Source organism: Bubalus kerabau, chromosome 1 (assembly GCF_029407905.1).
Source record: "Bubalus kerabau isolate K-KA32 ecotype Philippines breed swamp buffalo chromosome 1, PCC_UOA_SB_1v2, whole genome shotgun sequence".
Taxonomy (NCBI): Eukaryota; Metazoa; Chordata; class Mammalia; order Artiodactyla; family Bovidae; genus Bubalus; species Bubalus kerabau.
In genome coordinates this window covers 34,376,782-34,448,870 of record NC_073624.1, presented here as the reverse complement: position 1 = coordinate 34,448,870, position 72,089 = coordinate 34,376,782, and the positions used below count along the sequence as shown (strand labels likewise).

The window sequence follows — 72,089 nt, the reverse complement described above, 5'->3', positions numbered from 1 at the left end:
GGAAAAGGCTGGCAGAGTCCATCCTAGCACTGTCCAATAAAGAAGAGATGAGGCTAATGGATAACTCTAAACAAAGATGGCTACATCTTACTGCACCAGGCTGACTCCATTAAATATGAAATTCTTCTAATTCTGCCCATTCTGTTGGCTTAATCAACAAGCAACTCTCAAATTATGAGCTGGCTTCTTATGTAGATATTCCTACAGAGACATAATGCTGTGTTGACAAAATCCATTGTAAACATTATGGCCCTGATGAACCATAATTTCATATTGTATATTATTAAATTGATTGATTATTATTTTGCTATGTAGCTTGACAACAGAAAATCCATAATATCCTGTGTCTATACATTTGAAGGCTTCCCTGGTGGCTCAGCTGGTAAAGAATCTGCCTGTAATGCAGGAGACCTGGATTCAATCCCTGGGTTGGGAAGATCCCCTGGAGAAGGGAATGGCTACCCCCTCCAGTATTATGGCCTGGAGAATTCCATGGACTGTTTAGTCCATGGGGTCGAAAATAGTAGGGCAGGACTGAGTGACTTTCACTTTCACTTTCTGGTGGCTTAGTGGTAAAGAACCTGCCTGCCAATACCGGAGATGTGGGTTTGATCCCTGGGTCAGGAAGATCTCCTGGAGAAGGAAATGGCTACCCACTCCAGTATTATTGCCTGGGAAATTCCCACGGAGAGAGGAGCCTGGCAGGCTACAGTCCATGGGATCACAAAAGAGTCAGATATGGCTGACTAAACAACAACAACAAGCATATATGTAAAGCCATTCCTCACTGAAATTTTAAAAACTGACATTCTTACTTTATACATCAGTCTTCTCAAATTTGGTTCATGCAAGCCATCCGCTAAGAAACTGATCCACTCTTCTTAAGGAGAAAATGCAAGACTGAGAACTTGACCTTGGGCATAGGTAACTAAGGTCATCCTGTTCAATCTCCATTGACTTTCCCTAGCAAAAATACCCAGATGTTGTTGATAGCTGCAAGCAAGCATTCTACAATTTTCTAAAGAACAAAATCAGAATTCTCTCTATACCCAATGGTGTTCCACTGAAACATTCACAATTTGAAAAGGAACCACAAGGAAGCAACAAATAAGATATTCTCCTTAAATATGTGTTTTAATCCTGGGAAATACAAGACCGAGGGGAACGGAGAAGAAGTGGTCAGAGCTATGTTACTGCAGAAAAGAGTGACCCTAGCAGTCGCTAGTGCGTGCGTACCGTCACTTCAGTCCTGTCCGACTCTGCGACCCCTTGGACTGTGGCCTGCCAGGCTCCTCTGTCCATGGGATTCTTCAGGCAAGAATACTGGAGTGGGTTGCCATTCCTCTGCCAGGGGATCTTCCCAACCTGGGGATCTTCCCGACCCAGGGATCCAACCTGCATCCCTTACATCTCCCTCATTGGCAGGTGGGTTCTTTACCCCTAGCGCCACCTGGGTAGCTAAGTAGACAGCAGATTCAAATTACAATCCTCCCTTGGTATCCATGGGGAACGGTTCCAGGAAGAGGTTAGTAAAATCCGAAGATGCTCAAGTCCGTTATATAAAACAACTAGCTGGTATGGTCAACCCTCTGTACCTGCAGGTTCCACATCCCCAAATTCAACCAACCACAGATAGATCCCAAATTTTGCTTAAGTACATGAATGTTGAACTCAAGGATACACAGGGCTGATTAGACTCTTTCTCTTTAAACATGATGCTCCCTTTGGCACTGGTTTAGGAACACAGATCTGAGTGAATGTATTGTGAGTCCCTGTCTAATATACAATGGCAGTGCTTCTGTCCACGATTGTTATTGATCCTATAGAAGCTACTGGGCCAAGTCATAAGAGGCTATCACTTTGAATCCACTGCAGAAACTTTACAGTAAGTGGCCCACAGTCTTTTGAATGACTTCATCTACACATGGAGATCTTCTATCCTTTCCTTTACGTCCTTGAGACACTGTTTCTGACACGTTCTCTAACACACACAACTGACTCTCTCGTTAAGTCAGATTTTTTTTTTCACTCCAAGAATGAGAGTAACCAACAAAAGCTCCTCAAGAGGTTCACAGAAAGGAAGTAGTTAAATGATAAAAATGTGAAATGTTATGCAGCAAGCTGTGTACAATTAACTAGAATTCAAATATACACCTTGTTCCAATCCAAGCCATTTATCAGATAAAAATAGTCGGCTACAAGAATGTCATGATTAATGAGGTGAGACTCCAGCTAATTACTGTTTCCTCCAGAAGTAATTAGGTTGGCATTGCTAATCAAGATGAATGAACACTCTGACCCGCTTTTTTAAATGTAAAACTATGAGCCGCTACTGCAATAACATCATTTAGTTCAGGCAATGTAGTCTTTATTAGGCTTGTAGTTTGATTAAATTCTTTTGTTACACTAGGCTTTCCACACATGAACAGATGAATGCTGTGATGTTCAAAGAGTTTTTCACCCTTAATTAAAGACTGAAAAGGCTTGTTCAATTCACAGGGCGGTACACAGGACAGCTCTAAATTGATAGCTTTTAAGTAGAGAATGAGGGAAGGCGGCTTAGGGCTCGTCCACCTGCGAGAGGTTTCCTCCCCCTCTTCCTCCTTCTATAATTCCACTTATTATGGCTGAGAAATGCATGTGAAATACTTTTATTATATTTTTATTAAACAGCTTTTTCATTTCATTGCAGCCTCTTTGAAGGAACACAATGCGTATATCGGTACTAACTTTTTAATGTCATGAATATACGCAGGAGGAGTTATAACTGATTCCATGCCATTAACAGAAACAAACTGAGGTGTGGTGCGTAGGTCTGTAACAGCAGCACGGTCCACACAGCTCATTCCTGCCACTTACAGCAGAGCGACTAACGTTTCATACTCATGGTTATAATGAATATAATCATACCTCATATGATTATATTTCATTTCCATTTGAGCAACAGGACTCACTCCTTGATCAACCGGATGAACTCTGTAGAAGATCACTTATTAATCATCTACCAAAAATGTCAGTATCTTTACCCCTAAATTAGCTTGCTAGAGGTTTGTCTTAGATACTGGTGACTGCATCGTTTCCACGCGCTTAAGAACTTTTCTTCATCTGCCTCTCCTGTCTTTACTTCTTCACAAATTTCCATTTTCTGATTCTTAATGTTTTTCTATAGTTATTCCAAAGGGGTGGGATTATCCTCTCTACTCTTTCTTTGCCAGTTGGTTTATATTTCCACTTGCCAGGTTGGGAAATCCTATTTTTATATCTTCTACTTAATTATATTCCCAGTCTAGAATATGCTGTCTCCTCTTTGATTGACATGTTTAGACCTCCTGCTGCTCTGTTTTTCTCTGCAATTTTGTATACAGGAGGATAAAATAATCTTAAATTTTGACACCTTGTCTAGGTCTGGGAGTCAGTTTCTTTTTCGGGGTTTTTCCTTGTTGTCGAATTTTATAAATGGCTTTTAGTATTAGTGATTTCCATTTTTAAAAAATTCTGTCTTCATTTAGAAAGAGATGAATCCGGCTGACCTGAAGGTCCTACACTGTCTGTTCTGAATGCCTTTTAACAAGCAGCAGAAAGCCAGGCATTCGAAGCCTGACAGAGACCCAGAGATGGAAAATGGGCCACCGTGGTACACAAAGCCCCATTGTGCAAACAGAAAGCCTAGACACCAGTGCCCACGGCACCAGGATAGGTAAATGTGTCAGTACATGCCCCACTGCTCCAGGGTAATTGTCAGGGTGTCATTATCCACGACACTTCATTCTCTTTCCTAATTTTCCAGTTGGGTTTTGAATTTGTCATAGTTCCGTGTCATTTACTTTACTCCATCATTATTCTACACCAGGCTGCCTTTCTTAAATGCGGCTCCCCTCACGTCTACGGGTAGCGTTAGATTTCGTCTTAGGATGTTGTATTAAATAGCTCCCAAGTTTTTTTAGACTTGTCTCTCGGGTTCTCTCTTTTCCTTGGTGCCTGTCTGTTTAGCACAAGGATAGCTCCTGTTCTGCCTGATAAACCCAAGCTGGTATCTTGTGCTTTCTGCCATGTGTTATTTAATTAAAACATGTAGTTCTTTCTTGGTCTTCTAAATAGTTCTGGCACCATAATAGTTGCTGAGACTCGGGGCAGCAAAAGGACTTATCATTGAGCTCCTGACCTTGATCTAGCCTTTCCCAATTTCACAAAATTTTCTTTGCTGATTGTAGTATGTAGTCTTAACTCCCCGGCAAGAATTAAAGATAAGCACTTTGGGTTCAGGTCCAATCCAGGGACTTTCAATATATATTCCTAAGGCTACAATATATACAAGAAATTCTTATTGTACTGAATTATATTTCCCGGAAAAAAAAACTTTGGAAGAAAGTTTCTACGTGAAGGTAATGTTTTTAAGCAGCACTCTTTGACTGATCGACTGGCTTAGTTTGTTCAGCAAAAATGAAGTTAAATATTAAACATGTATAATTCACATGCATAAACAATATCTGTCAATAAAGTCATCCACAATGTTACCCCCTTCCTTAATTCTTTTTAAATATCATCATATTTAGTGTAATTGTTCTGTTTTCTCCTAACTCTACACTTCTACAAGTTTGTTTTGAAAAATATTGCATGGAAAAAGAAGATTAATCTACACTTCCTCGGGCTCCCTGTTCATTTATTTTTTTTTTTCAAATTACAGCTACTGTGTTTCTAACCCAAGACTCTAAGTTTTGTGATTTGATTTCCTGATTATAAGGCAGAATTTTTTTTTTTTTGGTAATTGTTAGTTTATTTTTTTTAATTTAATTTTATTTTTAAACTTTACATAACTGTATTAGTTTTGCCAAATATCAAAATGAATCCGCCACAGGTATAACTTTTACTGAATTCAGCAAAGGTATATGAATCCTCAATAAATAACAATGGCTGGTCCTGAGAATCATGACCTCTAGGAGTGAGAAGGAAAGAAATTTCTATTAAGGCAGCAGCGATAAGTTTAGAAAGTCAGAATCTCTTTTCTCACAATATTATTTAGGGGTTGACTAAGGATGAATAAGGGCTTCCCAGGTGGCTCAGTGGCAAAGAATCCCTGCCTGCCAATGCAGGAGACATGAGTCAGGAAGAACCCCTGGAAAATGAAATGGCAACCCACTCCAGTATTCTTGCCTGGGAAATCCCAGAACAGAGGAGCCTGGTAGGCTACAGTCCATGGGGCGGCAAAGTGTCAGACACGACTTAGTGACTAAAGAACAAGGATGGTCAAACAGTGGTTTCTTGAGTAAAACAGGTGAGGAAGACAGAAGTCTATACACACCAATCTCCCGAGGCCAAGACATAAACCCAGCCAACAGCAGGGGCTCCCTCAGTCAAGCAAGGCAAATGTCCAGAAACAGTGGCTAATTCTGTCTTGATTTAGCTGACTGTCAGCACTAGGGTTGCAACAGATGGTGCAAGGTCCCAGCTCGGTGGATGGAATCCAGGGGACCGCTGACATTTAGAAGTTTTAAGATCAACCGTTTCTAATCTAAGGCCGTCTATTCATTTAAATTATAGTCACTGGGAAAGAGGAAAGAGGACCAAGAACAGCAATGGCCTTACCCTCTTGCTGAGGTTCAAGAGCAAGGCTCCATAACCTTTGGAAGAGACTATAAGCCAAGATCAAAGAAATCAAAGCATTAGTCCACTCCAAGACAGTGGGACCCACGAGAGAAGAAAAGCCAAGACTTCAAGGAGCAGCCCAGTGGCCAAACTGGCCTGCCAAGGGATAATCATTCATCCAACAAGCATCATACTTCAAGAATGAGGATTCCATATGTAAAACAGGTAATCAGTGCGAATTTACTGTATAGCTCAGGGAGCTCAAACCTGGTGTTCTGTGACAACCTAGAGGGGTGGGATGGCATGGGAGGAGGGAAGGAGGTTCAGGAGGGAAGGGACATATGTATATCTATGGCTGATTCCTGGTGATGTATGGCAGAAACCAACACAATATTATAAAATAATTATCTTCAAATTAAAAATAATTTTTTAAATTTCCATTACCATAATAAAAATGTGGGTTCTGCAGTCAGAGAGTTTACAAATGAGTAGAAAAATCACTCTAAGTCACTAGCAATAATAAAGTGTGAACAAGCTGTAACAGAATAACAGGAGTCCCAAACTTTGTCTGAGATGGGGAGGAGAAGATGTCAGGAAAGACCTCTCCTGGAGGAACACGTGTTTAAGCTGAAGCCAAATGAGAGTCTGATCTGCTGTGAAGGAGAACCTGGGAATAATTCAGGAGACCCAATTCAACCACACCTGCTAGATGCAGGAGAGTAGGATACGAAAAGAGGAAATTAAGAAAAAACACATTATTTTTTACTGGCTAGGGATGTGACCCTGAACAAGTATGTGGAAACCCTGATCCTGGTGAACTCACGTGAGCAGAAAGTAATATTTTCTTCTTGGAGGATAAACAGTTTAAGCCATCTAGACTTATATTTATCAAACTGTATTCCAAGGACAACTAGTCTCATAGATTAACCTACATCAAAAAGGTATGTGGTCAACTGCCTTTGAAAGACTCTGGACATTATTACCACCTCTTCAAGAATCACAAATCATGCTACATACATTTAATTAGGCTTCCCTAGTGACTCAGACTGTAAAGAATCTGCCTGCAATGAGGGAGACTTGCATTCAGTCTCTGGGTTGGGAAGATCCCTTGGAGAAGGGAATGGCAACCCACTCCAGTATTCTTGCCTGGAGAATTCCATGGACAGAGGGGCCTAGCAGGCTGCAGTCCATGGGGTCGCAAAGAGTCAGACACAACTGAGCAACTAACACACGATATAATCTAATTTATTAAATAATTACTTTGTATATACTTATAAAATTATATCATTTATAATATTTCTATATGTATTAATTCATTTAAATATAAAAATAAAAAGACATATTAATTAAATATATATACATTTAAGGCACCAAAAAGATTTACAATTAATAAATGTGCTTGAATTTTTTAACCATGCTAATTCACAAACTTATTTAACCATGAAACTCATTTTTATGTAAAAAAAACTATTAATATTTCTTAGAATTAGTGTACTGTGCATCATACATCAGCCAAGTTTTTTTAAGGGGCAAAATAGTAAATATTTTATATATAGGGGAACATACATAAGTGTCACACTAACCAATTTTATTATAGTGCCAACCCAGTCATGGACAACATAAAAATGAATGGATGTGGCTGTTTTCTAATAAAATTTTAGTTATGAACACAAGCAATAGGTCAGACTTGGCTCCTGGGTAAGGGTTGCTGAGCCCTTTTCTAGACAATGACTCACTACCATAGGCCCCACATCAGAGATTACCCTTAGCCATTCAGTGACCAGTGGACTAAAGGCAGAAGATGAGAGCCAGTATAAGAGGCAATCTGAGGCCTGTAATACCCAGAGCTGCTGCTGCTGCTAAGTCGCTTCAGTCATGTCCGACTCTGTGTGACCCCATAGACGGCAGCCCACCAGGCTCCCCTGTCCCTGGGATTCTCCAGGCAAGAACACTGGAGTGGGTTGCCATTTACGTCTCCAATGCATGAAAGTGAAAAGTGAAAGTGAAGTCGCTCAGTCGTGTCCAACTCCTAGCAACCCCATGGACTGCATGCAGACTACCAGGCTCCTCCGTCCATGGGATTTGCCAGGCAAGAGTACAGGAGTGGGGTGCCATTGCCTTCTCCGAATACCCAGAGGGAAGAATCCAAACAGAGGAACTCGGAGTAGAAAAGGAGAAAGCCTAAGAGATTACGGTGAATGAAAGCAAGATATTTTAAGGGGGATAAACCTAGAGGCTATTATATAAATTGAAGTAAGTCAGAAAGAGAAAAACAAGTATCATATATTAACACACACATATGGAATCTAGAAAGATGGTGCTGATGAACCTATCTGCCAGGCAGCATTGGAGACACCGACATAGAGAAGAGTCTTGTGGACACAGAAGGAGAAGGAGGGGAGGAAAGGGTGGGACGAATTCAGAGAGTAACACTGAAACATATGCATTACCATATGTAAAGTTAAATAGCCAGTGGAAATTTGCTGTACGACTCAGGGAACTCAAACTCAGTGCTCTGACAACCTAGCGGCTTCCCAGGTGGCTCAGCGGTAAAGAACCCGCTTGCTAGTGGAGGAGACATAAGAGACTCAGGTTCGATCCCTGGGTTGGGAAGAGCCCCTGGAGGAGGGCATGGCAACCCATCCTGTATTCTTGCCTGGAGAATCCCATGGACAGAGGAGCCTGGCAGGCTACAGTCCATAGAGTTGCAAAGAGTCAGACACGACAGAAGTGACTTAGCATGCACACAAGTGACAACCTAAAAGGGTGGGTTGGGGTGGGAAGAGGAAGGGAGATTCAAGAGGGAGGGGGTATGTATACCTATGGCTGATTCATGTTGCTGTATGGCAGAAACCAACACAATATTGTAAAGCAGTTACCCTCCAGTTATAAATTAAATAAATTTTAAAAGAAAGGAAAAAAGACCAAAATATTTTCATGTATTTGCTGAGCACAAGACAGCTCCTGCACACTAGGACCTTGAACCAGTCGTATCCTTGGCCAGATCCCTCATCAGCATTTTCCTGGATAGAGCAAGTGGGCAGCACTTGAAGTTCCCCAGCACGAACATGCAGAAATACCTGAAGTGAAATTGAAAAACCAAAAGACTGGGAGGTAAAGGCAGGGACTGACAATGATCAGACATGCCTGTTTTTATTCCTGTTCCCATCTTCAGGCAAACAACAATCGGGGTCTGTCCTAAATGTGGGGTGATAGCTACAATGGGGAGATTTCTGAAAATGTCTTCCAATGTCCAAAATTCTGTCTTAGAGATGTAAATCTTGTAGGAAAACAGAAAAAACAAGGGAACAGGTGTTGAAACAGTCAGATATATGCTGTCCATGCCTCTAGTCAATGACACCAGAAATACACCTGCAGTTCAACAAAGAGGGGCTTACTGACATGTTGCAATGGGGGAGAACACACACATGGAGAACCATGGGGCCCTCCCAGTAAGAAGCTGTTATGGGACTGTTAAGGAATATGCTATGAGACTTGGAATTTGTCTTAGATGTCTGTGAGGAGGAGTCAAGAAGTGGGGCTCTGCTTCAGATTTAATTTTTTGTGGTTGGACACTGCTCAGGTTTGGGGCCGTGTTTGGACATGATTATGGGGTGGTATGGTTTGTCTTGATCCATCATAGCCACAAAGTGGTCTCGTCTGATGTTAATGTTCTATAACATTTTTATCTTCAACAAGAGGCCATTGTGGCCTAAATATGAGGGTGAGGACAATCCATAGCAACACTATAGCTTAGCTGGGTCAGGTTCTAGCTGTCAGGCATTGCTTTTCCCTTTCTCATGACTGCAAATTTGAAGCATAGCAGAGGGAAGTTAGATGTGATTCAGTAGACATAAGTACTAAAAGGATAAATATTTGGAAAAGGATGAGAAATTCTAAAACATGAAGTTAGGCAACACAATATCAAGTAATTTCCAATGGAGAAAAAAGGAACTGTCTTAAAGAAATTCAAAGTAGTAGTACAAGGGACACTTAAGTGCTCCATGTTTTAAAAAGCTTATGCGAAAGAAGAAAGGAGAAACACAAAACCATTGTTGGCTGGGAAAGGAGAGCATGAACCAATGAAAAAAGACAAAAGAGCCTAATACCCGATGTACTTAGTGACTGCTTCTGACTGCAGAGAATTTTGGATGGAGAGGAATGCTGCATCAAGCAACTTCTATATCAGAGTACCAGAGGGAACAGATGGTACTGCTCAACTGGATAGCTGAGAAGAGGTTAAAAAAGAAACTCTTACAACCGTTTAGGAAAGGCATAGGGATGGCGTAGGCCCCTGGAGTTAGCAACAGCAGCAAACTCTCACTATCTCCAGATCTGAAGAGACAAGGGGAGGGCCAAGCACTAGCCCCAGACAAGAGACTTTATGGAGAGGGTTGATAGTAATGTAGCCTTTACCAAAGGAAGGAGCCACAGTGGCTCAGCAGTGAGGAATCCAGGGAAACAAACACCCCAATGTCACTTTTCTTCCTCCATCCCAGCAGTGAGGAATCCAGGGAAACAAACACCCCAATGTCACTTTTCTTCCTCCATCCCATCTCCTGCCGGTGACTCCCGTTTGGCAAGGAAATGTGTGAATGCAGGCCATAAAGTCAGCCTCTTGGGGCACAGAAAAGGTGCAATGTACATATGGAGGGGAAAATGGAAGATAAGTCACTTTCAGCTCAAAGATTCCACTGCTCCAAGATACCCTTTAGTGCCTTCCATTCCCAACCTGACAAAGCAAATCAGGCGTGCATAAAAAAATGAAGCTCCAACAATGAAATCCTACTTTTCCCTTCAACATGGGCATACTTTGTTGGGATCTGTATTCACTTTTCACTAACTGCTTACGATCTTCACTCCCCTTCATTGTCCCCCATCAGAGATCTCCCATCCCCTCTTCCTGAGCTCTTTGCACAGCTCTTTACTCTTCCACCTGTTGCACTCTGCTAATGGGCCCCACTGGGCTGGCTCCTGGACACATTCCCCGTCCCCCAGTCTCAACCTCCTAGTCCCATTCAACCTCCCAAGTGGTCTGGTGCTCCTGAGGCCAAAACCAATCATAATTCTTTATATGTTCAATGTGGGAGAAGTGGGAATAAAGAAATGTATTTAGAACCAAAATTATTCATGACCACTCCACAAGGAAACTCCATAATCACTCCACTCTATTAGTCCTAAAATATCAAGGACATAATACAACTTACTGTGAGTTTACATAATTATAAGCACCAAAGAATTGATGCTTTTGAACTGTGGTGGTGGAGAAGACTCTTAAAGAGTCTCTTGGACAGCAAAGAGATCAAACCAGTTAATCCTAAAGGAAATCAACCCTGAATATTCATTGGAAGGACTGACGTTGAAGCTGAAGCTCCAATTCTTCAGCCACCTGATGCAAAGAGCCGACTCATTGGAAAAGACCCTGATGCTGGGAAAGATTGAGGGCAGGAGGAGAAGGGGATGACAGAGGACAAGATGGTTGGATGGCAATGGGCATGAGTCTGGGAAAACTCCGGGAGATAGTGAAGGGAAGGGCAGGGAAGCCTGGCATGCTGCAGTCCATGGGCTTGCAAAGAGTAAGATACAACTTAGCAACTGAACAACAAATGAATTTACACATGCTCATTTATAATTAATCACTACAGCATAACCTAGGAAATAACTGCATTCAGAGAAATTATTTTGGTTAAAGCTTTCAGGCTAGAATTAGAAGTCAGCTATAATCTCCATGAGGGCAGAGACTATGTCTCACTTTGCTCACTGGTATCTCTAAAGGATGGAGCAAAGGGCACGCTCCTGGTTCTTAAAACTATGTTAGTTGAATAAGTATTTAAACGATGATGACATCTTCCAAATTTCCAAAAGCAAAAAAAAAAAAAGTGGTATCCCAATTTTGAATATTACATACTTTTCTTCTTTTTTGCCCCCTTGAAAAAAAAGAGAGAAAGAAAACCAGGTGCAGAAATGAGTATATCATGCCTGTGAGCTTATAGCTTATACGCCTAATCAATCCATTTAAAGGTCTGCTAATTTTTCACTCTGTTTTCCCCTTCATGTCTGTGCCTTTCCCTCCTCAAAACAGGAAGAAGCTTAATGTATTTTTAATTAAACTTTTAATTTTGAGGTAATTGTAGGTTCATATGCAATTGTAAAAAAATAGTACAGACATCGTTTGACTCACTTTCAACATCTTGCAAAGCTACAGTGCAAGATCACAACCAGAATACTGACATTGATACAGCAATCCACAGAATATTTCTATCATCAGAAGAATCTCTCTTGTTTCATACTTCACTTTCCTCCTCCCCGACTGCCTCATTCAGCCCTGGTGACCATGGATCTGTTCTCTATTTCCAGTTTTTTTATCTCAAGAATGTTACACAAATGGAATTGTACAGTATGTAGCCCTTTGGAGACTGGCATTTTCACTCAACATAACTCTTGAGATTCATCCAGGTTGTTGCATGTATCAAGTACTTGTTCCTTTTTATTGATGAATAGTCCATGGTATAAACATGCCAGTTTGTGTAACCATTCACTTTTGGAGGACATTTGCTTATTTCAGTTTCCATTTATTACAAACAAAGCTGCTGTGGACATTTAAGTAAAGGTTTTTGTGTAAACTTCACGTAAAGGTTTTTGAGTAAACATAAGTCACATGGTCTAACTCAAAGACAAGTGAGAAGTCCACGAAGACTACCTTGAGCTCCGAAAAGGAGGTAAATGTATTACATTTCTATAGAAGAATGAAGCTTAGAGACCAATCATTCAGTCTACCACAGTTGCTTAACCTCCAGCTGCTGCTGCCGCTGCTGCCAAGTTGCTCCAGTCGTGTCTGCCTCTGTGCAACCCCATAGACACAGCCCACCAGGCTCCCCCGTCCCTGGGATTCTCCAGGCAAGAACACTGGAGTGGGTTGCCATTTCCTCCTCCAATGCATGAAAGTGAAAAGTGAAAGTGAAGTCACTCAGTTATGTCCGACTCCCAGCGACTCCATGGACTGCAGCCCACCAGGCTCCTCCGTCCATGGGATTTTCCAGGCAAGAGTGCTGGAGTGGGATGCCATTGCCTCCATTACCTCCAGCTATCAGCTATCAAAAATAACAGAGCAGAAACCTTTCTTGAATGTTCTCCCTTTAAGTCTTGAGTGTATTCTCAAATGATAAGCACTTAAGAGTGGGAACAATAGATCACAGGGAACTGGTATATTTCTCCAAACAGTATTGGACTACTGTCCATATGACCATAACTATTAACACCCCCATAAGCAATACAAAAGAGTTCTATATCTTCAGATCCTTGCCAAGAATCAGAATTCACTCACCTTTTAACTTTTATTAAAGTTTTATTAATTAAAACTTTATAAGTTTTAATTTAAAAGTTTTATTAAACTTTTATTGCCTTTTAAACTTTTTATTTTATGACATATGAAACATGTTGTTTCATCACTGTTTTAATCTGTGTATCTTAGATAAGATACGAGTTCATAATTTGCTACTATTTAGACTCTGTTTGTTGTTGTTTAGTCGCTAAGTCATATTCGACTCTTTTGCCACCCCATGGACTGTAGCTCCTCTGTCCATGGGATTTCTCACGCAAGAATACTGGAGTGAGTTGCCATTTCCTTCTCCAGGGGATCTTCCCAATGCAGGGATGGAACCCTGTCTCCAGCATTGGCAGGTGCATTCTTTACCACCGAACCAGGGAAGCCCACGGTCTACAAATTGCCTATTCATATGTGTTTATATATTTTCAGTTTTGTTTATTTTTACTGATTCTCAATTCTTTCTATATTTGTATATTATACTTTTGTCAGTTTAAGATGTCAAAATATTTTTTTCATTTTTGTCTATTAGTATTTTCTGCAGTTTCCTTTATGAAACAAAAATCTATAATTTTGATATAGTCAACTTCATTAATTTTTTTTACTTGAATTCATCTGAAATACACTTTTATAAGCAGTATAAGATAAGGATATAGTGATATTTTTCCTCATTTTAATGAGTTTTTTACAGCATTTTGTACTGAATAGTTAACATATCAGTGATCAATGTAAAGAAATAGAGGAAAAAAATAGAATGGGAAAGACTAGAGATCTCTTCAGGGAAATTAGAGATACCAAGGGAACATTTCAAGCAAACATGGGCACAATAAAGGACAGAAATGGTACGGACCTAACAGAAGCAGAAGGCATTAAGAAGACATGGCAAGAATACACAGAAGAACTATACAAAACAGATCTTCATGACCAGATCACCACGATGGTGTCATCACTCACCTAGAGCCAGACATCCTGGAATGTGAAGTCAAGTGGGCCTTAGGAACCATGACTACAAACAAAGCTAGTGGAGGTGATGGAATTCCAGTTGAGCTATTTCATATCTTAAAAGATGATGCTGTGAAAGTGCTGCACTCAATATGCCAGCCAATTTGGAAAACTCAGTGGTGGCCACAGAACTGGAAAAGGTCAGTTTTCATTCCAATCCCAAAGAAAGGCAATGCCAAAAAATACTCAAACTACTGCACAATTGCACTCATCTCACATGCTAGCAAAGGAATGCTCAAGATTGTCCAAGCCAGGCTTCAACAGTACATGAACTGTGAAATTTCAGATGTTTAAGCTGGATTTAGAAAATGCAGAGGAACTAGAGATTAAATTGCCAACATCTATTAGATCATAGAAAAAGCAAGAGAATTCCAGAGAAACATCTACTTCTGCTTTATTTATTACACCAAAGCCTTTGACTGTGGATCACAACAAACTATGGGAAATTCTTCAAGAGATGGGAATACCGGACCACCTGACCTGCCTCTTGAGAAATCTGTATGCAGGTCAGGAAGCAGCAGTTAGAACTGGACATGGAAAAACAGACTGGTTCCAAGTCGGGAAAGGAGTACGTCAAGGCTATATATTGTCACCCTGCTTATTTAACTTATATGCAGAGTACATCATGAAAAATGCCGGGCTGGATGAAGCACAAACTGGAATCAAGATTGCTGGGAGAAATATCAATCACCTCAGATATGTAGATGACACCACCCTTATGGCAGAAAGTGAAGAGGAACTAAAAAGCCTCTTGATGAACGTGAAAGAAGAGAGTGAAAAACTGGCTTAAAACTCAACATTCAAAAAACTAAGATCATGGCATCTGGTCCCATCACTTCATTGCAAATAGATGGGGAAACAATGGAAACAGTGACATACTTTATTTTCTTGGGCTCCAAAATCACTGCAGATGGTGACTGTAGCCATGAAATTAAAAGACACTTGCTCCTTGGAAGAAAAGCTATGACAAACCTAGACAGCATATTAAAAAGCAGAGACATTACTTTGCCAACAAAGGTCTGTCTAGTCATGGTTTTTCCAGTAGTCATGTATGGATGTGAGAGTTGGACTATAAAGAAAGATGAGCACCGAAGAATTGATGCTTTTGAACTATGGTGTTGGAGAAGACTCTTGACAGTCCCTTGGACTGCAAGGAGATCAAACTAGTAAACCCTAAAGGAAATCGGTCCTGAATATTTATTGGAAAGACTGATGCTGAAGCTGAAACTCCAACACTTTGGCCACCTGATGCAAAGAACTGACTCATTGGAAAAGACCTTGATGCTGGGAAAGATTGAAGGCAGGTGGAGAAGGGGACGACAGAGGATGAGATGATTGGATGGCATCACTGACTCGACGGACATGAGTTTGAGCAAGCTCCAGAGTTGTGATGAACAGGGAAGCCTGGGATGCTGCAGTCTATGGGGTCACCAAGAGTCAGACATAACTGAGTAACTGAACTCAACTCAGTTTACATATCCCATTAATTTGTGATGCTGCATGTATTGTTTATTGGGTTCCTGTATTTAAATAAATCTATTTTTGAGTTCTCTATACTCCATTAGTCAATTTGCTTATTCGTGAGTCAGGCAAAACTATTTCTAATAACTGTGTAGTTATTATCCTACAATATCCTGTAGGATAAGACTCCTTCTTTTGTTTTTTTCAAATTGATGTAGTTTTTATCAACTTTAAGCATATTTGAATGTGTTTGGCCAGCTTTTCAAAATTCCAGTTGAAATTCATTTATTGTCTGTAGATTAACTGGGGGACAATTAACATCTTTACTTAGATAAATCCTGTCCACTATAAATATGGAATATTGTTGTTGTTCAGTCGCTAAGTCATGTCCTACTCTTTGCAACCCCTCGGACTGCAGCACGCCAGGCTTCCCTGTCCTTTATTATCTCCCGGAGTTAACTCAAACTCCAAAATATAGAATATAGTTCTGTTTACTGTAAGCTGTTATGTCCTTTAATAGGATTACAAAGTTACCTATGTTAAGCTCTTATGCATCCTTGATAGCTCAACTAGTAGATATAGCATAGTCTTTACTGTGTTGTGTATGGTATATTTTATTGCATTCTTAGTTGATTATTGCTGATTGGAGTAATACTACTGATTTTTGTTAGACCTTTTAGCTAGCACATTTGCTTGACTCTTTCTAGCATATTGCTAGTAGCTTTTTTTGGTTGGTCTTGTCAGATTTTCTATGATGATCAATTATTTTCAAATAATAACCTTAAACTTTATATCTCATATATTTTTCTTGTCTTATAGCATTGAACATGAGTTCAAAATCACATTAAACACCTGCACTGATAGTGGTTATCCTGTCTTATTCTTAACTTTAATGAACATGTAGCTGAATTTTCCCCAGGGTGTAAACATTTTTCTAGAAGTTTCAGAATATTTTATTTATCAAAATAGAGAAATCCCTTCCCTTCCTGATTTTATAAGGTTTTTAAAAATTATAAATCAATACTGAATTTAGTAAAATGCTTTTTCTGCATCTATTCAGATAATAAAAAGAATTGTCTTCTTTGTTTTATACATGTGGGGATAAAATAATAATAATATTGTTTTAACACACTGCTGGATTCAGCTAGCTAATATGTTATTTAGGACTTTAATGGGTACTTGTGTATTTGTATAGTAGATATAGATATACTACTACAATATTTTGAAATTAAGGACTTGTATAAAATACTTTCAGCAGCTCTAAATTGTTTCCTGTTAGCAAACAATAAACTAGAAATCAACAGATCCTTAAAACTTTAATAAACTTATCTGCGAAACTGTCTGGGCCTGAGCATTTGGAGAGCAAAGATACATGATTTCTATTTCCATTTTCTACAACTGTTATTTAATTTTTCTTTCTTCTTGCTTCATTGCTGTCATGTTTTTATCTTAAGTTATCAAATTTGTTAGCATATAGTTGCTCATATTTTTATTCTCATATCTATAGTCATGTCTTTATTTTTATTTTTTACTTTATTTGCACCTCTCTGACTGAGCAACTTCTCTTTCACTTTTCACTTGCATGCACTGGAGGAGAAAATGGCAACCCACTCCAGTGTTCTTGCCTGGAGAATCCTAGGGACAGGGGAGCCTGGTGGGCTGTCCTCTGTGGGGTCGCACAGAGTCGGACATGACTGAAGTGACTTAGCAGCAGCAGCAGCACCTCTCTTTTACCTTATTAATCTTCTCAGAGAATAGCTTTGTTTTGTTCAACTCTGGTTTTTGTCATCTATTTCATTGAGTTCTGTCTTTAAGTTTTTAATTTTATTCCTTCTCAAAAAGGTCTTCTGTAATAGTATTTTTCAAACTTCTTGAGTCGAGAGTTTGGCTCACTTTTTGAAAATGAAACTTCGCTTAAAGGACTGTTTCAACTATTATACATACTTTACCATGTAAATTTTCATTAGTCATCAATTTTAATTATCTCTCCATTTTCTTAATATTTTGTATTTACTATATAAAATATTACAGTTTTGTATAGTAATGTTTTTACATTACTATATTTTACCGTAAGGGTTTTACAGTAATGTTGACTTCCAGCTATATGGACATTTTGGGGGACTGATATAGTCAGTATGATCTTGTTCTTTGGAAATTATTAGAATTTTATCAGTCAGTTGGATTCTTTACAAGAATATATACTTCCTACTTATTGAATAAATCTATGTAGATATGTGTGTTTACAATATATAAATATGTGGCATCTATAAAACTTTATATCCAATAATACATTTTATACATGAGTTTAAGCAAATTAATTCTCCTACTCTAATCCTCAACATTTAACTTTGTCTCTTTGACTTAGCTTTTGAGAAGGAAATTAAAATCTCCAGCTATGATTCCTTAACCTTCTGTCTCATCTTACAAATCTATCATTCATTGCTTTGTATATTTTAAATCTATACTATTAGATATATGTGTATGTGTGTATGAACATAATATCTTTTTTATTTGTTTTTCCTTTTGCCATTTATAACATCTCCATTAATCCTTTATGACCTTAGTCTTGAATTCTATTTCTCTGATATTAAAGCTGTTTCCTGAAGGTTATTTATTTTAGCTCAATTTTTAAATATTTATCTATTTATTTACTACTTATTCGGCTGCATCAGGTCTTAGTGGCAGCATGCAAGCTCTTCACTGCAGTGTACAGACTCTCGCTCGGGCTCAGCTGCTCCGAGGCATGTGAGATCTCAGTTCCCCAACCAGGGATGGAACCTGCATCCCCTGCATTGCAAAGCAAATTCTTAACTACTGGACCACCAGGCAAGTCACTTTAGTTCATATTTATCTAGCAAATATTTTTTATCTAGCAAATATATTTTACCTAGCAAATATTTTCACTTTTTAAAAACTTCTGTGTCTTATAGACAATATACTGCTATACTTTTAATAAAATGAGGTATTTCTCACCATCTTATATTTTCTGTTCACTCCATTTTTACACTTTCTCCATACTTAACTTTCTTCTGTTCAGTAGGTAAAACTTCTGCTAAAAAATGATTTTACTCATGTTACTTCCAGTTTCTGGTGGATATCCTTACCCGAGTAAGACCCATATTCATGTTCTTTTATTCACAGCAATTGTCTAAACTTTCAGTACTTAGGAATATCTTCATATAGAAAAAGTTCCTTGACTTTAGTCTTGGCAATGATTTTTCTGGATATAACACTAAAGCACAAGCAACAAAAGCAAGAATAAATTGATGGGACTACATCAAACTAAGAAACTTTGCACAGCAAAAGAAACAGCAAAACAAAAAGCAACCTGTGGAATGGGGGAAAATATAGACAAATCATATATCCAATGAGGGGTTAATATTCAAAATAAATAAGGAAATAATACAACTCAATAGCAAAAATACAAATTATCTAATTAAAAGATGGGCAAACGACCTAAATAAACATTTAAAAAAAAAAACTCATGCCTTAGGTACATGCAGAAAATGTTCAAAATCACTATTCATCAGGGAAATGCAAATCAAAACCATGAGATGTCACTTCTTATCTGTTAAGATGTCTACTATCAAAAAGTCAAGAGATAACAAGTGCTGGCAAAGATGTAGAGTAAAGGGAACTCTTCTATACTACTGTTGAGAATGTAAATTGGTGTAGACACTATGGAAAACAGTCTGGAGTTTCCTCAAAAAGTTAAAAACAGAATTACTTTATAATCCAGCAATCCCACCTCTGGGTATATATTCAAAGGTAATGAAATTACTATCTCAAAGGCACACCTGCAGCCTCAAGCTCACTGCAGCATTATTTAAATAGCCAAGACATAGCAAAATAGTTGTCCACTGATGATTAATGGGTAAAGAAGTTGTCGTGTATGTATACATACATACAATTGGAGAAGGAAATGGCAACCCACTCCAGGAGTCTTGCCTGGAGATTTCCATGGACAGAGGAGCCTGACGGGCTACAGTCCATAGTGTCACAAAGAGTTGGACATGACTGAGCTACTATAACTCACACTTATATATATAATAGAATACTATTCAGCCATAAGAACATGGCCATGCTGCCATTTTTGATACCATGGATGGATCTTAGAGCATTATGCTATGTGAAATTAGTCAGACAGAGAAAGATGCTGTTCTATTCAGTTCAGTTCAGTCTCACAGTCATGTCTGACTCTTTATGACCCCATGGACTGCAACTCGCCAAGCTTCCCTGTCCATCACCAACTACCGAAGCTTGCGCAAACTCATGTCCATCGAGTCGGTGATGCCATCCAGCCATCTCATCCTCTATCATCCCTTTCTCCTCCTCCCTTCAATCTTTCCCAGCATCAGGGTCTTTTCCAATGAGTCAGTTCTTCGCATCAGGTGACCAAAGTATTGGGAGTTTCAGCTTCAGCATCAGTCCTTCCAGTGAATATTCAGGACTGATTTCCTTTAGGATGGACTGGTTGGATCTCTTTGCAGTCCAAGGGACTCTCAGTAGTCTTCTCCAACACCACAATTCAAAAGCATAAATTCCTCAGTGCTCAGCTTAAAAAAAAAAGAATTAAAGTCATTGAAAAAGAGTAGAATGATGATTATGAGAAGCAGGGAGTGGGGAAAATTGGTGAAGATGGTGGAAGAGTATACAAACTTTTAGTTATAAATTATAAATTCTGGGGATCTAATGCCCAACATGGTTCACAATACTGGGTTGTATACTTGAAAGTTGCTAAGAGAATAAATCTTAAAAGTTCTCACCACTCAAAAAAAAAAAAAAAGTAATCATAATAATGGTAACTAAGTAAAGTACTGGATGTGTTAACTTATTGTGGTAACAATTTTGCAATGTATACTCCATATGTCATAAGCTCAAACAATGCTATATGTTACTTCCTCTTTTTAATAGTTTGAGGTTATTATTTTTAATAGTTTAAGGCTATTTTTCTTTAACATGTTGACACAATTATTGCATTATCTTCTTACCTCAAGTATCACTATTGAAAAGTCTAATTTCAATCTGATATTTTCAATTTTGTGGATCTAAAAACTTTTAGAATTTTAAAATTTTCTCTTTGAATTTGATATTCTTAAATTTCACACCTCCAGGTAAGGTTTTCCTTATTTATCCTATCTTGTACTCCATAAGCTCTTGTGTATAACTAATGTTCATTTTTTCTTAATTGCGAAAAATGTGTTGTCACTATTTCTCAATTGTTCCCTCACCCTATTAAATTTCCCACTCTCCAGTCTTCCTGGGAGAAGGCAATGGCAACCCACTCCAGTACTCTTGCCTGGACAATCCCATGGATGGAGGCGCCTGGTCGGCTGCAGTCCATGGGGTTGCTGAGAGTCGACGCAACTGAGTGACTTCACTTTCACTTTTCTCTTTCATGCATTGGAGAAGGAAATGGCAACCCACTCCAGTGTTCTTGCCTGGAGAATCCCAGGGGCAGGGGAGCCTGGTAGGGTTGCACAGAGTCGGACACGACTGAAGCAACTTAGCAGCAGCAGCAGCCAGTCTTCCTGAGACTCCACCAGAGGTATACTCTCATTTATCCTCCTTATCATAATTTTTTATTTTCTATTTTTCTTTTTTTTAATTCTTTCCTGTGTCTTCTAGGAGATACTCTTACATTAACTTCCCAGTTAACTAATTTTTTCTTTGCCTCTACCCTTCATGCTCTTTATCCTTCATTGAAATTCTTTATTTCAGCTGTTATAATTTTTATAGCCAGTGTTTCTATTTGGCTGTTTATTATAACTGCTCCTTCATGCTTTATGTAACCAAAATGCTTTCATCTCTTTGATGACGTTTATTACATTTATTTTAAATTCTTTATCCGTCTGTTTCATTCATTCTGATTGGTTTATGATAGATAATCTCAGTGTTTTCTTTCTTTAGGCATAGGGTGCTTCTCAGCTTTTGGCCAAATGATGATTATTTTACCCTAGAAAAATTACCTGTATTAGCCAAAACATGAGAAGGGCAAAGTTTAGGATTCTGTTTGTTCTCTTCATAAGTTTATGAAGAACGGGTGCCCACACTCCAAGTCACGGAGCTCCATGTCTTGACTATTTCTATTTATTGCCTGTGACCATAGCTCTTTACTATCTGAAAGTGAAAGTCACTCAGTCATCTTTGCGACCCCATGGACCATACAGTCCATGGAATTCTCCAGGCCAGAATACTGGAGTGGGTAGTCTTTCCCTTCTCCAGGGGATCTTCCCAACCCAGGAATCGAACCGAGGTCTCCTGCATTCAGGCGGATTGTTCATCAGCTGAGCCACAAGGGAAGACCAAGAATACTGGAGTGGGTAGCCTATCCCTTCTCCAGCAGATCTTCTTGACCCAGGAATAGAACCGGGGTCGCCTGCATTGCAGGCAATTCTTTACCAACTGAGCTATCAGGGAATCCCCTTACTATCTAAGCCACCAGGCAAGTCCTTTGTGACCCCAACTTTTAAGGAATGCTTCCTCTCACCTTAAACTGCTCTCTTCTGAAGGTTTTCTTCCTTTGATATATTGATCTAACTTAGAGCATGGAGGGACCGGCACCAAGTCATTCTTTTGTTATCTGCTCCTCACTCAAGCCAGTCTCTGGCACTGCCATAATGTTGCCCCACAAACTCTTGAGTTATTGGGCTGGCACTACCATATTTTCTGTTCTAAAGTTACATGGGAGCAAATAATAATCTACCCAGAGAGATGTATGCAGAGAGACATTCACAACCCAAAAGCTCCCTCCCAACTCTTTACCAATATATATACACACACACACATACACACACACACACCATCACAACTACCTTCTTGAATGGATCTCACAGTCGTCAATTTAGTTTTTCACGCTGGTTTTTCTTTATGTGGGTCTCCAGGGTTAGATTGTGGAGGCAGTAGCAGCCCATAGTTGTTCATCATGTTGTTGGAACCTATCTTTACTTTTCTACTGCGTTAAACAGAAGACTTTTCCCATTCTGGTAAATAAATAAGAAAGCTGAATCTATTTTCATAATTTTCCTCAAAGTATGTTTCTACAAGTGTAGATGGACATGTCTCAGTCTATTAGCCATGAAGGATGGGGTAGAGAAGCTGTCCAAAAGAATACAGGGCTCAGTTTTCAGACAAGAGACTCAAAATGAGCTTTAGACTCCAGGATATGCTCCATGATATAAGAGTAGCAATTCCAAGGGGTTTTCTCTGGAAGAACATAGTTTTCAGCCTGTCTGCTCTAGATGCAGGCTCAGAAATCTATCCTAAACAAGCCTTGAGTCACACCCAGTGAGCAAGTCATACCAGGAGGCTGCCATGCTCAAGGTCACCTGAGAACCAAGCAGAGGGTAAGTCACAGAAGACATTATAAGCTCCTTATCTCTAGAGCATGAGGAAATTGGTTTACTTGATAACTGTGACAAATTCTACTTTACCAACTTTCAAAGGACAGGGAATTTTTTTTTGCTGTTGTTTAAGATAGTGGAAAAAAGTAAAAGTGTTCGTCACTCAGTTGTGCCAACTCTTTGCCAACCCCATGGACTGTAGCCTGCCAGGCTCCTCTGTCCATGGAATTCCCCAGGGAAAAATACTGGAATGGGTAGCCATCCCCTTCACCAGGGGATCTTTCCCACCCAGGGATCAAATCCAGGTCTCCTGCACTGCAGGCAGACTTTAAAGATAGAATCAATTATCAATTGCTGTGTAACAAATTACTTCAAAACTTAGAAGCTTGAAACAATAAACATCTATTAATATTATTTCATAGTTTCAGTGGGTCATGAATTCAGTAGCAGCTTAGTTGATAGGTGCAGCTTACGAATTCCAGAACAGATGGTAGGAAAAGCTGCAGTCATCTGAAAGCTTGAGTAGAACTGGAGGATTAACTTCACTTACATGGTTATTGACCAGAAGCCTCAGCTTTGTGCTGGCTGTTGGCAAAAGGCTTCAGTTCCTCAGAACTTGGGCTGCTTGAGTGTCCTCACAACATGGCTGCTGGCTTCCCACATAGCAAGTAATGTGATAAAGAATAAGGAAGGAACCAAATGCCTTCTGCCACCTAGTCTCATCATTTCCAACATATTCCATTTGTTTTAAGCAAGTCACTAAATCTACCCCAAGATAAAAGGAATTAACTTCCTCTTCCTGAAATGAAGGAAGGAATAGTAAAGAACTTGTGGACCTTTGTTTTTTAAATCACCACTGCAACTTCAGTTCAGTTCAGTTGCTCAGTCATGTCTGACTCTTTGTGACCCCATGAATCGCAGCACGCCAGGCCTCCCTATCCATCACCAACTTCCAGAGTTCATCCAAACTCATGTGCATCGAGTTGGTGATGCCATCCAGCCATCTCATCCTCTGTTGTCCCCTTCTCCTCCTGCCCCCAATCCCTCCCAGCATCAGGGTCTTTTCCAATAAGTCAACTCTTCTCATGAGGTGGCCAAAGTATTGGAGTTTCAGCCTCAGCATCAGTCCTCCCAGTGAACACCCAGGACTGGTCTCCTTTAGGATGGACTGGTTGGAGTACAAATAAATGATAGGTCTCCCTTGACCAACACAGGGTTTAACAAATCCAGTGCTACATCAAATTTTAGAACTTTGTCAGTCGAGTTAACAAAGAATTTCAAGGACATAAAAGCAATATCCCTTTTGTCATGATGTGGCAAATAGATATTATTCAACTGTTTCTCTAAACCTTTATAATACTGAAAAATGCTAAGAACTCTAAGATGCTAGAATTGATCAGAAAAAGTATCTAAAACTTCAAAATAAATCCAAAGATGCCAAAATCACTTTTCATTGTCATACTGGAGCACTGTCTAACAGGTCTGTCCAAGGTTTATTTAATTTTCTAGGGGAATATATCTTTGTTTGACTCCTCATTTACTGTTCATTCAAGCTCAGACTCTATAAAGCTATGTATCACTTTGTGAACTTTAGTCTGATAAGCGATGATTTCTCTCCAATAGAAAAATAACCCTAATGTTTATTATTTTATTGCTCTGTGAGATATAATGCATTTAGTCTCTTATTTAGCCAGCTTGTTTTATCATTCCTTTCATGACTGACTATAAAAGTCTTTGTTCCTTCAGTTCTTTTTTAAACCAGTTTTACCTCCTGGCTGGACCCCTCACTAATGAGTTAAATAAACATTGACACATTCTTACTTTATACTTGTACAGAGTCATGTTTTTAGCTTTCTGAAAATTATACTTTAATCACCTGTGAGCTGAGTCTATTTCACTGTGTTGTCCAAGAAGTATACCTTATGAATTTTTTCCTCATTCAAACATTTCTCTTGAGTCCTGGAGGAAATCCCAAGAGCAAAATTACTTTTCTGTCATTGACTGCCTGTTTTTTATCCTTCTGATTTTGTGTTTTTATTTTCACTTTTGGTTGTGAGTCTGTATTCTGTCCAATTTGTGGTTGGGGCCATGTCTTCTCCCATCATCCAGTCCATAGATTTCTAAACAGTGGACCATTAGGCCAATCTCAGTCTAGAGATTACCTTGCATATACATGAGTCTGCTCTGCACATACGCCTAGTGGCTCAGTGGTGTCTGACTCTGTGACCCCATGGACTGTAGCCTGCCAGGTTCCTCTGTCCATGGGATTCTCCAGCCAAGCGTACTGGAGTGGGTTGCCATTTCCTCCTCCAGGGGATCTTCCCAAATCTGGGATCAAATCCACATCTCCAGTGTCTCCTGCATTGCAGGCAGGTTCTTTACCTGCTGAGCATTATTCACCAGTGGTACAAAGGATGATTGGAAATCTGATTTTATGGTATGGCTCTGTCAATATAATGGGGACCCAGTCTTGGTCAGATGAGAGATGACAGACAATCTATAGTCTGTTTGACTTTCTGGTTTGTTGCTTTGTCTATGTGTGAGCCTAACCCAATTAGGAAAATGCTTTATGCTTATTGAAAAGGAGCTCTCTGAGATCTAGACAGATGAGTTTTTCATTTTTGTTTACTTTAGACCTGTGTCTGTAGTTGTGGAATTGAAGCTACAACCCTTCTGTGTGTCTCTGTGTTGATAAATGAGAAAAGAATTCCTTTCACTGCATTACTATGAAATATTTTCCTGCGTCTGGAGGGTAATAATACATTAAATTATAAAACCTCAAATTAAAGAAGCTCTGTTTTATTTGGTTATAGAGAACTACAAGGGATTACATAAATTTAGGATTTCCAGAATTTTGATAATGCTCTGAATGTGCTAGCCTTTAAAAAAAGCAAAAAATAGAAGCTTTCACAGAAACTGCAAGGTCAGAAGCATTTTTATATAATAATTCAAGTTCACACAATGAAAGTGAATTTTGCACAAATCACAATGAATTTTCTAATTTTTCCTAAAAAGAACTTCTCGTGGGACTTCCCTGGTGGTTCAATGGTAAAGAATCTGCCTGCCACTGCAGGAGACATGGGTTCGATCCCTGACTCAGGAAAATCCCACATGCTGTGGAGCAACTAAGCCTGTGTGCCACAACTATCGAGCCTGTGGTCTAGAGCCCGGGAGCCACAACTTCTGAGCCCTCTACTGAGCCTGTGCTCTAGAGCCCGGGAGCCACAACTCCTGAGCCCTCTACTGAGCCTGTGCTCTAGAGCCTGGGAGCCACAACTTCTGAGCCCTCCAGCTGCAACTACTGAAGCACGAGTGCCCTAGAGCCCGTGCTCTGCAACAAGAGAAGCCACTGATTTGAGAAGCCTGCACACCGCAACTGAAGAGTGGCCCCTGCTCCTCACAACTAGAGAAAAGCCCGTGCAGCAACAAAGACCCAACATAGCCAAAAATAAATATTACTAAATGAAAAAAAAATTCTTTAAGAGCTGCTTGTTTTTTCCCTAGTTTTATCAAAGTGAAGGATAATAAAAGCATACCTTTTTTAAAGATTTGTATTTACTTATCACAAAGAAACTAGGAATCTGTGGTTCTTAGATTTTTTTATTTTTTATAAGTTCTGATAATATTGCTATTATGTCATTTTTAATTGAGGAAGATTACACTTCAACTGGGCTTCCCAGGTGGTGCTAGTGGTAAAGAACCTGCCTGTCAATGCAGGAGATGTCGTTTCAATCCCTGGGTCAGCAAAATCCCTGGAGGACGGCATGGCAACCCACTCCAGTATTCTTGCCTGGAGAATCCCATGGACAGAGGAGCCTGCTGGCTACAGTCCATAGGGTAACAAAGAGTCAGACACAACTGAAGCATCTTAGCATGCACGAATACACACTTCAACGAAATAATTGTAAATCTGATGAATATTTTACATCAACAGTAATTATGTCCTGTAGTGTGTCAGCTGAAATTTGTTTTCCAAGGTCTTTTTTTTTTAATTTTTAAGACAGAAAACTAATATTAAATTGAGTTAATAATTGGAATGCTCTTGGATACCTGACATAATATCTAAGTAAACATAGTTTTAATATATGTGTTTTTGTTTCTTTTTCTTGCACATTGTAAAGAGCTATACTTCTGAGCTGGTAACATACACATTCATTTTTACTACTTTTGGAAGGTATGAAAAGATGTGTGTAGTTGTAAAACATATGTGTACTCATAAGTTTTGTGGTCTGCTAAAAGGCTTGTTTATCACAAACAGTTCACAATGAACTACCTCCAGTGTTTTTCTGATTAATAGAAGTGAGTTACTTAGGTTAAACACTGTATTGTTGAAGGTTTACTAGAACAATCAGGTACAAATGTGAAGGTAAGAAAATGGGGTATGTGTGAGTCCCCCCTGCGCAAAGAAACAGAGTGGCTTTGTCTTAAAGTGTCTTGTTTCAGAACATGAAAAGGAATTATGAAAGAAAACTTGAATGAATTTAGAAAGTCATAGAAAGTTAGACCATAAACCCCATTTGCTTTGGTTTTAAATATGTGCAAACAATGAGTCTGAAAAGAAGAAATGAAATATGTAAAAGGAAAATCAGCAGAGTATGCATAGTTTGATGCATTAATTTCAAAATAGAAGGCTTTCATGAAAGACTAGAATTAGGTTTTTCTCTCTTGAAATGAAAAACTGTTCTGAGTAATTAGTCTGCTCTTAACAAGAAGTAGTAAAAAGAGATTCCTCATATTCTCTGTTACCAGCCCAGGTAACAGAAATTCTATATCTCAGCAGAATAATGTTCTGTGCTTTGTGCTGCATTTTTATGCCCTTCATTATTTTCTAAAGCAAACAACAGAATCAGGAAACTTAAGACAGACAACAGAAGTTATACAATCTGAAGAAGACAGAGAATAAAAGATTGAAAAACAAAAGTGAACGGAGCATAAAGAACTTGGGGAACACTATTGAAAAGTCTAATATATGTGTAATTGGAGATGCAGAAGGTGACCTGCAGAAGTTGATTTTCTGGGTTAATAGCTGTTCACCACTGCAGGGCTCTAGATATTTCAACCATACTCCAGAGAGGTTCATATGTGCACATTCCTGGCTGCATCAAGGTAAATGAACAGAACAAAGCACAATATAACAAGACTTCTTTGTGATTAAAATAATCTTTGGAGTTAATTCTTATCTTGGGGAGGGGGTTGTAATTTGTTAAGAAAAAATATCCAAAACTTGAAAACAAAGCAAAAGAATGACAGTTTACCTTTCTAGTGTTATACTGTGGCATTCGCTAATAGGTCTGCCCAAAATTTATTTCATTTTCTACAAGAATGTCCTTTTGCTTGACATACTATTTGGGGCTTCCCTGGTGGCTAAGCGGTAAAGAATCCACCTGTCAATGCAGCAGACCCGGAGGCATGGGTTCGATCCAAGGGACCCGAAGCTCCCGTGGAGAAGAAAATGGAAAGCCACTCCAGCACGCTTGCCTGGAGAATCCCATGAACAGAGGAGCCTGCCAGGCTACAGTCCATGTGGTCACAAAGAGTCAGACACAACTTAGCATAAACAGCAACTATTTACCACTGATTATAACCCAGACTCTAAAGTCACAATCTAATTTATAGACTTTCACCCAGCATAGATATAAATGATTTCTTTGACATGTGTTCACTTTCTGTTTGTACAAGTAATCGTTTTACTTCTTTGAAACATTTACTTTGACAGGATGAAATCACTGAAATTCAGTTTTGGAAAAGTCAAATGATGGCATGTGAAACTTTGGTTGTGGGCAGAGATGGACACAGAATCTTCTCCAAAGAGTTGTTTTGTGTGTGTGTTTTTTAGGAGACAACTGACACAGCCTTAGACACTTTCATGTGATTTCATGAGGCAAAACCAAGTGTATAAAATTAAATGCTGCTTTACGAATCATTAAAAGCCATCCTAAATTCAATTCAAAAATTGACCAGAAGCCACTGCAATTTGCTCCAAAGAGAAATAACATGCTGAGTAAGCAATGCAAATGCTCCTCACCCTTCCCCAGACTGAAGTAACCTGCTGGATCAGCACGGTAACAGCTACGGCTACAGTGAAGTCAAAGACAGAAAGACCTGCTGAACAGAAGCCAAAAAGATGGGCATTTCATTTACTCTGTTCTTAGTAACTGTATTAGTTTCAGTTTCTAGGAAGAGCATAATGGCAGAGTGTGATGTAAGACATATCCAAAAACTTCTTTGAAATTTGCTCTAGAAAACCATCTCAAAAATAAGAGAAAAGCCTTAAATTCCCATAAGATAAGATAATCAGGCTTTTTGTGTCGTCTGATATTTTTGATCAAGAAACCTAAATTCAAATCAGTCAGATGTTCTGACTTCAAAGGACTGCAGCATCCCTGGAAACGGACACAGCAGCTGTTTTCCACAAAAGATGAGGCTTCTATACATGACGCTCCTAAGTATTTTCCTAAAGTCACCAGAATCAGTTCTTCCAAGTTCACATAAACACACTCCGTTCTTGCTGTATTGATATCCTTGGGCCCCTCACTTGTGCTGTTAGATGATACTTTTTTAAAGTCTTTTCTGCTATCTCCAAAAATTAAACAGTTTTAGTTGGGCTCAGTAAATAAGTATAATCATTTCTTTCCCCACTCCTCTCTCCAAAAAAAAAAATAAAAAAAACTGAAACAAGTAAATTTCCAGAACACACTGTGTAATAGTAAGGGAAGACTGCTAATTGAAGATGAGATGCAGACCTAAAAAATAATCTGAGAGAATGGAACAGCAAATACCCTTAAATCCTGACATTTTTGAACATTTTTATGTGTTTGCTTTTTTTTCTATTTGGGCTTGAGATTACTACTTCAAGAAGCTTATACTGGCAACGCGATGACAGTTATGAATGGAAAAGAAATGGAAAGAGGGTAACATTTCAAGTTTGTGTTTTTTTTCTCACAAAGTCCATGGATTGTGGGAGAAAAGTAAAAGACATGAGGAGAAAAATAAAGCATTAATTAAAGGGCATATCTTTGAACAAACTTGGGGACAAAATTACAGATTTTTGTTTGGGTATCGTGTTTTGTTTCTGTATGTGAGCTACAGATTCTATTCTGGGATCCCCAAGTCTTAGCATAGGTAGCACCAAGAATTTGATAGGCATTCCATAAACATTTGTTAAGGACATGATAAAAGAGCTATTAAAAACTGCTATGACGATAACCTTTATTTATAAAAAAGATTTCAGTTTAAGCGTAGGTATAAAGAAGTGTTTCTGGCCAGTTCTTCTCAAACTTTAATGTTCATACAAATCACCTGGATATTCTTGTAAAATGGCAGATTCTGACTCAGTAGTTTTGGGGGTGCTGAAGAGTCTGCATTTCTAACAAGTTCTTAGGTGATGCTAATGCTGTGCATTCATGGGCTACATTTTTTATTTTTAATTGGAGGATAATTGCTTTACAATATTGTATTAGTTTCTGCCATACAGCAACATGAAGCAGCCATAAGTACATATATGTCGCCTCCCTTTTGAACCTCCCTCCCACCTCTCACTCCATTCCAGCCCTCTAGGTTGTCACAGAGTACCAGGTTTGAGTTCCTTCTGTCATACAGCAAATTCCCACTGGCTATCTATTTCACATATGGTAATGTATATATTTACATGCTACTCTCTCAATTAGTCCCACCCTCTCCTTCCCACACTGTGTCCACATGACATGGGCCACTTTTTGAGAACCAAAATCCTGGACAAGCTGACGGTCTGTGTCAATAAGGAGGCTACAGAGTTGGGCATCACAGAGAAATGTTGGGCACATGGCCAGCAAGGAAAAAGGAAGGCATGGGTCAAGCAGGCATGGCCATAGGGGAGGAAGGGAATGACCATCCAAGAAGTCTGCACACAGCCCTTTCTTTTCTGGCTCTATGAAATGAAAAGTTTTATTTCCTGCTTGAAAAGCAAAGTTTCAAGAATCAGCAAGCAAATGGGAGAAGGAAACAGAGACTGTCTCCTTACCCTCAAAATCCTATTCAGACCATCCATGATGCTTTACGAGGCCAGGTGAGAGAGGTTGTGAAAGACCAGTCTCTGCCCTTTATGGCACCTTCTCAGGTCCTCATTTCCTAGAGGAGAGACCTTGGCTACAACCACAGGATGCCTATTCCCCAAGATCTTTGAAGCTTAGAAGAGATTATTCTGGCATCACTGGCCTCTCAAGCAGCTTTCACCAATTAACTGCCTCTTTCCCTCTCTTTTTCTACCCACCTGTCCTCTCCCCTACACCTAGTCAGCCATCAGCCTCCATCACGGCCATCATATTCACGGAGGTCATGATGCACTCAACAATGCACCTTTAGTTAAAGGTCAAAGTGACTGAATCTACTCACCTACATTCCTGGCCCACAGGTTACATGAACCTTTAGCCCCTGACATTATCTTTTGAACTCTAGTTTCATACAAACACAAAAAACAAGAACAGAACTCAAGGCGTGGAAGAAAAAACATGGTTATTTTCCAGTGCTCGCCCTTCACCCGAGATGCAACATGCAGTGGTCTACTGCCTGCCCTCTGATGGCAGTGGCGGTCCTGGGCTGGGGCCCCAAGGGTCAGTCGAGACACAGAACAACGGAAGTAGGCAGCTGGATGCCGCTGGGCGGCCGCTCTCAGAGCAACCACTTGACGCAGCTTCGGGGGCAGAATTAATTTAGATACCATGTGAAAGTCAGCTCCTGGACCTGTGTGATTCTGCAGCCCTGGAAGGGACTCCTGAGAAAAAATGACCCAAAGAAGGAGATGGGAGAAGGGGAACACATGAGGGTGAAGGAAGAGAGGTGAATTTCAGCTGTAAGGAAGTTTTCTCCAGAACATTTCTCTTTAATTTTATATGGGAATATGTACAACAACAAGGATTAAAATGTATATATGACCTCAGGAAAGTATCTGTGCCATTTGTTAACCACCAGGTCATCTCCCTGGCTCTGTAATAACAACACAAATTACTGTCTCATGTGTAAACTACTGAGCATTTATTTCTAATGCTCATGCTTTACAATAAGAATTATGCATAATACTAAATGTGTCAGTGTATATTATTGGGAGTCTTATTTTATTTCAACAATAATATAACTTTGCCAACAAAGGTCCATATAGCCAAAGATATGGTTTTTCCAGTAGTCATGTACAGATGTCAGAGCTGGATCATATAGAAGCCTGAGAGCCAATTGGTGCTTTCAAACCGTGGTGCTGGAGAAGACTCTTGAGAGTCCCTTGGACCAAGGAGCTCGAACCAATCCTAAAGGAAATCAACTCTAAATATTCATTGGAAGGACTGATGCTAAAGCTCCAATACTTTGGCCACCTAATGCAGAGAGCTGACTCATTGGAAAAGACTTTGATGCTGGGAAAGATTGAAGGCAAAAGAATAAGAGAGCAGCAGAGGAAGAGAAGGTTAAATAGCATCACTGACTCAGTGGACATGAATTTCAAACTCTGGAAGATAGTGAAGGACAGGGAAGCCTGACATGTTGCAGTCCATGGGGTCGCAAAAAGTCAGACATGAATTAGCCATTGAAAAACAACAACAACAATGTCCATCTACTTCTGATTGTGACTGAACAACAGATTTTATTGTAGTTGGTGTTTCCAATCCTAAATTCAACAAGTAAAAATGGAAAAATTAGTATTAATAAAATTATTAACTAGAAATGTGTGACAAGATAAATGGGCCACCAATAACATAATCTACCCAAAGAGAGAAACTAAATGAGTAGTTGTGCTCTGAGAGAAATGAAAGACCAATCATGACTGACACATGTCATCTCAACAAAAAATAAGCAGTGTTGAAGGCTTGCAATTTTAAGCGCAATGTTAGAAGCCGGTGTGTCTAATCCCATTTAATCCTAGCAACAATCCTATAAAATTGGTACAATTATTGTCTCCATTTTACCCCTAAGCAAATTAAAGCACAAAGGGGATCAGTAACATATTAAAGGCCGTATAATTGATAAGGAGCAGAACTGGAATTCAAGTCCAGGCTGACTGAAGTGCCCATGATTTTGCCACTAAGATATACATGATCCCTAGAACCAGCAACCCACATTTGTTCCTCTGTACTTAACATTGGGCTGAGTGTTTTACTATCTTCTAAAGCATTAACATAAATCCATGGCATATTCAGTTCTACTTCAGCTAGTCTGAAAAAAAAGAACATCAAGAAGCTTCAAGTGAGTCCAAAAGAGGAAGAATTTCTTAAAGTTTATCCAGGATAGTTCAGGGAAAGTAGCACTCTGGTCAAATAGTGTGAGCAGTTCAAATAACTTAGCCATAGGAGGGATATTTCAGATGAGTTCAGTTCAGTTCAGTTGCTCAGTCGTTTCTGACTCTTTGCAACCCCATGGACTGCAGCACGTTAGGTTTTCCTGTCCATTACCAACACCCGGAGCTTGCTCAAACTCATGTCCATTGAGTTGGTGATGCCATCCAACCATCTCCTCCTCTGTCATCCCCTTCTCCTCCTGCCTTCAATCTTTCCCAGCATCAGGATCTTTTCAAATGAGTCAGTTCTTCACATCAGGAGGCCAAAGTATTGGAGTTTCAGCTTCAGCATCAGTACTTCCAATGAATATTCAGGACTGATTTCCTTTACGATGAACTGGTTTGATCTCCTTGCAGTCCAAGGAACTCTCATGAGTTTTCTCCAACAACACAATTCAAAAGTATCAATTCTTCGGTGCTCAGCTTTCTTTATAGTCCAACTCTCACATCCATACATGACTACTGGAAAACCATAGCTTTGACTAGATGGACCTTTGTTGGCAAAGTAATGTCTGTGCTTTTTAATATACTGTCTAGGTTGGTCTCTGCTTGGCTTCCCTGATAGCTCAGTTGGTAAAGAATCTGCCTGCAATGCAGGAGACCCCGGTTTGATTCCTTGGTCAGGAAGATCCCCTGGAGAAGGGATAGGCTACCCACTACAGTATTCATGAGCTTCCCTTGTGGCTCAGCTGGTAAAGAATCCGCCTGAATGCAGGAGACCTGGGTTCGATTCCTGGGTTGGGAAGATCCCCTGGAGAATGGAAAGGCTACCCACTCCAGTATTCTGGTCAGGAGAATTCCATGGACTATATAGTTTCTGGGGCCACAGAGTCAGACACGATTGAGCGACTTTCACTTTCACTTTCATTTCAGATCAAGATCATCCAAATATCCCCCTTGCTCTGATACTATAATTTCCAAACCTTAAGATTATACTTTTATTTCCTGGATTTCTTTTTCCCCCTACAATGAGAGAATGGGAGAACCACTGGCATCACTTCATGGCTTTCTCAGAATAAATTAATAAACTGACATTCTTATTTATACATCAGTGTTTGTGAGTTGGGATACATCAAGTCTGCCTGCTTGACTAAATTATCAAAGCTGAATTCTTTGATCTGTTATATCAAAGACCACACCAAAGTTCTGCCATTTTGAGAACCCATTGGTAAAGCAGTTGACCTCCTGGCCTTTCAAGAGGATGTATTAATACTTATTTTGTGCTGAGCTAAATAAATGTGCACTAATTTGTTTTTGTTTTGTTCTGTTTTTCATGTATTGTTTCTTCAGTCACATACAATTTTTAAAACTAGGGGAAACATATCTCTTTGACTATGGATCGGTTGACATGATTTCTAAGGTATACAATTCCCTTGCAAGACATTTGGCCCTGTCCAATAATCAATAAGACATCTGGTCCATAAAACATATGGCCCAAGGACTTCCCTAGTGATCCAGTAGTTAAGAATCCACCTGCAAATTCAGGGAACACAGGTCCCGTTCCTAGTCCGGGAAGATTCCACATGCCACGGAACAACTAAGCCCATGCTCCACAACTACTGAAGCCCTCGCACCCTTGAGCCCAGGCTCCAAAACAAGAGAAGCCACTGCAACTGAGAAGCCTGTGTACAACTAGAGTAGCCCACAGTTGCCACAATAGAGAAAGCCCGTGTACAGCAACAAAGACCCAGCACAGCCTAAAATAAATACAAAATAAGTAAGCCAGAAAGAAAAACACCAATACAGTATACTTACGCATATATATGGAATTTAGAAAGATGGTAACGATAACCCTGTATGCGAGACAGCAAAAGAGACACAGATGTATAGAACAGTCTTTTGGACTCTGTGGGAGAGGGAGAGGGTGGGATGATTGGGGGAATAGCATGGAAACATGTATAATATATAAGAAACGAATCACCAGTCCAGGTTTGATACAGGATCCTTGGGGCTGGTGCACTGGGATGACCCGGAGGGATGGTACAGGGAGGGAGGTGGGAGGGGGATTCAGGATGGGGAACACGTGTACGACCGTGGCGGATTCATGTTGATGTGTGGCAGAACCAATACAATATTGTAAAGTAATTAGCCTCCAATTAAAATAAATAAATTTAAATTAAAAAAAAAAAATTTAAAGACCTATGGTCCACACCTAAAGCTCCTTGAAATTTGGTCCTATTCAAAATGTCCATCACCACACTTGGTCCATGACAAATGGTTTTGGATAGAACAAAATAACAAAAAAAAAAATTTAGCATAGACCAAATATCTGTTAACCATACAATAACAAAAAAGATGAAAAAAAGTAGAAGAGGAGGAGAAATAAACATTGATTAATAGCCAGTGTAGTACTGTTTGGGGAGAATGACTTTGAACCAGAATTATTCATATTCCCAGGAAAAGAAGTTGAATAGAAACATAAACCAAAGTCACATAAAATGAAGGCTAAATAAAAGCCTTAGAGAAAGTCAGAGTTCTTTGGTCTGTTCCTAATTTCCAGAAAATGCGTTTACAAATGGTCAGGCAACTGAGCATCTGAGATCTAATTGTGTCACATCTAACAAACTGGTTTGATGTTCTCCTTTTAGAAGAGCAGATGGAGTCGTCTAAAGACTATGAGAAACCCCTGAAGAAAGATGTGACAGTCTGAGGAACAGACTTAAACTAATGTTTAAAAAAATAAATGCTTTCGTGAATTAGCAAGGATTTTGCAATCCAGATATAAATGAGATTTTCATCATTCTTTAAACAATGCCAAAGTAATTTTCTGGTTTTGAAGAAGAAAAAAGGACAAGAATTTAAGAAGCTAAGTAAAGAGCAATTGATGAGAAGGAGTTCGGCGTGAATGCAACATCAAGGAAAATGGTTTCAGAGGGTTTTTCTTGTATTAAAAATGTCCTTAAAATATAGGGCACTGCAAAGAATAATATAATAAACACTTGTGTATCTAATACATAGTTTAAACAAATACTCATATTTTGTCATACTTGCTTCAAGTCACTTTTGAGAGAAACAGATCCTTATAAATACAGTTTACATCCTCTCTATTCCTCTTCCCAGTTCAATTCTCCTCCCTTTCTCCCAAAAACTCATTACTATGAGTTTTGATGTGTACTACATCTACTATATATGTATGCAGTATAAAACAGTACCATATATACAAGTATATATACAAAGTAAGTGTAGTATTAAAATACAAACTGGGGGGACTTCCCTGGTGGTCCACTGGTTAAGACTCCAAGCTCTGACAATGCAGAGAGACCCTGCATGTCACACGGTTTGGCCAAAAAAAAAAAAAAAATACAGATTGGAAAAACACCAAACTTGTATTTCATGTAGGTATACATGTAACTCATATATCTTGTATACTTTCAACTATATTCGTAAAATTGCTTTTAAACTGAGACATTTCAGAGGATAAATTTCAGAGTTAGTTGACATGGCTAAAATCTAGTGGCCATTCTTGGAAAATAATAAGAATAGAGATAAAATTTAGAGCAAGGACTTTGTTATAGTGAATTCTGAAAGCTATTTTATAAATTCTGAGCATATACAGAGAATGAAAAGGGATTTCAAAGATGGTGATGTGACCAAAAATTCTACCAAGAAGCTCATGTTTTATAAATTTGAAATCAGAAATGAAACGAGTCCAAATAGATTTCAAAGGTGAATTGAGGTACTATAAAAGATTATGGTGGCTCATTGAACTCTCTTCCAGGCATGCTAAGCTACTCTCTGGGAATAATTTACACAGCTGTGGAAACTACATTAGCTCTTCAAACCTCTAGGGTACTCCTTAGTAAGTTACTATCTGATGTACTGATTTTTCTTAGCACCTAAATTATTCTCACAACAGTAGCTCTTTCCTGAGATTAAGTTATGGTCTCCATAAACCATATAGTTTTCTGATTACTTAAGTGTTCCTGTGACTTTCAAATGTGCTCAACTTATTCACAGAAGTAATTTAGGCCACCTAGAAAACCCACCTAAACAAGTAAAATTCACTCTGATGCTACTGTGTCCATATGCTTAAAGACAACGGTATGAAAAAGGTCAATCTGATATATTCAAGCCTATTAAAGAGAGTATCTACTGACTGTACTGCCAATCCAAATGGCCATTATGATTGGCAAGCAAAGCCAATTAAATAAGGAATGGTTCACTTATGGCTTTTATGCAGTCAGAACTTCAGTAAGTTACAAACAAATGCTCTGTAAGTCTGGCTCATGGTCAGATTTCCTGGGATCATTAACAGTCCCTTGGTAATTTTATCAAAGAGAGAGGTATCGATCCCAGTATCCCAGCCAAATTTTAACTTACAGAATTACAGCTGACCCTTCCCAAATTCCCTCAGATTAAGTGATATATTCTGTGAGAATAAGCAGCTCTGACTTCTAATGTGCTTCATCCAACCCACGGATGTTTCAGTTCAGTTCAGTCGCTCAGTCGTGTCCAATTCTTTGCAACCCCATGAACCACAGCACACCAGGCTTCCCTGTCCATCACCAACTCCTGGAGCTTGCTCAAACTCATATCCATGGAATGAGTGATGCCATCCAACGATCTAATTCTCTGTCATCCCATTCTCCTCCTGCCTTCAATCTTTCCCAGCATCAGGGTCTTTTCAAATGAGTCAGTTCTTTGAATCAGGTGGCCAAAGTATTTGAGTTTCAGCTTCAGCATCAGTCCTTTCAAAGAATATTCAAGACTGATTTCCTTTAGGATGGACTGGTTGGATCTCCTTTCCATCCAAAGGACTCTCAAGAGTCTTCTCCAACACCACAGTTCAAAAGCATCAGTTCTTTGGTACTCAGTTTTCTTTATAGCTCTTTATAGAGCTATAAAGCTCTATAAAGCTTTCTACTCAGCTTTCTTTATAGCTCTTTCTTTATAGCTCAGCTCTCACATCCATACATGACTACTGGAAAAGCCATAGCTTTGTCTAGATAGACCTTTGTTGGGAAAGTAATGTCTGCTTTTTAACATGCTGTCTAGGTTTGTCATAGCTTTTCTTCCAAGAAACAAGTGTCTTTTAATTTCATGGCTGAAGTCACCATCTGTAGTGATTTTGGAGCTCCAAAAAAGTAAAGTCTGTCACTGTTTCTAATGTTTCCCCATCTATTTGCCATGAAGTGATGGGACCAGATGCCATGATCTTTGTTTTCTGAATGTTGAGTTTTAAGCCAACTTTTTCACTCTCCTTTTCACTTTCATCAAGAGGCTCTTTAATTCTTCTTCACTTTCTGCCATAAAGGTGATGTCATCTGCATATCTGAGGTTATTGATATTTCTCCCAGCAACCTTGATTCCAGCTTGTGCTTCATCCAGGCCAGCATTTCTCATGATGAACTCTGCATATAAGTTAAATAAGCAGAGTGACAATATACAGTCTTGACATACTCCTTTCCCAATTTGGAACCAGTCTGTTGTTCCATATCTGGTTCTAACTGTAGCTTCTTGACCTACATACGGATTTCTCAGGAGGCAGGTCAGGTGGTCTGATAGTCCTATTTCTTTGCGAATTTTCCAGTTTCTGCCTTGTCCAACTCAATAACACAGAAGCCTTGATGAGCCCACAGAAACCTCTTCTCCCACCATACACTCAACAACAAAAAATGAACCTATTCTAATTCTTCTTTAGTGTGTTTTTGATCATTCCATTGGCAGGATCAACTCAATGTGGCATGGACAGACATTTATTTACAACCACCGATTTCTCTACATGCCTTCCCAGCAAAGAGAGAGAAGATGAAGTGTGAAGAGCAAAGCCATGAGCTTTGACTCCTGATGGAAAAAGAGAAAATCATCAGCCTCGCTGTCTACTCCCCTTGGAGATCAACTTTAGCTATACTGGTTCAGAAATGGAGGTTGGAAAACACCAAGCAATGACATTACTTTAGTAAAAAGAGAAATCTGATCAGTACTTTTTCCCTGAGAACACCTAGGGGAGATCATCTCTAAAGGGGGGTAAACTAACATGGAGTAAAGTGGCCCAGAAGATGAGGCAACTGTAGTGTCCCACCAGTCTGCAGGATAACTTGAAATGAGAATCCACAGACTAGTAGATTTTTAATTGTCAGTCTTATAATTTTGTCAATAGAAAACTAAATAATATGTTATTTATTTGCTTGATTTTATTTGAAATCTCAGTTGATTCAATGAGAAAAAAATGAACTACCAGGGTTTGATATCACTCAGGTTTTAATCTCGAACTCATCAAGTTAACAGAGTTCTAGTTTTCATATGCTTGTTTTGTATGTTTATATAGCTCAAGTTACCTATAAACACTAGAGTGGGATTTCTTCGGTAATAAAGATTAGAGGCATTGTTATTGTGGAAAATAATATAAATGATTATAGTTCAGAAAGCACTAATGCCATTCCTCGGAATATAAACTACAGCATAGTTGGCTGTGAAACATAAATACATCTAGTTAACACTTAAGCACATTTTGAGGGTCTGAAAAATCATCTTTTCTCTTTCTGAGCAATACTGACACTCATTACCACCTTTGAATATAATTTCATGCAACTTAATTTTCTTATTTATAAAACTGTTTCCAGGTGTGATTATTATTCATCCATCACATGATATATTTTTAAAAATGAAAACTGACAGCATTCACTTCTAAAATTTATGTATGCTGGTAGAATGCTCTAATTATACAACAAAGTAATTTAGTTAATGTAATTTTTTTGGTACTCAGTTATACTCCCTAAAGATGTTCGTAAATTAAAAAAAAAAAAAAATTAAACTCCAAGTCCATGTATTTTTTCATTAATACTATTCACAATTTCTTTGTGGATTGTAACTATATAACCCAAGGTGATGTCTGCTAATTCTTTCTCAAGTTCCTTTTCTTAATCTGCATAATAAGAAACCCCAAGAATAGACAGAAAGAGCATCTTTGATATAATCGTGGGCTCACAGCAAACTCTGACAGTAAAGTCTGAAAGGATTACTTCAGAAGGAAGGTCCTGAAAGTGAGAAAATTCAGGGAAATTTCAGACATCCTTAATCTATTTGTGAATGCAGACAGAAGTATGACAAATGACCCCAGTACTAAAGAACTCCAGAAAGGCATTCCACTTTGCATTAAGATATAGGTGCAATCATTCATTCATTTGACATTTATTGAGAGCCTATTAGATGACTGGCACCAGGTAGAGCTTCCCTGGTGGCTCAGCTAGTAAAGAACCCACCTGCCAATGCAAGAGATACAAGAGACATGGGTTTGATCCCTGGGTCGGGAAGATCCCATGAAGAAGGAAATGGCCACCTGTTCCAGTATTCTTGCCTGGAAAATCTCATGGACAGAGAAGCCTGGTGGGCTACAGTCCATGGGCTTACAAAGAGTTGGACACAACTGATCACTGATGCACCTATGCCTACTAAGGTACCAGGCAGCAGGAATTCAAGAATGAAAAGGATGGGTCTCTGCTCCAGTCTAGGGAGGGAAAGGGGAAGACAGATGCACAAGGGATTTGCCTGTAGTGGTTAAGATTGAACATGGCTACAAGCTTCTCCTGGAAAAGATGGTGATTCAGGTAAACATCAGTCAAGTCTGCTCTGAAGGAAGATCCGTGGTAAAGAACAATCGAGCAAAAGACACTGGCTCCTGGGGTCCTCCTGCAACTGAGCATCAGAGTCTGCTGGCAGAAACCCTGTAGTCTCCAGCTTAGAAATCCCTCCCCCGTTGCATCAAGACTGTTCACAGACCTTGAGTCCTACAGCAGGTGTCCCCAACCTCTGGGATCTAATGCCCAGTGATCTGAGGTGGAACTGATGTAATAACAATAGAAATATACGATAAATGTAATGCTCTTGAATCATCCCTAAACCAATCCCCCGCCCCCCACCAGCCGTACATGGAAAAACTGTCTTCCATGAAACCAGTCCCTGGTGCCAAAAATATTGGGGACTGCTGTCCTAGAGGACACCCCCCAACAAAGGGGCCTGGTGGGCCTTTCTGCCTGCAGCACTGTTTATTTATCCTCTCTCATAATTAAACCTTCTTCTAATCCTACAAGGTAATAATATTTGCAAATGGAGAACACCTGGCTATCCAACATGATGAATTTTCCAGGCTTCTGGGAAAAGGGTTGTTCAAGCCAAAAGAAATCTAACACGCCCCCAGAAAGTAACCTGAGCCCTTCACAATATGAATACACAGGCACAGGGGTTAAATGTATAATGTATATTCAGCACAGAGAAAGCATGAATATTATGTCTGTGTGTGTGTGTGTGTGTGTAACCACAGAATTCTAAGCTTGTAGGGTGTGCTTTACATCTATATCATATGTTATCCAGATACCAGTTGTATATTATAAGCTGCATATGCAATACCATATGGACACCATAAAATATCACATGTGTTGTCAGGATAATTTTACATTTAGTGCATGATTAAAATGTCTTATATTATACACCTATCTTTTCTGTGTGTGCATGGATTTGTCTCACAAATTGCTTTCATTATCAAATTCAGATATCAGTCAAAGTTAAAGTCTCTTTACTGAAATTTAATAAAAAGCAATATGGAAACGTGACTACAGTTTGTTTTTCTTCCCTAGATTTTTCTGCCATGCAGCATTTAACACTGGTGCAGCCGTCAATACCCATTCATCTGCTATCGGGCAGCTTTTTCCTTTCACTCACTGTGACATTTTTAAAGTGGCAAAAAAAAAAAAAGAAAAAAAGCTTAAAACAGCATATTTGTCACTTTTTTCTTTCTAGTGACCTTTTAAACACTACGGAAAATTACATGTACTAAACTCTTTAATCACTCCATGTACATTTCACAATAGTGCTTTCTATAGGGGTATCCTTTAATTAAATTTAAGAAATTTACATTGTACACACTGCTGTTCATTTAATTATTCAAACATTTAAACATAAGAAAACCTCATAACTTTTAGCTATGGCAACCATGTGATGTAACGGTTATCTATATTAAGAATCATTTTTTATAAGGAGAATTTCAGAAATAACTTGTACATACCCTCAGCTTCCAGTCTTTAAGTCCTGATAAATAGTTACATGAAGCACTTTCCTTCAGTATTTAAGAAATTTAAGAATTTAAATCCAGTGAAGAAAAACAGTCTTTATGTTTCCATATTGTTTTTTATTAAATTTAAGGAAAATTAAGAAATTTAAGGAAAAAGATACGTGGATGGCAAGACATTACATGGAATGTTTCTAGGAGGAAGATGCTATGATTGGGTCTCTGGGCTTCCCTGGTGGTCCATGTGTTAAGAATTCCAATGCTGGGGTCATGGGTCTGATCCCTGGTCAGGTAACTCAGACCCCACAAGCCATGGGGCAACTAAGCCCAGGAGGCACAACGTAAGAGTCCCAGTGCCACAACTAAGGCCTGACACAGCCAAAAATAAACAAATACATAAGTAAATATTAAAAAGAAAAACTGAATCGCAACCCTATTTTGGATCAGCTGTGTGACCTTGAGGGAGTCACTGTGTATCTTGATTGCACCATTAGGTCACCGTTTGCAAAATAAAATACTGATAGCCACTTCTTTTCATCACAGTATCATTGTGGGGATCGAATTAGTAAATATCTGTGAATATGCCCTGAAATCTACTTTAAAAATGAAAAGTAACATGACTTTTAGTTCAAAAACAAATATTCTCTGTTTTCTAGAAGTGGAGAAATTTAAAATTCTTGTAACACAACCAGAAAGAAATCAAAGGTTTAAAACAAGCTAAAATATCAACATTAGCAGTACATTATTTTAAATCAGTGTCCTTTCTAAAAAGAGAAACAGAAATACTGCTGTCCCTGCTATAGAATGGTATCACAAATTGCAAAGAGTAGTAATTCTGTAGTGCCCATTTAGTTTCATTTTTATTCTTATCATTTTCACTATGACTGTCATACCTTTAGACACGAATAAGTCTCACAGACATAGAAAACAAATGAATGGTTACCAAAGGGGAAACGAGGGATAAGTTAGGAATTTGGGATTAGCATAGACTATATATAAAATACTTTATCTATATATATAACTACTATAAACTACTATATATAAAATAGATAACAAGGACCTACTGTATAGCACAAGGAGCTATACTCAATACTCTGTAATAATCCATAAAAGAACTGAAAAAACACATAAACATATATATACATATATAACCGAATCACTTTGCTGTACATCTGAAACTGACGCACACTGTAAATCAACTACGTGTGTGACTTCTAAGTCACTTCAGTTAAGTCAGACTGTTTCTGACCCCATGGACTGCAGCCCACCAGGCTCCTTCATTCATGGAATTTTCCAGGCAAGAATACTGGAGTGGGTTGCCATTTCCTAGTCCAGGGGAACTTTCCAAGTCAGGGATTGAACCTGCCTCTATTCCATCTCCTACACTGGATGTGGATTCTTTACCACTGAGCCACGTGAGAAGCCTGTAACTTTCATACTAGAAAAGTTTTTTTTTAAAAAAGGAAAATGAATGGGCAGCACACCCTAGGTCAGAATCTCTTATTTCACCACTTATGAGTTAGCCACCAAGAGAAATTAATTTCTCAAATCATCAGTTCCCTGGTCTCTGCAACTGAGAACATAATACTGAACACAGAAAGTTCTTAGGAGTTCCTGCTCCCTCATAAATAGTGTATCTTAGTCAGTCAATCAGTTCATTCGCTCAGTTATGTCCAACTCTTTGCAACCCCATGGACTGCAGCACGCCAGGATTCCCTGCCCATCACCAACTCCCAGAGCTTGCTCAAATTCATGTCCATTGAGTCCATGATGCTATCTAACTATCTCATCCTCTGTCATCCCCTTCTCCTCCTGCCCCCAATCCCTCCCAGCATCAGGGTCTTTCCAGTGAGTCAGTTCTTCACATCTGGTGGCCAAAGTATTGGAGTTTCAGCTTCAGTATCAGTCCTTTCAGTGAATATTCAGGACTGATTTCCTTTAGGATTGACTGGTTTGATCTCCTTGCAGGCCAAGGGACTCTCACGAGTCTTCTCCAACACCACAGTTCAAAAGCATCAATTCTTCGGTGCTCAACTTTCTTTATAGTCCAACTCTCACATCCATACATGACTCCTGGAAAAATCATAGCTTTGACTAGATGGATCTTTGTTGGCAAAGTAATGTCTCTGCTTTTTAAATATGCTTTTAGTTTGGTCATAGCTTTTCTTCCAAGAAGCAAGTGTCTTTTAATTTCATGGCCGCAGTCGCCATCTGCAGTAATTTTGGAGCCCAAGAAAATAAAGTCTGTCACTGTTTCCATTGTTTCCCCATCTATTTGCCATGAAGTGATGGGACCAGATGAAATGATCTTCATTTTCTGAATGTTGAGTTTTAAGCCAGCTTTTTCACTCTTCTTTTCACTTTCATCAAGAGGTTCCTCCTTACTTTCTGCCGTAAGGGTGGTGTCAGTGTATCTGAGGTTATTGATATTTCTCCCAGCAATCTTGATTCCCGCTTGTGTTTCATCCAGCCCAGCGCTTTGCATGATGGGCTCTGCATATAAGTTAAATAAGCAGGGTGACAGTATACAGTCTTGAAGTACTCCTTTCCTGATTTGGAACCAGATTGTTGTTCCATGTCTGGTTCTAACTGTTGCTTCTTGACCTGCATGCAGATTTCTTAGGAGGCAGGTAAAGTGGCCTGATATTCCCATCTGATATCCCATAGTTTGTTGTGATCTACACAAAGGCTTTGGCATAATAAAGCAGAAATAGATGTTTTTCTGGAATTCTCTTGCTTTTTCTATGATCCAACAGATGTTCACAATTTGATCTCTGGTTCCTCTGCCTTTTCTAAATCCAGTTTGAACATCTGGAATTTCATGGTTCACAGTACTGTTGAAGCCTGGCTTGGAGAATTTTGAGCATTACTTTACTAGCGTGTGCTGCTGCTAAGTCACTTCAGTCCTGTCCGATTCTGTGCGACCCCATAGACGCAGCCCACCAGGCTCCCCCCTGGAGTGGGTTGCCATTTCCTTCTCCAATGCAGGAAAGTGAAAAGTGAAAGTGAAGTCGCTCAATCGTGTCCGACTTTTAGCGACCCCATGGACTGCAGCCTATCAGGCTCCTCCGCCCATGGGATTTTCCAGGCAAGAGTGAGATGAGTGCAATTGTGTGGTAGTTTGAACATTCTTTGGCATTGCCTTTCTTTGGGATTGGAATGAAAACTGACCTTTTCCAGTCCTGTGGCCACTACTGAGTTTTCCAAATTTGCTGGCATGTTGAGGGCTGCACAGTGTATATTAAGGCTCTGGTTTGTAATACAGAGAAACGGTATTTATCGCTGTTGTTTAGGCAAGAACTCTCTTACCACACTTCGCTCTGATAGTAAGCTGGAAGACAAACTGATTCTGGAGTTCAAGAGTCCAACCAGCGTTCTAGTAAGTTGCTGTGCCCGTCTTTGGGTACCACATGAGGACAAAGAAGAAAGCTGAGCAGCGCTGAAAGCAACCCGCGTTGACACAGTGGGGGAGGTGGGGCGGGAGTGGGCGTGGCCCCCGGGGCGGAGTCTCGCCGCTTCTCCCTTTCCCCTCAGTGGCCACGCCCAGAGCAGCTGCTGAGTCCTTACTACTCAAGGATCCAAACAAACACAGCCACCTCCGAAAACACTATGGCATCACCTCTCCCATCAGTTCAGCAGACCCCAAGGAAACTGAGTGCCTACTTACGCAGAAACTAGTTGAGGTTCTGAATCCCTTTGGGGTTTGCGAAGAGGAACTACAGTGCAGGAATTTCATTTTGGGAAAATGAACTTTTCAGTAAAATGTTTTACTTTTGGATCTCATAGATGAAGAGTACATACAGAAGGTGCTGACACTAATTGATGTGTTTTGTTGCCCGAAGATATGTTTATGGAAGTGTCTTCTCCACCTCATACTATGATAAACTGAAATTACAGGAAGAAGTAAATGATGTAAGGGGCTTCCCGTGTGGTCCTAGTGGTAAAGAACCCGCCTACCAATGCAGGGGACATAAGAGATGCTGGTTCCATCCCTGGGTCCGGAAAGATCCCCTGGAGGAGGAAATGACAACCCACTTCAGTATCTTTGCCTGGAGGATCCCATGGACAGAGGAGCCTGGTGGGCTACAGTCCATGGAGTCGCAAAGAGTTGGGCATGACTGAAGCAACTTAGAACACACCTAAAAGATGGAAGAGCTGTTGAAGAGGCATTGGTAACCAGTTATCAAGTTGCACTTTTGTGGAATAGAGATTGATATTTTGTTTGCAAGATGGACACTGCAGAAGACTTGGATTTAAAAGATGACAGTCTGCTTAAATTTTTAGATATAAGATGCATAAGAAGTCTTATTGGTTGCAGCATAACTGATGAAATTTTACTACTAGTACTAAACATTGCTTCAAAGGCAGTGCCGTGGTAAAGAATCTGCCTGCTATATGGGAGACTTGGGTTCGATCCATGGGTCAGGAAGATCCCCTGGATTAGAAAATGGCAACCCACTCTAGTATTCTTGCTGGGAGAATCCCATGGACAGAAGAACCTGGCAGCTACAGTCCATGGGGTCAAAAAGAGTTGGACACAACTGAGTGTGCACACACACACACTAAACCTTGACAACTTCAGGTTAACCCTAAGAGCTATCAAACTGTGTGCCAAATGCTGCAACATCTATTCCAATATGTTAGGTTTCCTTGGTGCTATTGCCTGGTCTATGATAGTAGGAAGAACTTGCCAGTTTTATCCAAATGCAGTAGCATCACACTTACACATAATTTTTTTGGGGGGTGGGGGGGTGGGGGGGGGAGTATTTTCCAAATGGAAATGACCAAATCCAGTCCTATTGAAACAGCCTGAAGAAAACAGTCTTAATTTGCCTGTATGGGACCCAGGGCTTCTCAAGTGGCACTAATGGAAAAGAATTGCCTGCCAGTGCAGGAGATGCAAGAGACTTGGGTTCGATCCCTGGGTGGGGAAGATCCCCTAGAGGAGGAAACAACAACCCATTCTGGTATTCTTGCCTGGGAAATCCCATGAACAGAGGTGCCTAACAAGCTACTCTTTGGGCAGCAAAGAGCCAGACACAACTGAGCGACTGTGCATACACACAGTTTATAATATCAAGGTCACTAGTATTTTAATATATTCTATATAGAACTATCTTATAAGCCAAAGTTGTATGGGCATTTGTGCTTTAAAAAATAGTAATGGAGACTTCCCTGTGGTCCAGTGGTTAAGACTCTGCTTCCAATCAGGGGACATGGATTCAATCCCTGGTCAGGGACCTAAGGTTGCACATGCCTTGGGGCAACTAAGCCTGTGCCCCACAACTGCTCAGCCTACGCACCACAACTAGAGAAAGCCCAAGCACCTCAATGAAGATTCAGTGAAGCAAAAAAAAAAAAAAAAAAAAAGCTAATAAAAGAATACTTAAAGAGAAAAAAAGATTCCATCCGGGAATCAAGATGAAGTTCTCCCCATCCTTCAAGTGGTCATCTTGGAGCCATCTTGATTTGGTTTTGGCATCCTAATGAAACAAAGTCTGGAAAGGACAGCCCTCCCCCTCAAGGCTAAATACCACTGTTAGTTTGCAACCTCCAGAGTTTGGTTTGTCACCTGGGTGAAATTCAGAGTTTTCCCTCCCCTACACGGAGGACAAAGAGAGACCAAAGGAAGAGGCAGACCCTCCATATTGGTAGGTGGCAGGTGTAATCAGCAAGGAAACTTACTAAGAGGCTTGTCACGGGACCACAAGATGGTTGGGTCTCTGCCTCTCCTGGTCAGAATTTTTTAAATGTATATAGATGCCATAACTATGTTTAGTCATGTATATACCATCCAGATGGTCTCAACAACATCTCATCCCCTCAAGGCTCTGTCTTTGAAATAGCTCCTAGTGTGTGAATGGTGGGTGAAATGTGTATTTCAAAGACAGGGGAAAGGGTGTGGAGCCTCTGATTGCCTGCTTCCAACTGGCAGGTCAACAATCGTCCTGGGATGTCCTGGGACTTCCCTGGCAATTCAGTGGTTGAGACTTCGTGCTTTCACTGCAGAGGGCATGGGTTGGATTCCCTGGTGGGGGAACTCAGATTCCGCATGCCTCGTGGTAGAGTCAAACAAACAAAAACAGTCGTGACATCTTTGTCCCTTCCCCATCATCCTCTCATACGAACAGGAAGTGAGGTAATGGGCTACTGTCATGCCTGGTGACAACCGGACTGCTCTGATTGAGTAAGTACACTAAACAACGCAAGAAAGGAGAGTACTGTGATCACTTGAAGCCGTCGTGTCAGGGAGGTTCTGAACAGGGTCCTGGGCTGGGTCTTGAAGAATGAATAAAATTTACTAGCTGGCAAGATTGGGGGGAAATATTCCTTAACAAAGACAACGTGTGTCCAAATCTCAGGGACATGAAAGGACATGGATGGTTCACTGTGTGGAAGCCAGATTTGAAATTTGAGATCGGATGGGGATCAACAGTGACTGTCTCAGGGTTTTAGCCTCTCTTCTGCTAGGACCCAACAAAGTGTTCAGCGGGAAACAAACTTTTCCAGATTCTGTGTTTTGGAAAGATCATTAAAAGTTTGTATATAGAATGGGTTGCATTGAGGGGTGTGGGGAGATTGCACAATAAGAAATTAATTACGGGGCTTTCCTGGTGGCTCAGTGGTAAAGAATCCACGTGCCAATTCAGGAGACACAGGTCTGATCCCAGACCTGGGAAGATTCCACATGCCGCGGAGCAACTAAGCCTGTGTGCCACAACGACTAAGGTTTGCCCTAGGGCCCATGTGGCAAGACGACTGAAGCCTGCGTAACCTGGGGCCCATGCTCTGCAACAAGAGAAGCCACCGCAACAAGCCCACGTGCCTCATAAACAGTAGCCTTGCTCCCAGCAACTAGAGAAAGACTTGCCCAGCAACGAAGACCCAGCGCAGCCAAAAATAAATAAATTTTTAAAATATTATTTTTTAAAAATTATTTTAGGAAATTAATTAGTAGACTTTAGAATAGTCCAGACAAGAAATTGTGTGCTCCTGGACTAAGGCAGCATAGGTGTAAGTTCAAGAAGGGGACAAGTAGGAGATGGAATCAGAACATAGGGAATGAGTGTAAGAAGTGGGAAAGAGAAAGCAGCTAGGTTTTCTAGTTTCCTGACTAGGGTGCCTGAGTGGATAGTGGGCAGATTAAACATAATGAAATGTTTTTCCATGTGAAAATGCTCAAACACGAACACACCAGAAGACATAATGAAGCAGTCCTGTGTTTGCACTTATTTACAACAAATGTTTAGATTTCTGAGACACTTTTGTTTATATTTGACATTTGGAAATAAAGGCTAAACAATTCTATTCCTATATACTTAAAATCACTTTGAGTGTGCGGTAGCTCCAAACGCTAGGCCATCTTCTGGGCAATGATATGCTTTCCCAAATTGGGACATAATTCAACAATAATGTGTCATGCTTGATAATGTTCTCAACAAAACATGACACAATTTCCTTCCATTTACGTGGTAGTGGCAGTCTTAGAAAATTCTGTATATCTTTACACGGTACAAATTTACTGTACAGTGTGCATTAATTGCTCAGCCGTGCCTGACTCTTTGCGACCACATGGACTGTTGCCCACCAGGCTCCTCTGCCCATGGAATTCTCCAGGCAAGAATCCTGAAGTGGGTTGCTATTCCTTTCTCCTGGGGATCTTCCCAACCCAGGGATTGACCCTGGGTCTCCCACATTGCAGGCAGATTCTTTACCATCTGAGCCACCAGGGAAGCCCCAAAATTCTATGTATCTTTACATGGTTCAAGTTTACTGCATGTTCATAGGTAAAATGGTGTTATACTCCAGGCTTAGAAAATTGTAAACAGCGTTTTCCCTTACATGGATGCCTGTTGAGGACATCTGAAGTTGTACAGAATACAAGACCATTCTCTGTGTGAGACTGTCCTGAGTGTTACAAAATCTTGAGTGTCTCTGTCTCCTCATATACTATGGTAACACTTAAGTGATTTTAGCAGCCGAAGCATTGAGGCAATTAGAAATACTCCCAAGACATTTCCTGAACATTCCCCAGGAAATCTATCACTCTGACCCCATTTAAGACTAGTGTGTTTGGGGAATGTTCCAGAGAAAACACCACAGCATCCTCTTTCTCAGCATCTGTGGGTACCACTTCAGCCCAGTAATTAAACATCTCCCTCTTTAAAGAGGGCCTTCCCTGGTGACTTAGACGGTAAAGAATCTGCCTGCAATGTGGGAGACCCAGGTTCAATCCCTGGGTCTCAAGGATCCCCTGGAGAAGGGAATGTCTATCCAGTCGAGTATTCTTGCCTGGAGTATCCCATGGACACAGGAGCCTGGTGGGCTACAGTCCATGGGATCACAAAGAGTCGGACACGACTGAGTGACTAACACACACTTTACTTAAAGGGAGCTAATGATCTTGTTAATTGAGAAATCTTCTTAGCTTTGAATCAAACTGCACTGATGGTTAATCAGAAAGCATGAGAAGAAAAGAAATCAATATCTGTCAGTAATTCTTTAGTTTTTAGAAGAAGTCCCATCTCTGCCTCTGAGTGTTGGTGGGGCCTTAGGCACTTCATGAACTATAACGGACCTGTCAGTCTAGCAGTAGAGTTCAGGGCAAGATGTGGAGAATGAGCCTAGCTTTACCTTATGGCCGCCCTGGCCCACTAGATTGTTGAGTCTAGAGGCATGCTGGAGCTAGCTCAGGCTGGCTTTTGAAAGCCAACCTAAATTTTGCTGAATTTGTGAGCTGGTTAACAATATATTAGAAACTCAGAATTACCCATGGTGACAGTATTCAGGGCTTCCTTGATGGCTCAGTGGTAAAGAATCTGCCTGCAATGAGACACAAGAGACATCAATTCAATCTCTGCATCAGGAAGATCCCTGGGAGAAGGGAATGGCTACCCACTCTAGTATTCTTGCCTGGGAAATCCCATAAACAGAGGAGCCTGGTGAGCTACAGCCATGGGGTCACAAGAGTTGGGCACGACTGAGCAACTAACTAGTATTCAAATGATGGAAACTGGAAGACCCTGTGAATCAGGCCTCTCCTCACTGCCCAGAGCCAATGGTTAAGCATTTACTGGTACTCCATTGGTTGAAGTTCTCCATCCTGCAGGACAGGGAGATTGCCCCTAAAGAGGCATTTTTCAGAAGTCTATCATCCTCTACATCCCATCTTGGCCACAGGCTGCTCATTATAACTTCAGTGCTTGGTGATCGTGCTTATGTGTGATCACACTTACATGTTACTTGTGGACACCTCAATGCTGTTTCTCTGAAGCATCCATGCAAGGGTATCATGGACAAACTGCCTCTATCCTGGGCTAAAATGACTCACCCCAAATAGACGCTTTTGGGAAACGCTAGCACTGCTGTCCACCAAGGAGTGCATTCCAGGCTTCCCATAACCCTCTTAACAGCAGCTCAGTTTTACTCAAAATTTCAGCATGAGTATAAAAGTAGACTCATTCCTTCTTTAATCTGTCCCTGCAAGCCCAAGCTTGGGGAAAAGCCACAGTTGCCTCTGAAGTGACTTGAAACTTACAAATCCCTGAGCCTCAGTTTCTGGTTCCAAAAGAGTAAAGAGTTTTGCCAGCCTCAAGTCACTAGATGCTGTAGAAGTCCATCAAATCTGCTGACTCAACACACTTTGCTTTAACTATTTAGGAAAGATGCCAACTGAAGTTGAATGACAAAAGAGATGTGCAGGGAGCGCGAAAACTAAAGAGAAGGCAGGAAAATGAATATGTATTACTATTCCTACTTCAAACAGTCTGACAGCATTTTCACTAGTTATTCTGTCTCCTTTCTGCACTGTATCTTCTGAACTAGCTATTATTTTGGCTATTTTACAGGTGGCAAAATTAAATGGGACTTCCCAGATGGCTCAGTGGTAAAGAACCTGCCTGTGAAGCAAGAGACACAAGTTCAGTCCCTGGGTTGGGAAGAACCTCTGGAGAAGGAAATGGCAACCCACTCCAGTATTCTTGCCGGGAGAATTCCATGGACAGGGGAGCCTAGAGGGCTACAGTCCATGGGGTCATGAAGAGTTAGACATGACTGAGTGACTAATGCTTAATACTTAAAATTAGTTTGGTCAGATAAATAAGCTAGGTCTGGAACATTTGGAGAAATCAGAGCTAAAATCCTGGTTTTCTAAGATTTTCCTCTCAATCACTCTGATTCCAGTATGTATTTCCCATTTGGTAACATGAAGGTAGTGTAACTAAGGTAGATTCAAGGTAGGTTGCCCTTGAACCTCACCCAGGCTTAGGCTTTTATATAAATGAACCTCTTAAAATAGTTGAAGAGTAAAACATCCATTTAGTTCAACTGAATTCTAGGACATTTTTTAAAAATCAGTATAAGCTACAGTAATTCATATTATTAATATTTGATCATTGTATCTTTTTTCTCTTTTTCCTTTTTTAAAGCAAATTTATTTATATAAAAGCATGCAATAAACACAATAAGTGTACAACATGGTTAAGTTTTATGTATGTATAAACCCACGAAACCATTTTTACCTTCAAGATGATGAGTTTTCTATTACCTCCCAAATATCCTCATGCCTTTTGTAATTCCTCTCCCTTTCCCATCCCACCTACCCCTGCAGGCAAGATCTGATCCGCTCTGTCAATATAGATAATTTTTTATGCTCAAAGTTTTATCAAATTGACTAATATTATATGTACACAATATCTGGCCCCTTTCATTCAGCATAGCAATTTTGAGATAAATTCATGTTTTAAATCTGTTGCCCATTTCTAATCGGGTTATTTTCATATTATTGAGTTATGAGAGTTTTTTATGTATTGTGGATACAGTGCTTTAGCAGCTATATGCTTTGCAAATATTTTCTTCCAGTCTGTGGCTTGTCTTTTCAGTCTTTTAACTGTATCCTTCAAAGAGAAGGAGTTTTTAATTTTGATGAGGCTGAATTTATTAATATTTTACTTTACAAATCATATTTTTGACATCATATCTAAGAAATCTTTGTCTAACATAGTGTCACAAAGGTTTCTATTTATGTTTTCTTCTGGATGTTTTATAGTTTTAGGATTTACATTTAAGTCTATAATCCATTTTGAGATTTTGAGTTAACTTACATATACACTATCAGGTTAAGATTGAAGTTTGTTTTTGTTTGTTTTTCATATAGATATCCAATTATTACTATTATTATTTATTATTTTGCATATATGTTTCCAGTTATTCTAGCATCATTGTTGAAAAGACTATCCTTATCCACTGAATTATCTCTGCATCTTTTTCAAAAATCAATTGTCCACATGTGTGGGGGTCTATTTTTAGTTCCTTTTGTTTCATTGACCTTTTTTCCCTATCCTTATGTTATTACCATAGTTTATTGGTTAATGTAACTTTATAAGTCTTGAAATTAGGTGATACTAGCCTTCTGATTTTGTTCTTCTTCAAAGTCATTTTGGTTATTCTAGGTTCTTGTATTTCCTTGCAAATTTTGGAATTAGCTTGTCAATATCACACACACATACACACACACAAACACACTCACACAGAGCCTGTGAGTGTTTGATTGGGTTCGCATTGACACTATGGATCAGTTTGGAAAGAACTGACAACTATATTTCTATATACTTGCAACAAACACTCAAAACTTTAAAATGAAAATTAATATCACAATAGCATCAAAATATTAAACACTTTAAATATGATAAAAGATGTGAAAGACCAGTTCAATGAAAAGCACAAGACGTTGCCAAGAGAATCACAGACCTGAATAATCAGAACAATGTACCTTGTCATAAGTCAGAAGACTCAACATTGGAATGATTTCTTCTTCCCTTTAATAATGGAAGCAACTGCATTTTTGCTTCTCTTTGACTATGTTCTGCCTAAAAGAATCTGAGCAGAAAAAATATGTGTAACTTCTGAGTCATATCTTTTTCGATTTCCATTTTTCCTTCCTTTGGGTGAATGAAAATGGGGATAGAATTTGAGGGCAGGGCCTCCTCAGATCTAGTCTTCTGACCAGCAGCATCAGCATTACCTGGGAGCTTTTTAGAAATTCAGGTTCTCTGTCCTCACCCCAGACACACTGAACAGAAACCCTGGTGTTAGAGTTCAGCACTCCCTGTATGGGAAAAAAAAAACCAGGTGGGTCTGATGCAGGCTAACATTTGACAGCTACTTCCCACTGGGAATGCAAAGCATCAAGCAGGGCCTGACTGGCTGATATCCTCACTGAGTGAGTTGCCCACTCTCCCTGGACCACCAGCCTACCTCCATCCTCTTATGTGATGGAGAAATAAACTTCTTTTGCTTGAGACATCTGTAATTTTTTGCTTGCTTTTTGTGTTTCTGAAATACCTTTTTATTGGAGTCTCACTGATGTAGGCATTTGTAATTTTTGTCTCTTTGTTATACCAATTTAACCCATCCCTAGGTAAGGCCCCTTCTTGCCTCCCTGTGATATTCTCCTGTCCTTGTGTCTGGGAAGTTTCTCTTTTAGGATACACTGTTTATTTAAATGCTATCAAGAGCATCACTTCATGTCAAGGATTGTATTTGCAAGGATTGTACACCAAAGAGTACATCATAATAAGAGTCAGTACCTTTCCTGTATACATCTTGACACTTGGAAAAGTTGGATAAATAATAAAGCTACATAATATGTTATATTCAAAGATATAAATTATCATATTCAAGTCAATCTTAAAAATTTAAATATGAAACATGCATTTTCCTTTTTGCATAATTTCTTCTCTTTTTCTCTAACTTTGATGAGGAACTACGAGGTTTATCCTTTCCCTTCAAAGTATTAACTTTTTGTCAATCCATTCTTATCATGTAGGTACTTTAGTCATCAGTAACAGCAAGAATTATCCTGAAGACTTGTTGGAAAGAACTGAGAAGGTATGAATAGCCCTAGTTGCTAAAAGTAAAAGAAAAACTCTTTAGATAATATTCACACTTGACTGTTAATCAAATCTTCAAGCAGGAAAAAAAGAATTATGATGTGGAAAAAATTTAGTATTATTTTAATCATTTAGGTAGGTAGGTGACAGGAAGATAGATATAAAGATAGATAGATAACTTCCCAAAATATAGTGAAATACAGTTAATAACTTGATGGAAATTTTTCAATGATTCATCACAAAGCATTTCTTATGATGCTTGAAACAGCCTGTCAAACAACTTGAATACTTCCTGGTGACAGGAGATTCAAGTGTCCACAGCTCATTCAATATTCCACTTATTTGTGAAGCACCTACTCTGTACCATGCAGCCTCTTGAATTTTTGAACAGTTTTAATTGTTTTAAAGTTCTAACTCATACTGAGAGGAAATCCTCCTGTAAAGAGCTTCAACACAGTTCCAGAGAAGAAACACACTCTGCTGGAGGTTGGAGAGAGAGACACAACTGCCTCCAGGGAGCTCAAAATGTCATGTGGCCAGGGGTTGGGGGTATGACAATGGAATAATAAACACTGAGCTATATGGGGGTTCCCAGGTGTCTCAGCTGTAAAGAATCTGCCTGCCAGTGCAGGAGATCTGGGTTCGATCCCTGGGTCAGGAAGATCCCCTGGAGAAGGAAATGGCAATCCAGTCCAGTATTCTTGCCTGGAACATCCCATGGACAAAGGAACCCAGTGGGCTTCAGTCCGTGGAGTCACCAAAGAGTTGGACATGACTGAGCAACTCAACAACAACACAGATTTACAAAGTGCTCTGAGAAGCCAGATGCAAAAGCCACTACTTCTGCTGAGAGTGCTCAGAAGACTCCAAAGAAAGCATGGTATCAGAAAAGGGTGAACAGGACTCAAAACAGAAAAAACATTCTCGTTCGAGGAAGAGTATGAATACAAGCATGGAAGCCTAAAAAAGCATGACTTATTTGAGAAACTTAAAGTGGCTCAGTAAGTCCAGAATAAAAGTCTGTGGAGCAGAAGATAGGACCGACAAAAGTTGGTAAGAAGCAAGTCAGGAAAACACTTGTTCTTTATGATAAGAAGTTCGAATTCCAGGCTTTGGGGGAATCAGTAAAGAATGTTGAATGAGGTCTGTGACGTCCTGGAGGGATGAGGTGGGGAGGGAGGTGGGAGGGACGTTCAGGAGGGAAGGGACCATGTATACCTATGGCTAATTCATGATGATGTATGGCAAAAACCACCACAATATTGTAAAGTAATTATCCTCCAATTAAAATAAATACATTGAATAATAAAAAAAGAATGTTAAATAAGGAAGTTAACATGATTGGCTTTCACTTTTCTTTTTGAAGTTTTATTAATAAGCTTTATTTTAAGCAGATATGGTATATAATATCCTAGAATTTTTCTTTTAGTTTTTATTTTATATTGGAGTATAGTTGATTTACAGTGTTGTGTTAGTTTCAGGTATACACCAAAGTGGTTAAGTTATACATATATCTATTCTTGTTCAAATTATTTTCCCATTTAGGTTATTACGGAATATTAAGTAGAGTTCCCTGTGCTATACAGTAGGTTCCTTTGTGGTTTATCTTTTTTTTTTTTTAATTTTCTTTTATTTTTAAACTTTACATAACTGTATTAGTTTTGCCAAATATCAAAATGAATCCGCCACAGGTATACATGTGTTCCCCATCCTGAACCCTCCTCCCTCCTCCCTCCCCATTCCATCCCTCTGGGTCGTCCCAGGGCACCAGCCCCAAGCATCCAGTATCGTGCATCGAACCTGGACTGGCATCTTTTTTAGATATAGTAGGGTGTACATGTTGATCCCAAACTCCTAATTTATCCCTCTCCCATACCTTTTCTTTTTGATATCCATAAGTTTGTTTTCTGATTTGAACAATTACTCTGAAGTTCAGGATGAATCTGAGAAAGGAGAAAACATAAGAATAGAGAAAAAGTATTGGGCTTCCTTGATGGCTCAAATGGTAAAGAATCTGCTCGCAATGCAGGAGACCTGGGTTCGATCCCTGGGTCCAGGAAAATCCTCTGGAGAAGGGAATAGGTACCCACTCCAGTATTCTTCGGAGACGGCAATGGCACCCTACTCCAGTACTCTTGCTTGGAAAATCCCATGGGCAGAGGAGCCTGGTAGGCTGCAGTCCATGGGGTCGCAAAGAGTCGGACACGACTGAGCGACTTCACTTTCAGTTTTCACTTTCCTGCATTGGAGAAGGAAATGGCAACCCACTCCAGTGTTCTTGCCTGGAGAATCCCAGGGACGGAGGAGCCTGGTGGGCTGCCATCTGTGGGGTCGCACAGAGTCAGACACGACTGAAGTGACTTAGCAGCAGTAGCAGCCAGTATTCTTGCCTGGAGAATTCCATGGGCAGAGGAGCCATCTGAGAAAGGAGAAAACCTAAGTAGAGAGGAGACCTGTACATGATTTGTTTCCTCTCTTTCTCTCTCCAACCCTCTCTCTGTTCCTTTCTCCTGAAATAGTAAATATGTCCAAACCAAGGTGCTACAAGTGAGGAGAGAGATGAACCAACAGAAATCAGAGATAAAATCATCATCAGTACTTTCCAACCAACCAGATATGGGGATTGAAGGAGTGGGTTCTAATTCTGCCCCTTGGAGCATCACAGAATTCTTCCCTATGATAACTCTTCATCCATTTGAGAATAATTATCACATTCTTTCCCTCATCTCTCAGACAAAGTGCTCCTTCTCTTTGACCCAAGAGCAATAAAATGCCATTCCCCAGTCTTACCATCCTCCAATGCTTGATTAGATAAAGAAGGTGTCTTCTCTGAAATTTCTCAACTCAACAATGTGCTCAAAACTCAGTGAACAAATTAATGCATTCTTCTTCAGCCTATAGGTATTTACACCAGCCAAAACATCTCCCTCGCTGTTCAGTTGTCAAGAAAATATACTAATGCTTCTAAATCGAGAACAAAAATAAAATCCCTCAGAAATAAAGTTTAACATTTCATATTTTTGGCACTTAAAACATTCTTCTATTTGTGCTATCCTGAACATATGACTTGCAAAGTGAAGTAGCCATAAATCAGGCTACAACACCCCTCCTCTCAGACATTTGTCAGGAAAAATAATTAATACACTGGCTAAGAGAACACTAATAAAATAGTGCATTGCATTGCATTGCATTTGGTCCTTATTCAACAATGGCAAAGAGTTCCAAAGCAAAAGACAAAGGAAATTAGAATGATTATTATCCCATACCCTGTTCTACTGATGAAGCACATTCTTGATGCTGGCAAAACTCCTGGACCTGATCTTTATTTTTTAACCTACTGATTCTTTTCCATCAGTGACAGACTTGTTCTGCCACAAGAGATGCATTTCCAAATTGGCCTGAGGGAGACATGTGGGTTAGAAACAATATTGTCATTGGCCTAGTTCTGGCAAGATGGGTGGAAAATCAGACAACTGTTATGTTTTGCAGTTGTGGGCTAATAGTGCCCTCTGTTTTCCATTTTTGCTCCCATCAACAGAATTACCAGATGGCTAAGAAGCCACTATACTAGAAGTAATGTTCCAGTATAGTGGGAAAAGACCAACCCAATAAACACCCTGACATTTATCTAGCTGCAATTAGCAATCTTCGTGTTTAAAGATAAAGTTTTTTAAAAAAGAATACATAACAGAAACCCTTGAAGCTTCACTCCTTTCACCAGAATACTTGTGAGTTGTTGTTTTTTTTTTTTTTTTTTTTTAGAGCAATACATTCATTGCAGACTCCAGCATTCTCACCCATCCTCCCAAATGCCAAACCTTATGACCCAACGGACCACAGTCACTTAAAAGACTTGTAACACTCTTCAAAATGCCTCCAGAGACTCTGAGTCAGTGGGTCTATGATGGAACATAAGAATCTGTAATTTCAAAAAATCTTTCCAGATGATAGGGAACCACTTTGAGAAGTCTGAGGTCTACCTGTGGGAGAAACTTTTAACTCAGGCTGCTGGCCAGGGAAGTAATCAGTTGGGTGGATTTTCAGTTCAGACAGCCTCTGCTCCTACCTCCAGGTTTCTTAGCGTCTCCTAGTGGATGGAGAGCAAAGTACCCATGGTGAGTGTGTTCCCCGAGAACAAATGATTTTTAGAATAACGAGTCATGGAACTGCCTGGAGGAAAAATAAAAAAGGTTTCCTCTCTTAACATGTGAACATGTAAAACTAGTAGGACTCAGCTAATAAAACCACTGTTTTCTTCACCATCACCTTCAAGTTTGGTTCATTCAATCGGGTTAATGCTTCATCTACTCCTGAAAGAAATTCTGGGAAGATGAAATTCATTTTTCCAGGCAAGAGTCTCATCTTTTAATTATAAGTCAAGGGGACTTCCTAGGTGGTACAGTGGTTAAGACTTAGTCTTCCAATGCACTGGGTTCCGGTTTGATTCCTGGTTGGGAAGCTGAGATTCCACATGCCTCGGGACCAAAAAACCAAAATAGAAAACAGAAGCAATATTGTAACAAGTTCAAAGAAGACTTTAAAGATGCTCACATCAAAAAATAAAAGTTAAGTCAAAAGTGCATAATTCAAAGCTGCAATGTTACTCCTCCCCAACTTGTACTGGTACTCCCAAATGAGGTCTGCCCATTCAAACTTTTCTCAATATTCTCTCTTGTTTCTCCCCTTCCTCCACCTCACTCATTCAGCTTCCTCTGCCCCAGGCAAGACTGCAGGTGGAGCTGGGGTCAGAAGAGAGAAGGGAGAAGGACTCTAGAAAGTCTTGCCTTACTAAAACCATATCACCTGCCGCTGGCTCCCTCTGCTGGCTGCTGTGGAGAGCGTGGAGGGTCTTTGTGGAGCTCCCGCCATCATTGAGAACTCGCACCGAACAGATTCGTTCTGGCTCACGGCTCACAGGTCCTCCTCTGTCAGTTCCTGACTTCCTCTGCACAATTAAAGCCTTTCTTTTTTTTTAGCTGACGATCTTTTTTTTTTGTTTGTTGATCGATTACCATAATAAGTTGATTTAACATTTATCATCTCATATATATGCCCAAAAATGAATATGTTTTTTTCCTCTTGATGAGAAGTCTTAGGATCTATTCTCTTAACAACTTTCAAATATACCCATAAAGCAGTGTTGGGGCTTGCCTGGTGACTCCGACGGTAAAGAATCTGCCTGCAATGTGTGAGATCTGGGTTCAATCCCTGGGTCGGGAAGATCCCCTGGAAGAGGAAATGGCTATTCACCTCAGTATTCTTGCCTGGAGAATCCCATGGACAGAGGAGCCTGGTGGGTTCCAGTCCATGGGGTCGCAAAGAGTTGGACATGACTGAGCAACTTACACATTCATAAAGCAGTGTTAACTATAGCTGTCGTGTTGTACAATACATTATAGCCAGAGAACTGGTTTACCTTGTAACTGGAAGTTTGTGTCTTTTGACCTTCATCCAATTCCTTTACCCAGCCCTGCCTGTGCTGCTGCTGCTGCTGCTAAGTCGCTTCAGTCGTGTCCGACTCTGTGCGACCCCATAGACAGCAGCCCACCAGGCCCCGCCTTCCCTGGGATTCTCCAGGCAAGAACACTGGAGTGGGTTGCCATTTCCTCCTCCAACGCATGAAAGTGAAAAGTGAAAGTGAAGTCACTCAGTCGTGTCCGACCCTCAGTGACCCCATGGACTGCAGCCTACCAGGCTCCTCCGTCCATGGGATTTTCCAGGCAGGAGTACTGGAGTGGGGTGCCATTGCCTTCTCCCGCCCTGCCTCTGCTAACTTCAAATCTTTTTCTAAGAAGTTGGTTTTTTTTTTTTTTTTCTTGTTTGTTTGTTTAGATTCCCCATACAAGCCAGAGCACACAATATTTATCTTTCCTGTCTGGCTTATGTCCAAGGTAATACCCTCAAGGTCCATCCAAACTGTCACAAATGCAGATTTTCCTCCTTTCCATGACTGAATACTATCCCATTGTATGTTTAAGCCACAGATTCTTTATCCATGCATCCACCAATGGACACTTAAGTTTTTTTGTGCCTTGGATACTGTAAATGATTACAGCCTTTCTTGAAGTGCTCTCTTGCTCTCCCTGCCCCTCAGAGCTTGGGCAGGATTCAAGGCAGTTCGAGGCCAGCTTTCTTTCTCACACGTGGCCCACATCTGATCCACTGAAAAGACTCCTGTGTCATTCGCTGTCCCACCATCAAAGCAGGAATATCGAACCAAAGAATTTTGCTTTTAGGTGCTTCAAGCACGTATCAGACATCAGTCAACCATGTTCCTCCAGAACAGGAAAACAATGTATTCCTTTGAAGTGCATTTTGCTTGACATAAAGCAAAGAAGCCTTCCCTCTACTTCATCTGCATGAGGAAAGAAGATGGGAAGCATACTAAGAACCCCCTCTAAAAATCCTCTTATCTCTCTAACCAACTCCTCTCAGTCTCTCCAGCTTCTCCCATAACCCAAGGTTAGATGATCTACAAAATCAGTCTATTGTTGTTATTCAGTTGCTAAGTCATGTCCGACTCTTTGCAACCCCATGGATTGCAGAACCCAGGCTTCCCTGTTCTTAACACCTCCCGGAGTTTGCTCAAACTCATGTCTATTGAGTCAGTGATGCCATCCAACCATCTCATCCTCTTTTGCCCCCTTCCCCTCCTGCCTGCAATCTTTCTCAGCGTCAGGGTCTTTGCCAATTTACTCAGCCCTTCGCCTCAGGTGACCAAAATACAGAAGCCTCAGCTTCAGCATCAGTCCTTCCAATGAATATTTAGGGTTGATTTCCTTCAGGATTGATTGGTTTGATCTCCTTGCTGTCCAAGGGACTCTCAACAGTTCAAAATGTGTTTAAGTGACCCTGCACCCCCTCCTTGGCATGCAATACTTCTATTGTCTTGAATCCTCAGATGAAACAGCCATTTACTGAGTCCCTTTTTACATTTGGGCAGCTTAAATCTTAGTCTTTTAGACTGCAAAACTGAGAAGGGCAATGGATTTCCAATAGAGGATCTGAACATGCCCTGCATTCAGTTGGCTCTTTGACATTTGAAGTCTGGGCAGACTGGCAGGTCCCATTTGCCAAGGAGCAATTACTAATGTAGTAATTAGGTCTGAAATCATGTTGCCTCTTTGAATCAAAAGCAGTTATCTGTGCAAGATAACACTCAACCAGTGCAGACACAGAAGAGTAAACAAACAGCCAGTGTTTCCTCAGCCAGACACAAAACTGAACTTCATGGCACATAGAGATTCTGAGAGTATTAAACAATACAAGACTATAATCCTAAGAATACCGAAGAGATTTATTGACCAAAGACAAAATCTAAAAATATAAACTGATTATTTCTATTATAATAGGAAAAGAACAGAGGGACCAAGTGAGGGGAAAAAGAGAAAACTTAAGTAGTAAATGGAAAGCAAAAATTTAGATGTATCAACTATTCTGAAGATCGACGGTTTGATTGCCTTGTTTTACATAAATAATAACAATAGGGACTTCCCTGGTTAAGACTTCGCCTTGCAGTGCAGGGGCCTGGGTTTGATCCTGAGTTGGGGAGCTAGATCCCAGGTGCTGCAACTAAGACTTGGCACAGCCAAAATAAATAAATAAAAATAAATATTAAACATAAAAATTATTTTTAAAAAAGAAACAGCAATTCTGAATTGCTAAGAGAACTAAAAATTTTCCACCTCCCTTTTCTGCTTTTATTTTTGGTCTGTGTGAGATAAAGACAAACAAAAGGACAACTACAGCTTTGACTCAAGCAATAAGCATATCAGCTTAAAATGAACAAAGATAACGCAAATTGGCAAAAGTTTTTCATGCAAAATGAACCATCAAATCCCAGGCCTAGAAGCATATAAATTCTTGGCATTATTCAATGGGTGTTTATTGACTGTTCATGCAATATTAAGCTTAGGGCGAAGATGGCAGTGGGGAGTGGGTGCTTATGGAGTGGTTAAGAATAAAAGTATGAGAGAGATCTTCCCTTGAGACATTTTATCCTCATTAAAAAGTAATTCTTACAGGTTCAAATCATTGCTTCAAATCCAAAGACATTCAGAACTGCATGTAAAGCCATAATTTGTTTCAAAAATAAATTTCAAGACTTCCCTCATGGTCTAGTGGTTAAGAATCTACCTGACAATGTAAGGGACATGGGTTCAATCCCTGATCTGGGAAAATTCCTCATGCCACAGGGCAACTAATGCCATGTGCCCATGCGTTGCAACTGCTCCACAACTAAAGAGAAGCCACCACCACAAGAAACTCACAGCACAGCAAAAAGTAGCCCCTGCTCGCCCAACTAAAGAAAAGTTCACATGCAACAACAAAGACCCAGAACAAGCAAAAATAAAGTAATTAAAAAGATTCACATCCTCCATAAAGTTTTTTTTAATAAATAAATTTCAGATTTGCTAACAAACAAAAACAGTTATCCCACCCCCAAATAAAACCCACAGCAAACATCAACACAATAATGAAAGCTGTAAAGCATTAACTTTAAAATTAGAAAAAAGGCAAAATTCCTGATATTGCCAGTTCTATTCACATTACACAGGATATCTGAACCAGTAAAAGAATAAAGAGAAAAGATGTAAAAAACATGAGAACTGAACAGGGAAAATCAACAGCCAGTATATGCTTATATACATTTGTTGTTGCCGTTGTTGTTTTGTTGCTAAGTTGTGTCTGACTCTTTTGCAACCCCATGGACTATAACCTGCCAGGCTCCTCTGTCCATGGACTTCTCCAGGCAAGAATACTGAATAGGTTGCCATGTCCTTCTCCAGGTGCAGTCAGAAGATCTTTTACCCTGAGCCACTTGGGAAGCCCAACACTTGTATACATAGAAAACTCAAAAAAAATTATATAGCTAAACTGTTATAAATATTAAGAGATTTTTAACAAAGTAGCTGGATATAGGATTATTAGTTGTTAAATCCATATTAAAAAGTCAATTGTACTTTTACACACCAGGAATAGACATTTACAATGTATAACTTTAAAAGATATCACTTAAAAATCAACAGTTAAAAAAACTTGTATAAATACATTTAACAAAATTTTTGCACAGTCTCCAAGAAGAAAAATATAATACTTTACATGAAAGATGACTTATGAGAGCTATACCGTGTTCATGGGATACATGAACATAAATATACTGTATCAGTTATCCTTAACTTATTCTGTATATTCAATTTCATTCTAATCATAGTTCAATAGGTTTTATGGAACATTAAAAGCTAATTTTTACTCATATGTAGATTGATGGGTAGATAGAGAGATGAACAGTTATTTAACAAAGCAATATAGCAAAAAGTTATTATAGAATCTAAGCAGTATATAGTTCTTTGAGCTGCAAGGAGATCCAACCAGTCCATCCTAAATGAAATCAGTCCTGAATAGTCATTGGAACGACTGATGCTGAAGCTGAACTCCAATACTTTGGCCACCTGATGCAAAGAACTGACTCATTGGAAAAGACCCTGATGCTGGGAAAAGATTGAAGGCAGGAGGAGAAGGGAACGACAGAGGATGAGATGGTTGGATGGCATCACCAACTCAATGGACATGAGTTTGAGTAGGCTCCGGGAGTTGGTGATGGACAGAGAGGCCTGGCATGCTGTAGTCGCTGGGGTCGCAAAGAGTTGGACACGAATGAGTGACTGAACTGAACTGAACTGAAGCAGTGTATTTATGAGTGTTTGCTACAAAGCTCTTTCAACTTCTTTTCATTTTTGGAACTTTTCATAATAAAATGTCGGGGGAAAATCATATGTAAATGTCAACAGGTAAGACTAGCCCAGAGACTCCTGAAAAGGAAGAACCAGGTGCTTTAACACATAGGAAAAGTTTGAATAGAAATTATAATAATTAAGAGAGTATGACATTGGTGTGGAAATAGAAAAACAAATCAATAGAATAGAATAGAAATTAGGCATTTATGAAAACCTAATTTATTTCAGATCTGACCTTATAGATCACTGGGGAAAGGGTGGGTCATTCGTTAAATGGTACAAGGAAAATTGGTAAGCATATAGAAAATAATTTAAATGTTAACAACAAAACTTTAAAACTTTTAGAAAAAAGTAAAGAGAATATCTTTAAATATCTTTAAATTAGTGAAGGCAAAAAAGATATATAATAAAACCATTTGCAGAAAAGATTTAAAATAGACAATGTTAAAATATATATATATAATATGTATATATATATATAAAGGATACTAAAAGAATAAGCAAAATATTACTGTTATTGTTCAGTTGCCAAGTCATGTCAGACTCTTGGCAACCCCATGGACTGCAGCACACCAGGCTTCCCTGTCCTTCACCATCTCCCAGAGTTTGCTCAGACTCATGTCCATTGAGTTGGTGATACCATCCAGCCATCTTATCTTCCATTGCCCCCTTCTCCTCCTGCCTTCAATCTTTTCCAGAACAAGGATCTTTTCCAATGAGTCAGCTCTTTACATCAGGTGTCCACAGTATTGGAGTTTCAGCTTTAGCTTCAGTCCTTCCAATATTAAAAGTATAAAATTTATGAAATGTTTTTCTTTCTTTGCCAATAGCTCTCTTGTGAACATGGTGAACATTTTTGAAATCCACTGGACTTTCTGTGTGGCAACACCAGTCTCACAAAATGATGCGGTACAAGAAGGGCAAAGATCCTCTGTATACCTGGGGAAAGCAGCCTTAGAACAGGAATCAGAGTGGCTATGGTAAGCAAACTAAGCTGTTTTTCTGGAAAAAGGCTAAAACTACAAAGAAAATTGTGCTAAGACTTAAATGTGTTGAGCCCAATGCATATCTAAAAGAATGTTAGGGGATTTTTTGGCTGTCCAGTGGTTAAAACTTCACCTTCCAATACAGGGGGACAGGTTCCATCCCTGGTCTGGAAGCTAAGATCCCACATGCCTCGGAGCCAAAAAACCAAACATAAACAATATTGTAACAAATTCAATAAAGACTTTAAAAATGGCCCACATCAAAAAAAAAAAAAAAAAACTTAAAAAAATAAAAGAATGCTGGGTATTCACAGATGCAAGATTTTTGAAGTGGGAGGAGATAAGAGGAATGGCCCAAGTGATCCAGATCTAAGCTCTATCTTTTGTTTTATTATAGAGACAAAAACTATTGAGGTTATGCTCACTTCATTTGGTGGCTTTGATCTTTGGGGAGGAAAATAGTGTCGTCAACAAAGTTCTCCTTGTGGGGAAATTTATGTTTTAAAAAAGTATATGGAGTGGAGAGATGAAGATGAAATTTGGAATGAGCATATCAAAAGCCACAGATGTCATGGTAATGATCTATTTTTTTTAATTGGGTGATATATACAAATATATGTATTCTAATACTTTGGTCTTCCGATGCAAAGAACTGACTCATTGGAAAAGACCCTGATGCTGGGAAAGCTTGAAGGCAGGAGGAGAAAGGGACGACAGAGGATGAGATGGTTGGATGGCATCTCCAACTCAGTGGACATGAGTTTGAGCAAGCTCTGGGAGTTGGTGATAGACAGGGAAGCCTGGCATGCTGCAGTCCATGGGGTCACAAAGAGTCGGACACAACTGAGCAACTGAACTGATATATGAATATTTCTTTATATTTATAAAACTGGACACATACTGTTTTATATATGATACAATATGCAAATTAAAGATTTTAGGTCAACTGCAGAATGCTAAAAAGCCTAATGTGTGCTGTGCTTAGTCGCTCAGTCCTGTCCGACTCTTTGCAACCCTATGGACTGTAGCCCACCTGGCTCCAGTGTCCATGGAGATTCTCCAGGCAAGAATAGTGGAGTGGGTTGCCATGCCCTCCCTCCTCCAGGGGATCTTCCCAACCCAGGGATTGAACCCAGGTCTCCCGCATTGCAAGCAGATTCTTTTACCATCTGAGCTACCAGGGAAGCCCTAAAGGTCTCATAGGAAAGTAAAAATCTAAAAAAGCTAGTCAAAATAGAAAGAGATCAGTAAACTCTTAAAATCCTAAGATTTTCATGTCTCTCAACTTTAAAGGAAATAAGCCAAAATAAAGGTGATGCTGGCTTATACTTTAGTAAATTTCGTAAAGCATCCATGAAATATAATCTAGAGGTTTAAAAACCACACATGACTTAATGAAGTTCTTTTTTATTAGCCTTCTCAAAGTTTACGAATTATAGCTAAGTATGTCTTTCCTGCCTTAGAAGAGCAAGGGAGTGGAAATTATGACCAAATATCCATCCCTCCCTCCTTCCTTCCATCCTTTCTCTCTACTTCTGTATTAGTTTTGGTTTCCTAATACTATATAATAAATTACAAAAAGAAAAACCCCACAGAAGCTTAAAACAAGTTTATTACTTCACAGTTTTGGGTCAAGAACTTAGTCACAGTCCAACTGGGTCCTCTGCTCAGAGTTTTGCCAGGCCAAAAAATAAAGTTGTGACAAGAGCTGTGTTTTCATCTGTGACTGAGTGCTCCTCCATGCACATTCAGATTGTTGGCAGAATTCAGCTCCTGTGGTTATAGCACTGAGGTCTCACTATTCTTGCTAAGTTCCGGCTCATGGTCATTCTCAGCTTCTAGAGGCTGCCCTCTGGTCCTAGCTACACGGCATTCCTACAGCCTGCAGCTTACTTTTCAAAGCCAGCAGGAGATATCTCTCTCATGCTTCAAATCTAACTTCTTTTAAGGGCACGCCTGATTGAGCCAGGCCCTCCTGGGATAATCTCTCTTTTGTTTAATACAAATTCAACTGACTGGGGATGTTAATTACAGCTGGAAACCACAAGTTGTTTAAGATGTCTGACGCATAGAATGACAGGTGGCATTGAGTGGGATAAAATGAGAGAAAAAAGTTAAATCACTTAAGACATTTTAAACCAATTATGGAATGTGGTCCTTATCTTAGCAACAGTTAGAAACCTTGAAATAGTGAGGGTTTTTAGGAGCAAAAATGTTAGACTGATCAGATCTGCAGTTTAGAAGAATGGCTTTAGGGGGCAGTAATAATGATGTGCTTAGTGTAGTGATCGACTCTTTGGGACCCTATGGACTGTAGCCTGGCAGACTCCTTTATCCATGGGGATTCTCCAGGCAAGAATACTGGAGTGGGTTGTCAAGCCCTCCTCCAGGGGATCTTTCCAACCCAGGGATCGAACCCAGGTCTCCCGCACTGCAGGTAGATTCTTTACCATCTGAGCCACCAGAGAAACCCAAGAATACTGGAGTGGGTAGACTATCCCTTCTCCAGGGGATCTTTCTGACCCAGGAATCAAACTGGGGTGTCCTGCATTGCAGGTGGATTCTTTACCTGCTGAGCTTCCAGGGAAGCCCAGTAAGAATGATAAAGAGAACAGTTCATTTGAGCAAGTATTTGTTTTGTGGCAAAAATAACTCTAGAAACTAAAATGAAATGCATGCTCTCAGAAACGCTTTAATTTGGAAAAAAAAATTTATTATAACCAGAAAAAAAGTCACATGCCCTTCCTCCTCTAACCTACCACAAATATACACAAAATGATTTTTGAAAAAATAGCTGAGAGACAGGAAAGTCAAAATACAAAAAGAACAACCTTTAGGGGAGAAGCACATTGCAATCCATACTGTATCTTCATCTACTGTTTCCAGGAAGGGTAAAATTTCATCCTTACATGTCCTTGAAGTCAAAGGGATACAGAAAACTTGGCCAGTTACAAAAGTCATTGTGTTCACAGGATAAACTGTTCAGGAGAAGAAGGAATATGACTGATGGCAAGATTGAGTGAAACTTCCCCTCCCCCAATCCTTTGTTTTTTTAAGTAATACACCGGGCGTTGGGAGAGGTCAAAACAGAGGCGTGACCAATGCACAGGTGAGCTTGCCGAAAAACATCTCTTGATGAAGGGAGGAGAGAATATGGCTCTTCAGAGAGAAGGGGCATATCCTGGTCATAAATTTATCTCCATCTGTGGCATTCGATCACTTCTCAGTCAATGTGTCAAAGGGCTTATTTTGTGATTGGAGCAACCCACGTGTATGATAAATTGCCAGCCTCATCTCTTGACTGACTTGTAAATCTCAGTCCTTTTCGGGGATTAACTACTTGCTAAATTCATTTATCAAAATTAAAACTAGCTTTTCGGAATGTTGCCCTCCAAATCCCAAGAAACTATAAAAGATTAACCTTTTGCAGATCCTTCCAGACTGAACACCAGTGGGTAACATCAACGCAAGTGATTAATAGGAGCTTTCTAAGATCCGGGGGAGTTGCTGACAGCCATTTCCCTCACATGACAGCATAAGTCATCTCCTAATCAACCTATGAAAACACACACCCTGAAACTCTCTGTACTAATGGAACACATCCAATTAATATTTAGAATATCCATAGGAGTTCTGTTTTGCATTAGTACCAGAGGTTTTTACAAGTGTATCAGACCTCCTCAAGGCTGTAAAACAGAATTCATTAACTCAGTCTCGTTCAATCACTCCAGAAGCAACAGTAGCAGCCGCAGAATGAAGGTCCAATCCAGAGTGAATCAGCTTCCAGAAGTCGTAGCTTCTCTGTGATGCTGCTGTTTGTTTTTAAGGTCATTAGCTAATATTTGTATCTCACTGACCCCTGGACCATCCAAGTTGCATACAGCCTGTATATTCGCCATGGAGAAGCACACTCCTCTTCCATCTTCTTTCTTCCTCGTGTATTTACAGCCCATGGTGCTATCTTGGGGCCTTAAAGGCATTTCATCCAAATATCCACATTTGCACAAAATGTTCCGACACCTTCCCAGTACAATCCGTGACATTTTCCCTCCCCTCCCTGAGAGGCGTGTGCTGTGAACCTGCTCCTACTTACATGTGAAATGGCAGCTGGGCTTATTAATGGTTCCCTCAGATCCTCTACCTCCTTTATTCCTCAAAACAAACTATGGCTCAATTCATAACAGGTCTGAGAACACCCTAAATAAAGTACCACAGAGACTTTGTTTCCCACTAAAGGGTACAGGTTAGACCCAGATGGAGGTATAAAACAGTATGTGTCCTATCAAAGTAGTCCCAGATTCCCTTAATTACACGTTATGGAGTTGTTCCCTTTGAATCCCCTAAATCAGTGGCAAGCGATCTTTTCCTTTTCCCTGGGGAGCTACAAACTTACACTGTAATCATTTAAATGGGGATCATACAGGTTATGCTAAAGTCATTCATTTTATAAACTTATAGTATACCTAGCAGTACTGAGCATGTATGGTAACCATACACTGTGTGAAGCAATTTATATGCATTATTTCTACCGATCTTGACAATGATTTTGTTGGAGACTGAGGCACAGGGAGTGTCTGTAATGTGTCCAAAGTCACTCAAATAGAGAGTGGTTAGATCAGGAGTCAGACTTGGTCCCAGAGCCCGGGCTGTACTTACTGACTGCCTTCCCTTTCACCCTGAGTGAAGCTCTAAAGTAGGTCCTAGAGTCATATTGGATGAATGAGTCACATAGATGCTGAAGACAGTATTTCTGCCCCACCTCCACCTGGGGCTTAAAGTCCAAGAAAAACATGTCAAAATCTATTACAAAGCTAAGAACAGAATGGTGATCCAGCATGGAGAATGGAAGAGCCAACTTAGGCTAGAAGATTGAAGAAAGCTTCCCCAGAGGAGTGGCATTCAAGTCATAAACATGATGAAGGATATGCATAGGTTCCATCCCTGGTCCAGGAAGATCCCATATGCTGCAAAGTAACTAAGCGGTACCCCACAGCTGCTGAAGCTTACATTCCTACAGCCCATGCTCCACAACAGGGGAAGCCACCGCAATGAAAAGAGTAGCCCCCCATCACCACAAGCTCAGCAACAAAGACCCAGCTCAGCCAAAAATAAATAGATTAAAAAATGTTTAAAACTTCCACCAGAGCACATGGACTGGCAGGCATAACAACCTTTCCCCTTGAGTGGAGGATCTTTGTGTAGGACAAAACATACTCAGCACCATGAGGTGGTCCTCGCTAGGAATTAGGCAAGAAAGTATTTCAGGATAGAGAATGCAAAGCCCAAAAGAATCAATTTATGATAACAGAAAAATAGTGAAGAACAAGGCAGAAGATGGAAAGAATCTACCTTAGAGTTTAAGGATGATGGTGAAGGCTTGAAATGCAAAGAAAAAGTGTTAGAGGCAAAAAAAAAAAAAAAAAGTGATCTGATCTGTATTGATAATTCACCTGAGGTTGTATACTAGCTCCACCAATTACACATTTGTAATTCTTGTATGTAATTTTTTCCAACAGCGTTCAGATGCTCAGTAACAGGAACAAAGAAACCAAGTGGTTAGCTTCATCTTAAATTTTAGTAGAAAATTACGTAATGCTCTACTACTCGTTTTAAAAATTGAAAGCGATCACAAAAGTCTAGACTATAGGAAGGTATAGGAAAAATAACTTAAGTTCCCCCAACAAATAAATCATGAGTTGAAAAAGAAAGAGAGAAATAAAGCAGGAATCTATACAATGAAAAAGTATGAAGAGAAAAAGCAGCCATGACAATGTGGCGATTTATTTGGATACCGATTCCAACAGACAAATTATAAAATAATATTTTAAAATTGGCATGGGAGCATTGGAAATGTGAGCATTAACTGGATTTTGTAATATTAAGGAATTAACTAACATTTGGGGAGTGATATTGGCACTGTGGTTTTGGTTAAGCATCCTCAGGTTTGAGAGACGGATACAGACATACGGAAAAATCTGGTACGAGACCAGAGCTTGCTTCAAAGTAACTTGGGAAGTGGGAGTGTGGGTGGGGATATGGGTAGAGTAAGACTGGCTATGACTTGATAACTTTGCAGCTATATGATAGGTACATAGGGATTCATTATCCTATTCTGTGCATTTTCATGTAAGTTTCAGGTTCTTTATAACAAATTTTGTTTAAGGACAAAACAAGATTCTATTTGATGAATAATGGAAAAATTGCATTGCTTCTGCTGATGGTCAGTTAGGGATATAATGAAAGGGAGGAAACAATTTTTAAGGGGAGGATACACAAGTCAGAAAAAGACCAAAAGATGAAAAGGACTGGAACACAGAGACATGGAGGCATAAATACAAACAGAAAAAGAGGAAGCAACCAAGCAAAAGACAGACTTGTGAAATGACATTACCACCTTGTGGTCTTTTAGGATATTGCTCCTAGCTACTCCAGCCATGATGTTTTTTCACATTTGTAGGCATT

General features: G+C 39.7%; 1 pseudogene; it reads left to right on the top strand.

Annotated features, from left to right (window-relative positions):
• The first annotated feature begins 32,560 nt into the window (after positions 1-32,560).
• On the top strand, positions 32,561-46,882 carry LOC129641414 (poly(A) polymerase alpha-like; annotated as a pseudogene).
• Positions 46,883-72,089: the final 25,207 nt, after the last annotated feature.